Source organism: Ranitomeya variabilis, chromosome 4, assembly GCF_051348905.1.
Source record: "Ranitomeya variabilis isolate aRanVar5 chromosome 4, aRanVar5.hap1, whole genome shotgun sequence".
Lineage (NCBI taxonomy): Eukaryota > Metazoa > Chordata > Amphibia > Anura > Dendrobatidae > Ranitomeya > Ranitomeya variabilis.
The window spans coordinates 759,978,158-760,050,246 of record NC_135235.1 but is presented as its reverse complement, the minus strand read 5'-3'; the positions used below and the strand labels follow the sequence as shown (position 1 = coordinate 760,050,246).

Here is a 72,089-nt window from a genome sequence, read left to right as displayed (position 1 = left end):
GATTATCTTTATTCTCATTTACACAAGGAAAGACTAGAAGCAATGGGATGAAACTGAATGGGAGGAGACACAGATCAGATATTAGAAAAAACTAATCTTAGGGTGATCAATGAGGGGAACAGGCTGCACGAGAGTTCGTGAGTTCTCCTTCAATGGAAGTCTTTAAACAGAGGCTGGACAGACATCTGTCTGGGATGATTTAGTGGAGCCTGCTTTGAGCAGAAGGTTGGACCACATGACCCAAGAGGTCCTTTCCAACTCTAACATTCTATGATTCTAGTATCACATGATAATGATCAAACACATGCAGATGCCATATTTACCCTATGGTGTGTGGTAATGCCGGCAGCAGCCTCGTCAGGGGAAGTAGTCATGGTCAGGATCAGGTCAGTATTATGTATCACACAGAGATCGCCGTCACCTGTGCACGGCGTCAGCTGTGTGCCCCGGTCACAGAAAGTCAGGAAAGAATAAAGAGGGCAGGTTGTGTATGAGCAGAGCTATCTAATGCGCTCCATACCGCAGGAAGGACGCAGCTTGTGTTCCACAATGCGGAAGTCACAGCATGGATTCACCCCCACAGCCTAAAAAATGGCGTATAGATTCCTAAGGCCGGCCTCACACTAGCGTGTTTTACGGACGTAAGAGGTGCTGAAAATACGGACTGCACACGGTACAATGCTTCTCTATGCCCCAGCTCCTATCAGCCGTATTTTACTGATCCGTATTATACGGTGTTCTACGGCCGTAGAAAAACGCAGCATGCTGCGTTTGTCACTGTATTGCGCAAAAAATACGCCAATGAAAGTCTATGGGGACGAGAAAAATACGGATTACACACGGACCAACAGTGTGACTTGCGAGAAATACGCAGTGGTGTTCTATAGAAAAGCCGGCAATTCAGTGCGGTGTACAGTAAAATCACACTGACAGGTTATATATAGTATATATATATATATATATATATATATATATATATATATACACACACACATATATATATATATATATATATATATATATGTCAGTGAGACACATATGACATATGAACTCGAGCGTGGGAAAATATTCAGAAAAGTTCCCAGGCTCGAGTTCATATGAGGACATCCAGCAGAGGGCGCATCACCGCGACTGAAGGTAAATACAGGTCATTGACCTACATTCCATTCATTCCCCGGGGTTTTACAGGCAGGAGCACAGCTGCATTATAGCACAGCTCCTGGCTGTAAAATGATTTAACCCCTTCACATGGATTTACATCGTGGGACGTTACAGATCGACGGAAGGTATGGGATATTGCTTTTTTTATTTTACCTTTTTTACAGAACGAGGGTCTTCAGGTGGATTACCAGTAAAATAAAATATTACAACAACCTGTGTATTTATTTCATTAAAATACTTTGTAATAATGTGTGTGTGTATTTTTTAACCATTTCATACTATTGGATTAATAATGGATAGGTGTCATAATTGACGCCTCTCTATTATTAATCTGGCTTAATGTCACCTTACAATAGCAAGTTGACATTAACCCTTCATTACCCCATATCCCACCGCTACACGGGAGTGGGAAGAGAGTGGCCAAGTGCCACAATAGGCGCATCTTCCAGATGTGCCTTTTCTGGGGTGGCTGGGGGCAGATGTTTGTAGTCAGGGGGGGCCAATAACCATGGACCCTCTCCTGGCTATTAATATCTGCCCTCAGTCACTGGCTTTACCATTCTGGCAGAGAAAATTGCATGGGAGCCCACGCCAATTTTTTCCACGATTTACCCCTTAAGTTTAATAGCTAGAGCGCCCAAATTTTGCACATACACACTACTAACATTAGTAGTGTGGAATATCCCAAAAAAAAGGGGGATATGAGATGGTTTACAGTATGTAAACCATGTCTCATATCATGTCGGGTTTAGGAAGGAGATAGCAAAAGCCGGCAATTGAATTCCCGGCTTTTAAGCTATCTAGCGCTATATATATATATATAGATAGCTATGTGTGTCTCACTGACATTATATATATATATATATATATATATATATATATATATGACAGTACATATGTTTTTATGATTTTTTGAGCACATGGATCCATTGTATGTCCGTATGTCAGTTTTGCAAGCCTGCGAGAAAATAACGCAGTACGGATGCCATACGGTTAACATACGGAGGATGCCATGCGCAAAATACGTTGACACACCCTGCCTACGGAGTACTTACGGATCACCATTTTTTTACTTTTGTGGCGTATTACGGCTGTAAAATACGGACCGTTTTTTTATACGCTGAGTGTGACGCTGGCCTAATAGTGCAAAGATCAATGCAACAAGCGCCCTGAATAACTATTAGTCCCTATTGCAATATAAGAATACTATGGACCGGACATATATAAAGCACATTCATAAAATAATGTCGCAATAATTATATACATGATGCAGACAAATTTCATCTAGATCCTGATAAAGAGATAAATATCTATAAATATCTATCATGTCACAATAAGTAAATACTTTCATTGCCAAAATCATATGGCCCATCATTTCCACAGCACATAAAATTATGGGCAGAAAATCTGGGAATGCCAATAAAAATCAATAATCCGGATACTAAAAGGATCCAAACTAATATACAAATGTGCGAAAACCGTATGAAAGGGGTGTATCCCCTATCACGAACGTAATGAAAATGATAAACCACAAATCCTGCCTAATCTATGCAAATTCCCAAAGGGGATGATCCATGACACATCTAGAAGGACTAATGAAACACACAAAGAATCCCCCAAAAATGAAAAAGAACCAACACAGGCTGTGGGGGTGAATCCATGCTGTGACTTCCGCATTGTGGAACACAAGCTGCGTCCTTCCTGTGGTATGGAGCGCATTAGATAGATCTGCTCGTACACAACCTGCCCTCTTTATTCTTTCCTGACTTTCTGTGACCGGGGCACACAGCTGACGCTGCATAGGTGACGGAGATCTCTGTGTGATGCAGAATCCGGACCTGATCCTGACCATGACTACTTCCCCTGACGAGGCTGCTGCCGGCATTACCACACTCCATGGGGTAAATATGGCGTCTGCATGTGTTTGATCATTACCATGTGACACTGATGTGAATGGAGGGCTTTCCTATCCATGTGACACATCTCACTGCTGGGCAGGTTCCTGCCTTAGTACTTCTCATTCTTGCACATGATTACATAATTCGCCATTTTTCATTGTGATCCCTCTGATGGGGGTCTCTTTATTCAATATCATTATTACATTCTGTATTGTATTGTACATAGAGAATATTTTTTGCCTGATCACCATTTTTTGTATGTTTTCATATTGTTGTTTTTGTTTTTAGATGTCTATTCTCCTTTGGGCCCGCTGCACAGGATAGTGCATTGGTTTGACGCCTACACAGGTAAGCACCTTTCCCTGTTTTTCTGTGGTGTTTTTTTTCAGAATAGTGGAGGTTTTTTCCTCCTGTTATGGTTTTTGCTGTTAGTGTAGGACTGGCAAGCATGAGGACGGTGACGTGGGTTGCCAGCTTACGTATTGTGGCCATAATATTAACTAATACCTTACGTATTTTGATATGTTCTTGTGCACTTTTTTTACTTTTACTTTTTGAGGTGCAGTTCGGCCCTTATGGCTTTGTAAGTTGCGGCCTCTGTTCACATGAGACGCCTTTCAGCGTGTGTCCAAGGCAGCCTTGTGAAGAAGCCCATGAGAAACGCGCGTCGGGGCTGCCTTGGACACTCGCTGACAGTAGACATGGGTAAGCAGGACTTTGTTTGAGTGTCGCTTTTTTCCCTAGGGTAGTGATATTTGGCTAATGGGTTTATTTAGAGTGATGTATACTCTCCCACATTAAGCCATATTAAGCCCTCTACTTTTTCGGAAAATTGGTATAATGTTTGCACCTTATTTGCACTATGCACTTTTTTTGCTATTGGATTAAAGTTTATTGAGGTGGAGATTTATGACCTCTGTTTGCCCAGCCTGCTTTTTCTCAGTGCCACTGTTTTTGTGTCATTCACACAGAAGCTCTCTCTGTGCCTTGTCTGTTGTGAATTTGGATTCTGGGCTCCCCCGGTGGCCGCTTGTGGAATTGGACTTGTCATCCTCTTTCCTGTTTCACCTGGTTCCATCAGTAGTGGGTGTCGCTATTTAAGCTCATTTCTCTGGTGGTTTCTTGCCGGTCAACAATGTTATCTGATGCCTCTCAGTGCTTGTTCCTGCTTCTAGACAACTACTAGATAAGTTGGACTTTTGTCCATGTTTTGTTTTGCCTATTTGTTCCAGTTCACAGCTGAAGTTTTGTTACTGTGTCTGGATAGCTCTCGTTGATCAGGGATTGCTACTCTGGCGTTATGAGTTAATGCCAGAGTTTAAGGTAATCTCTGGATGGTGTTTTGTTAGTGTTTTTCTGCTGACCATGAAAGTATACTATCTGTCTTCTGCTATCTAGTAAGCGGACCTCAAATTTGCTAAGACTATTTTCCTGCTGCGTTTGTTGTTTCATCTGAACTCACCGTCATTATATGTGGGGGGCTACTGTCTTCTTTGGAATATTTCTCTAGAGGTGAGCCAGGTCTTATATTTCCCTCTGCTAGCTATTTAGGTCTTAGGCCAGAGCTGGGCATCTAGCGATAAATAGGAAATGCTACCTGGCTATTTCTAGTTGCGCGGCAGGCTTAGTTCATGGTCAGTATAGTTCCATCTTCCGAGAGCTTGTCCCTCTATAGGCTTGCTATGATCTCTGCCTGCAGAGATCATGACAGTTTGACCGGCCCAACTAAAGTGTTAAAGACCCAGGTTGAGAAAGGAGAGTTATAAGAAGTCTGCTGGAATTTTTTTTTTTTTTCCTCCAGTCTGCCTTGCTGCAGTCTTTTTTCTCTCTCTCCTCCTAATCTCTGTATGCTCTGTGTGCACCTGACAATAATGGATCTCCAGAGTGTAACTGCGGGTTTGAATAATCTCATCACGAAAGTACAAAATTTACAAGATTTTGTGGTACATGCTCCGGTATCTGAACCGAGAATTCCTTTGCCGGAGTTCTTCTCAGGGAATAGAGCTAGCTTCCAGAATTTCCGAAATAATTGTAAGCTTTATTTGTCCCTGAAGTCTCGTTCAGCTGGAGACCCTGCTCAGCAGGTTAGGATTGTGATTTCCTTGCTCAGGGGTGACCCTCAAGATTGGGCCTTCTCATTGCCAGCAGGGGATCCTGCGTTACGCGATGTGGATGCGTTTTTTCTGGCCTTGGGCTTGCTTTATGAGGAACCTCATTTGGAACTTCAGGCAGAAAAAACTTTGATGGCACTATCTCAGGGGCAAGACGAAGCTGAAGTTTTCTGCCAAAAGTTCCGTAAATGGTCTGTGCTTACTCAGTGGAATGAGTGCGCCTTGGCGGCGACTTTCAGAGAAGGTCTCTCTGATGCCGTTAAGGATGTTATGGTGGGGTTCCCTTTGCCTGCAGGTCTGAATGAGTCCATGACAATGGCTATTCAGATTGATAGGCGTCTGCGGGAGCGCAAACCGGTGCACCATCTGGCGGTGTCTATGGAAAAGACGCCAGAAAGTATGCAGTGTGATAGAATTCTGTCCAGGAGCGAGCGACAGAATTTTAGACGGAAGAATGGATTGTGTTTCTATTGTGGGGATTCTACTCATGTTATATCAGCATGCTCTAGGCGTACAAAGAAGCTTGATAAGTCTGTTTCCATTGGCACCATTCAGTCTAAGTTTATTTTGTCTGTAACCCTGATTTGCTCTTTGTCATCCATTGCCACGGACGCCTATGTTGACTCTGGCGCCGCTCTGAGTCTTATGGATTGGTCCTTTGCCAATCGTTGTGGTTTTGATTTAGAGCCTTTGGAGACTCTTATTCCTCTGAAGGGGATTGACTCCACCCCATTGGCTAATAATAAACCACAATACTGGACACAAGTAACCATGCGTATCAATCCGGATCACCAGGAGATTATTCGTTTCCTGGTGCTGTATAATTTACATGACGATTTGGTACTGGGATTGCCATGGTTGCAGTCTCACAACCCAGTCTTGGACTGGAGAGCAATGTCTGTGTTGAGCTGGGGATGTAAGGGTATTCATGGGGACGTACCTTTGGTTTCTATTTCGTCGTCCATTCCCTCTGAAGTCCCTGAGTTCCTCTCTGATTATCAAGACGTCTTTGACGAACCCAAGCTTGGGTCGTTACCTCCGCACCGTGAGTGCGATTGTGCCATAGATTTGATACCGGGTTGTAAATATCCAAAGGGTCGTTTGTTTAATTTGTCTGTGCCGGAACATGCTGCTATGCGGGAATATATAAAGGAGTCTTTGGAAAAGGGACATATTCGTCCATCTTCTTCTCCCTTGGGAGCTGGGTTTTTCTTTGTCTCAAAAAAAGACGGCTCTTTGAGACCATGTATTGATTATCGGCTTCTGAATAAGATCACTGTTAAGTATCAATACCCATTGCCATTGCTTACTGATTTGTTTGCTCGTATAGAGGGTGCTAAGTGGTTCTCTAAAATTGATCTTCGTGGGGCGTATAATTTGGTGCGGATCAGGCAGGGGGATGAGTGGAAGACTGCATTTAATACGCCCGAGGGCCACTTTGAGTATTTGGTCATGCCTTTTGGTCTTTCTAATGCCCCTTCAGTTTTCCAGTCTTTTATGCATGATATTTTCCGCGATTTTCTGGATAAATTTATGATAATATATCTGGATGATATTCTGATTTTTTCTGATGACTGGGACTCTCATGTCCAGCAGGTCAGGAGAGTTTTTCAGGTTCTGCGGTCTAATTCTTTATGTGTGAAAGGGTCTAAGTGCGTTTTTGGGGTCCAGAAAATTTCCTTTTTGGGGTATATTTTTTCTCCCTCTTCCATTGAGATGGATCCCGTCAAGGTGCAAGCTATTTGTGACTGGACTCAGCCCTCCTCTCTTAAGGGTCTTCAGAGATTTTTGGGCTTTGCCAACTTTTACCGCCGATTTATTGCTGGTTTTTCGGATGTCGTTAGACCACTGACTGATTTGACCAGACAAGGCGCTGATGTTGCTAATTGGTCCCCTCATGCTGTAGAGGCCTTTCAGGAGCTTAAGCGCCGTTTTGCCTCTGCCCCTGTGTTGCGTCAGCCTGATGTGAATCTGCCTTTTCAGGTTGAGGTTGACGCTTCGGAGATCGGAGCTGGGGCAGTGTTGTCGCAGAAAGGTTCCGACTGCTCCGTCATTAGGCCTTGTGCCTTCTTTTCTCGCAAATTTTCGCCCGCAGAGCGGAATTATGATGTTGGGAATCGGGAGCTTTTGGCCATGAAGTGGGCGTTTGAGGAGTGGCGCCATTGGCTCGAGGGGGCTAGGCATCAGGTGGTGGTATTGACTGACCACAAAAATTTGATTTATCTTGAGACTGCCAGACGCCTGAATCCTAGACAGGCGCGCTGGTCTTTATTTTTTTCTCGCTTTAATTTTGTGGTGTCATACCTACCGGGTTCTAAGAATGTTAAGGCAGATGCCCTTTCTAGGAGTTTTGACCCGGACTCTCCTGGTAATTCTGAACCCACAGGTATCCTTAGGGAGGGAGTAATTTTGTCGGCCGTTTCTCCTGATCTGCGGCGGTCCTTGCAAGAGTTTCAGGCGGATAGACCGGATCGTTGTCCGCCTGATAGACTGTTTGTTCCGGATGATTGGACCAGCAGAGTCATCTCTGAGGTACATTCTTCTGCATTGGCAGGTCATCCCGGAATTTTTGGTACCAGGGATTTGGTGGCAAGATCCTTCTGGTGGCCTTCCCTGTCACGAGATGTGCGAGTCTTTGTGCAGTCATGTGACGTTTGTGCTCGGGCCAAGTCTTGTAGTTCTCGGGCTAGCGGACTGCTGTTGCCCTTGCCTATTCCTAAGAGGCCTTGGACACACATCTCGATGGATTTTATTTCAGATCTGCCTGTTTCCCAGAAGATGTCTGTCATCTGGGTGGTCTGTGACCGTTTCTCTAAAATGGTCCATTTGGTTCCTCTGCCCAAGTTGCCTTCTTCTTCTGAGTTGGTTCCTCTGTTTTTTCAGAATGTTGTCCGATTGCACGGTATTCCTGAGAATATTGTTTCTGACAGAGGTACCCAATTTGTGTCTAGATTTTGGCGGGCATTCTGTGCTAGGATGGGCATAGATTTGTCTTTTTCATCTGCTTTTCACCCTCAGACTAATGGCCAGACCGAGCGGACTAATCAGACCCTTGAGACATATCTGAGGTGTTTTGTCTCTGCTGACCAGGATGATTGGGTTGCTTTTTTGCCATTGGCAGAGTTCGCCCTCAATAATCGGGCCAGTTCTTCCACCCTGGTGTCCCCGTTTTTCTGTAATTCGGGGTTTCACCCTCGATTTTCCTCCGGTCAGGTGGAGTCCTCGGATTGTCCTGGAGTGGATGCGGTGGTGGAGAGATTGCATCACATCTGGGGGCAGGTTATGGACAATTTGAAGTTGTCCCAGGAGAAGACTCAGCGTTTTGCCAACCGTCATCGTCGTGTTGGTTCTCGGCTTTGTGTTGGAGATTTAGTGTGGTTGTCTTCTCGTTTTGTCCCTATGAGGGTCTCTTCTCCTAAGTTTAAACCTCGGTTCATCGGCCCTTATAGAATATTGGAGATTCTTAATCCTGTTTCTTTCCGTTTGGACCTCCCTGCGTCCTTTTCCATTCATAACGTTTTTCATCGGTCGTTATTGCGCAGGTATGAGGTACCTGTTGTACCTTCAGTTGAGCCTCCTGCTCCGGTGTTGGTTGAGGGTGAGTTGGAGTACGTTGTGGAGAAAATTTTGGACTCTCGTGTTTCCAGACGGAAACTCCAGTATCTGGTCAACTGGAAGGGTTACGGCCAGGAGGATAATTCTTGGGTCAATGCATCTGATGTTCATGCTTCTGATCTTGTTCGTGCCTTCCATAGGGCTCATCCTGGTCGCCCTGGTGGATCTGGTGAGGGTTCGGTGCCCCCTCCTTGAGGGGGGGGTACTGTTGTGAATTTGGATTCTGGGCTCCCCCGGTGGCCGCTTGTGGAATTGGACTTGTCATCCTCTTTCCTGTTTCACCTGGTTCCATCAGTAGTGGGTGTCGCTATTTAAGCTCATTTCTCTGGTGGTTTCTTGCCGGTCAACAATGTTATCTGATGCCTCTCAGTGCTTGTTCCTGCTTCTAGACAACTACTAGATAAGTTGGACTTTTGTCCATGTTTTGTTTTGCCTATTTGTTCCAGTTCACAGCTGAAGTTTTGTTACTGTGTCTGGATAGCTCTCGTTGATCAGGGATTGCTACTCTGGCGTTATGAGTTAATGCCAGAGTTTAAGGTAATCTCTGGATGGTGTTTTGTTAGTGTTTTTCTGCTGACCATGAAAGTATACTATCTGTCTTCTGCTATCTAGTAAGCGGACCTCAAATTTGCTAAGACTATTTTCCTGCTGCGTTTGTTGTTTCATCTGAACTCACCGTCATTATATGTGGGGGGCTACTGTCTTCTTTGGAATATTTCTCTAGAGGTGAGCCAGGTCTTATATTTCCCTCTGCTAGCTATTTAGGTCTTAGGCCAGAGCTGGGCATCTAGCGATAAATAGGAAATGCTACCTGGCTATTTCTAGTTGCGCGGCAGGCTTAGTTCATGGTCAGTATAGTTCCATCTTCCGAGAGCTTGTCCCTCTATAGGCTTGCTATGATCTCTGCCTGCAGAGATCATGACACTTGTCATTGCTAAGCTGTTTTTATCATTTTTGGAGGGATTTTCGTGTAATATCATGTTTGCAATAAAAATTGTTATTTTTAAGAAATAACTCTTTTTGGACAGTGAGTATCTGTAGCCCTATATACAGGACACTCACTGAATCCAAGATTGTAGACCCCTGTGATGCTAGTTAGTGGTCACACCATGATTTAACATGTCCCTTTTGTCACATTATTTTCAGGGGTCCCATCATTTCTGTCCAGGCCTATTTCATGAGTTTGTTTGTTTTTTTAATTCTGTGGAAGCATGGCTGAAAAGCAATGTCTGACTTTCATTTGTTCATTTTCATAGATCTTTTATTTCTTATTACTTTTTTCAGATTCAAGTTATTTCTGTGACCATTGTGGGTTTTTCTGTCATTAAATGAGGGGCACCAACAATTTTGACCACATATGTATAGATTATAACCCTCAGTGAATTAATTTATAAAATGGAAACACTTTATGGGGATTTCGACTATTCTGGTTTTCTGTCACTTAGTCATATTAGGGCTTCTGCATATGGTGTGTCCAATCTCATCTGGGATCTGTTCCTGCTGTCCAGCTGGAGTAATCTGCTCCCTACTTCAGCCAATTGGAAAGTACCACACCCTACTAAAGCTCAAAGCACATGGCCGGGATCTGCCAGAAACAGCGTTGTTCTCCTCTGGTTCAGTCCTCTGTGCTCAGCTTGCAGCTTGTGTATTTGTTTCCTGTTGTGACCGTGGCCCGTTTACTGACGACTCTTGTGTCTTCTGATTCTGTATTCTGTCCTTCTGGTTTTGACCCAGCTACCTGACTATTCTTCTTGCCATCTAATACCACAGAATAGCAGGTAACACCATGGTCCAAGCCTAGGGATCCCAGTGTAAGTCCAGATCCATGTAATGGTGTTAAAGGGCAATGAGCAAGGCAATCCTTGGGATATGGAAAGCAGAGAAGATAGTGCCAAGCATGTTCATGGTGGAGATCTTTTGAGCTGCCGATTGACCATGAACAGTAGTGTTGAGCGATACATTCCGATATCAAGAAGTATCGGATTGGATCGGCAGATATCCAAAAAATATTGGATATCGCCGATACCAATGCAAGTCAATGAGACACAAATATCGGAATGTAAATAAGCCCTTTCTGTCCTTCTACATCCTGTTCCGGAGGGGGGAAGAGTGTGGGCGGTGCGTGGGCGGACACTGTGCATGTATGTGTGTGCGGGCGGGGTCTGTACGGGCCTGCCGGGGATCTGTTCGGGCGTCTCGGGGCTCTGTGCGGCCTGCCTGGGCTCTGTGTGGGTTTGCTGGGGCTCTGTGCGGGCTTGCCGGGGTTCTGTGCGGCTTGCGGGGGCTGTGTGTGTGGGCGGGGCCTGTGCAGGCCTGCCTGGGATCTGTTCGGGCGTCTCGGGGCTCTGTGCGGCCTGCCTGGGCTCTGTGCGGGCCTGCTGTGGATCTGTTTAGGTGTCTCGGGGCTCTGTGCGGCCTGGCGGGGCTCTGTGCGGGCTTGCCGGGGGCTCTGTGTGTGCATCAAAAACCTGCATCAAAAACCGCACAAAAAAACTGCATCAAAACTGCACCATTTTTTGATGCAGGTTTTGGTGCAGTTTTTGGTGCAGTTTTTTGGTGCGGTTTTTGATGCTGTTTTTGATGTAGTTTTTGATGCAGGTTTTGGTGCAGTTTTTATGCGGTTTTTGATGCAGGTTTTGGTGCGGTTTTTGATGCAGGTTTTGGTACAGTTTTGATGCGGATTTTGATGCAGTTTTTGGTGCAGTTTTGGGTGCAGTTTTTGATGCAGGTTTTTGATGCAGGTTTTGATTAAGTTTTTGGTGCGGTTTTTGATGCGGTTTTTGATGAAGTTTTTGATGCAGGTTTTGGTACAGTTTTGATGCGGTTTTTGATGCAGGTTTTGGTGCAGTTTTTGATACAGGTTTTTGGTGCGGTTTTTGATGCAGGTTTTGGTGCGGTTTTTGATGCAGTTTTTGGAAGTAAATAAATAAAATGGAAAATGTGCATGATTTGAATGGAAACGTATGAAAAAACGGATTCGGAGGCCGGATTCATCATTTCACATCTCAGTTTCATCCGTTTTTTTGCCGGATCTGTCGCTGTGCGTTTTTTCGCCGGACAGACAGACCGTTCCTCTGTATGTGTTTTCCGTCTGGCGGAAACAGCTTTTTTGATGGATCCGGCAAAAACAGATGAAACGTGTGGCCATCAGGCGCAATCCGGCACTAATACAACTCTATGACAAAAAAAAAACAGATCCAGCAGAAAAAAACGGATCCTGCAAATGTGCTCGCAGGATGCGTTTTTTACCCATAGACTTGTATTATCGTGCAACGGATCTGTCATGTTTTGGCGGACCGTCGTCACGAAAAAAACGTTCAAGTGAGCATTTTTTTTGTCCGTCATGTCCGCCATTTTCTACCGCGCATGCGCCGCCAAAACTCCACCCCCTCCTCCTCCGACTTCAGAATGGGCAGCGGATACATTGAAAAACTGCATCCGCTGCCCACGTCGTGCACAAATTTCACGTGCGTCGGTACGTCAGCCTGACGCATAGAGACGGACCCGTACCGATGCAGTTGTGAAAGAGGCCTTTATGAGTTTAACCCCTTCATGACCCAGCCTATTTTGGCCTTAATGACCTTGCCGTTTTTTGCAATTCTGACCAGTGTCCCTTTATGAGGTAATAACTCAGGAACGCTTCAACGGATCCTAGCGATTCTGAGATTGTTTTTTTGTGACATATTGGGCTTCATGTTAGTGGTAAATTTAGGTCGATAATTTCTGAGTTTATTTGGCAAAAATTTTGAAAATTTCGCAATTTTCACATTTTGAATTTTTATTCTGTTAAACCAGAGAGTTATGTGACACAATTTTTTTTTTTGCTAGGAAGTTATAAGGGTTAAAATTTGACCAGTGATTTCTCATTTTTACAACAAAATTTACAAAACCATTTTTTTAGGGACCACCTCACATTTGAAGTCAGTTTGAGGGTTCTATATGCTGAAAATACCCAAAAGTGACACCATTCTAAAAACTGCACCCCTCAAGGTGCTCAAAACCACATTCAAGAAGTTTATTAACCCTTCAGGTGTTTCACAGCAGCAGAAGCAACATGGAAGTAAAAAATGAACATTTAACTTTTTAGTCACAAAAATGATCTTTTAGCGAAGATTTTTTTATTTTCCCAAGGGTAAAAGGAGAAACTGGACCACGAACGTTGTTGTCCAATTTGTCCTGAGTACGCTGATACCTCATATGTGGGGGTAAACCACTGTTTGGGCGCACGGCAGGGCTCGGAAGGGAAGGAGCGCCATTTGACTTTTTCAATGAAAAATTGACTCCAATCTTTAGCGGACACCATGTCGCATTTGGAGAGCCCCCGTGTGCCTAAACATTGGAGCTCCACCACAAGTGACCCCATTTTGGAAACTAGACCCCCCAAGGAACTTATCTAGAAGCATAGTGAGCACTTTAAACCCCCAGGTGCTTCACAAATTGATCCGTAAAAATTAAACAGTACTTTTTTTTCACAAAAAAATTATTTTAGCCTCAGTTTTTTCATTTTCACATGGGCAACAGGATAAAATGGATCTTAAAATTTGTTGGACAATTTCTCCTGAGTACACCGATACCTCACATGTGGGGGTAAACCACTATTTGGGCACATGGTAAGGCTCGGAAGGGAAGGAGCGCCATTTGACTTTTTGAATGAAAAATTATCTCCATCGCTAGCAGACACCATGTCACGTTTGGAGAGCCCCTGTGTGCCTAAACATTGGAGCTCCCCCACAAGTGACCCCATTTTGGAAACTAGACCCCCCAAGGAACTTATCTAGAAGCATAGTGAGCACTTTAAACTCTCAGGTGCTTCACAAATTGATCCGAAAAATGAAAAAGTACTTTTTTTTCACACAAAATTTCTTTTAGCCTCAATTTTTTCATTTTCACATGGGCAACAGGATAAAATGGATCCTAAAATTTGTTGGGCAATTTCTCCTGAGTACGCCGATACCTCATATGTGGGGGTAAACCACTGTTTGGGTGCACGGCAAGGCTTGGAAGGGGAGGCGTGCCATTTGACTTTTTGAATGGAAAATTAGCTCCAATCGTTAGCGGACACCATGTCGCGTTTGGAGAGCCCCTGTGTGCCTAAACATTGGAGCTCCCCTACAAGTGACCCCATTTTGGAAACTAGACCCCCCAAGGAACTTATCTAGATGCATAGTGAGCACTTTGAAACCCCAGGTGCTTCACAGAAGTTTATAACGCAGAGCCGTGAAAATAATAAATGTGTTTTCTTTCCTCAAAAATATTTTTTTAGCCCAGAATTTTTTATTTTCCCAAGGGTAATAGGAGAAATTGGACCCCAAATGTTGTTGTCCAGTTTGTCCTCAGTACGATGATACCCCATATGTGGGGGTAAACCACTGTTTGGGCGCACCGCAGGGCTCGGAAGGGAAGGCACGCCATTTGGCTTTTTGAATGGAAAATTAGCTCCAATCATTAGCGGACACCATGTCGCGTTTGGAGAGCCCCTGTGTGCCTAAACATTGGAGCTCCCGCACAAGTGACCCCATTTTGGAAACTAGACCTCCCAAGGAACTAATCTAGATGTGTGTTGAGCACTTTGAACCCCCAAGTGCTTCACAGAAGTTTATAACGCAGAGCCATGAAAATAAAAAATAATTTTTCTTTTCTCAAAAATGATTTTTTAGCCCACAATTTTTTATTTTCCCAAGGGTAACAGGAGAAATTGGACCCCAAAAGTTGTTGTCCAGTTTCTCCTGAGTACGCTGATACCCCATATATGGGGGTAAACCACTGTTTTGGCACACGTCGGGGTTTGGAAGGGAAGTAGTGACGTTTTGAAATGCAGACTTTGATGGAATGCTCTGCGGGCGTCAGGTTGCGTTTGCAGAGCCCCTGATGTGCCTAAACAGTAGGAACTCCCCACAAATGACTCCATTTTGGAAACTAGACCCCCAAGGGAACTTATCTAGATGTGTGGTGAGCACTTTGAACCCCCAAGTGCTTCACAGAAGTTTATAACGCAGTGCCGTGAAAATAATAAATGTGTTTCCTTTCCTCAAAAATATTTTTTTAGCCCAGAATTTTTTATTTTTGCAAGGGTAACAGGAGAAATTTGACCCCAAAAAGTTGTTGTCCAGTTTCTCCTGAGTAAGCTGATACCCCATATGTGGGGGTAAACCACTGTTTGGGCACATGCCGGGGCTCGGAAGGGAAGTAGTGACGTTTTGGAATGCAGACTTTGATGGAATGGTCTGCGGGCATCATGTTACGTTTGCAGAGCCCCTGATATGCCTAAACAGTAGAAACCCCCCACAATTGACCCCAATTTGGAAACCAGACCCCCCAAGGAACTTATCTAGATGTGTGGTGAGCACGTTCAACCCCCAAGAGCTTCACAGAAGTTTACAACGCAGAGCCGTGAAAATAAAAAATCATTTTTCTTTCCTCAAAAAAGATGTTTTAGCAAGCAATTTTTTATTTTCACAAGGGTAACAGGAGAAATTGGGCCCCAATATTTGTTTCCCAGTTTGTTGTGAGTACGCTGATACCCCATATGTGGGGGTAAACCACTGTTTGGGTGCACGTCAGGGCTCGGAAGGGAAGTAGTGACATTTGAAATGCAGACTTTGATGGAATGGTCTGTGGGCATCACGTTGCATTTGCAGAGCCCCTGATGTGCCTAAATAGTAGAAACACCCCACAAGTGACCCCATTTTGGAAACTAGACCCCTGAAGGAACTTATCTAGATGTGTGGTGAGCACTTTCAACCCCCAAGTGCTTCACAGAAGTTAAAAATGCAGAGCCGTGAAAATAAAAAATAATTGTTTTTTCCTCAAAAATTATGTTTTAGCAAGTAATTTTTTATTTTTGCAAGGGTAACAGGAGAAATTGGACCCCAACAGTTGTTGCCCAGTTTGTCCTGAGTACGCTGGTACCCCAAATGTGGGGGTACACCACTGTTTGGGCGCACGTCGGGGCTTGGAAGGGAGGGAGCACCATTTGACTTTTTGAACGCAAGATTGGCTGGAATCAATGTTGCGTTTGGAGACCCCTGATGTGCCCAAACAGTGGAAACCCCTCAATTCTAACTTCAACACTAACCCCAACACACCCCTAATCCTAATCCCAACTGTAGCCATAACCCTAATCACAACCCTAACCCCAACACACCCCTAACCACAACCCTAACCCCAACACACCCGTAACCCTAATTCCAACCCTAACCCTAATCCTAACCCTAATCCCAACCCTAACCACAACTGTAACCCCAACACACCCCTAACCCTATCCGTAACCCTAACCACAAGCCTAATCTTAACCCTATTTCCAACCCTAGCCCTAATTCCAACCCTAACTCTAATTCCAACTCTAACCCTAAGGCTATGTGCCCACATTGCGGATTCGTGTGAGATTTTTCCGCACGATTTTTGAAAAATCTGCAGGTAAAAGGCACTGCGTTTTACCTGCAGATTTACAGCAGATTTCCAGTGTTTTTTTGTGCGGATTTCACCTGCGGATTCCTATTGAGGAACAGGTGTAAAACGCTGCGGAATCCTCACAAAGAATTGACATGCTGCGGAAAATACAACGCAGCGTTTCTGCACGGAATTTTCCGCACCATGGGCACAGCGGATTTGGTTTTCCATAGGTGTACATGGTACTGTAAACCTGATGGAAAACTGCTACGAATTCGCAGCGGCCAATCCGCTGCGGATCCGCGGCCAATCCGCTGCGGATCCGCGGCCAATCCGCTGCGGATCCGCGGCCAAATCCGCACTGTGTGCACATGCCATAACCCTAACCCTACCCCTAACCCTAACCCTACCTGTAACCATAACCCTACCCCTAGTTCTAACCCTAGTTCTAACCCTAACCCTAGTGGAAAAAGAAAAAAAAAATATTTTCTTTATTTTATTATTGTCCCTACCTATGGGGGTGATAAAGGGGGGGGTTTATTTATTATTTTTTTATTTTGATCGCTGTGATAGAACCTACCACAGCGATCAAAATGTACTTGTAACTCATCTGCCGGCCGGCAGATTCGGCGGGCGCACTGCGCATGCGCCCGCCATTTTGGAAGATGGCGGCGCCCAGGGAGAAGACGGACCGACTTCGGGAGGCTCGGTAAGTATGAGGGGGTGGTGGGGGGGTGGATCGGAGCACAGGGGGGGGGATCGGAGGACGGGGGGAGCGGACAGGAGCACGGGGGAGCGGACAGGAGGATGGAGGGGGGTACCGGACAGAACGGAGGACTGGGGAGGAGATCGGGGGCGGTGGGGGGGGGGGGGCAGAACATGATTTCCAGCCATGGCAGATGCTATTGCAGCATCGGCCATGGCTGGATTGCAATATTTCACCATTTTCATAGGTGAAATATTGCAAATTGCTCTGATTGGCTGTTGCACTTTCAACAGCCAATCAGAGCGATCGTAGCCACGTGGGGGCAAAGCCACCCCCCCTGGGCTGAAGTACAACTCCCCCTCTCCCTGCAGATCGGGTGAAATAGGGGTTAACCCTTTCACCCGATCTGCAGGGACGCGATCATTCCATGACGCCACATAGGCGTCATGGGTCGGATTGGCACCGACTTTCATGACGCCTACGTGGCATCAAAGGTCGGGAAGGGGTTAATAAAAAAAAATAAAGGAAAAAAACAGCGCGGACTCCCGCGTAATTTTCTGCGGCAGGAAAGCCGACGGCCAATATTTGTAGCCTGCTATGAATATCAGCCCGCAGCTGTCTGCGTAGCCTTTACTGGCTTTTAAAATAGGGGGACCCCCCAAAAAATGACGTGGGGTCCCCCTATATTTTATAGCCAGAAAGGCTACGCAGACAGCTGCATGCTGATATTCATAGCCTAGAGAGGGGGCCATGGTTATTTGCCCCCCCCCCAGCTACAAATACCTGTCCGCAGCCGCCCCAGAAATGGCGCATCTGTAAGATGCACCAATTCCGGCACTTAGCCCCTCTCTTCCAACTCCCGTGTAGCGGTGGGATATAGGGAAATAAGGGGTTAATGTCACCTTGCTATTGTAAGGTGACATTAAGCCGGGTTAATAACGGAAAGGCGTCAATAAGACGCCTATCCATTATTAATCCAATAGTAAGAAAGGGTTAATAAAACACGCACACATTAGGAAAAAAGTATTTTAATATTCTTCATTTCACCATACTTACCATACTTCAGCGCCTGCAAAAAACGTAAAATAATAAACCGTATACTATCTGTCTGCCATAGTCCAATTAATAACGAGTGTCCCACGACGATCTCCCCTATAGAACAGTGACATCGGGTGATGTCACTGCTCTATAGGACCCTCAGTGACACACTGACAGGAGACAATGGCTCCTGCAGTGTATCACTGAGGTTACCTGAGTTCAAAGTCTAACTTTATGGCAATTGCTGCCTGGGAAAATTTCTCATACAGCAATGCCAAAAGTGAGACTATGGACTATTTTTTTACAGCGGCGGAGGAATACAGTGCGGAAGGATACCTTCCTCCCGTCATTGTGTTCCTGGAGCCCCTAGAGAGCGGTCCCATCAGCTGATGCTGCCGTTCTCCATAGGAGATCGTCGTGGGACACTCGTGAATTTCTGCGGACAGAGAGTATATTGGTTGTTTGTTATTTTAATCTTTTTTACAGATGACTGGCTTCGGGGAACAAAGTGACAAGTGATGGTGAGTATGTTCTCTATGTTTAATGTACTGTATGTCGGTATGTATGTATTGTATGGAGCATGTATGGAGCATGTATTGTATTGTATTGTATGTATGTATGTATGTATGTATGTATGTATGTATGTATGTATGTATGTAGTATGTATGTAGTATGTATGTAGTATTTTTCTTTACATTCAACACATTAACCGGATGATGGGACTACTACTCTCCCATCATTGGCTAATGTGTCCATCACTGTCACTGTTGCAGGCATCGTCCGATGGGAGTTGTAGTCCCATTGGACGATGCCTGCACAGACCCCCGGCAGCCCGCACAGAGCCCCCGCAAGCCCGCACAGAGCCCCCGCAAGCCCGCACAGGGCCCCCGCAAGCCCGCACTGAGCCCCGGCAAGCCCGCACAGAGCCCTCGCAAGCCCGCACTGAGCCCCGGCAAGCCCGCACAGAGCCCCCGCAAGCCCGCACTGAGCCCCGGCAAGCCCGCACAGGGCCCCCGCAAGCCCGCACTGAGCCCCGGCAAGCCCGCACAGAGCCCTCGCAAGCCCGCACTGAGCCCCGGCAAGCCCGCACAGAGCCCTCGCAAGCCCACACTGAGCCCCGGCAAGCCCGCACAGAGCCCCCGCAAGCCGCACAGAGCCCCGGCAGGCACGCACAGACCCTGCCCGTACACACACACGCAGTCTCTGCCCACGCACCGCCCACACTCCATTATAGTGCATCATTGCACTATGGGAACTTCCGATTCTGGTATCCGTTATCGCAAAAATATCGGAACTCAGTATTGGAATTCCGATACAACGAATATCAGCCGATACCCGATATTTGCAGTATCGGAATGCTCAACACTAATGAACAGTGTTCCCAATACATTGTGTCTGCAAACTATTCCAGCTAGATCTTCATTCAAACAGCTAAATGGCGCTCCTTCCCTTCTGAACACTGCCGTGTGCCCAGAGTAGTGTACAATCGTATGTAGGGTATTGTGAGAAGCTGGAAAATAACTTGTAAGATCCATTTGTTTTCTATTATCCTTTGTAATTCCAAAGTTATCACCACATAAAGTGACACAAGTCAGATTGTAAAAACGAGGCCTGATTAAGAACACAACACTGGAAGAGGTTAAATGACCTGCCCCCCATTTTTACCTAATGCATTTAATAGTGCTGATATTATTGTTGATAATGCCTACAGTATTGTGGCTATTGGGAGGCTTAGAAAAAAAAATTACATCCAGCAAAATGACACCGACGATGGAGGCACCTGCGCAGTCTATAAGTAAGAGAACCACATAAAGCCCCGCCCACAGCCCCACCCCAGAGTATCACATAAAGCCCCGCCCACAGCCCTGCCCCAGAGCACAAGAATCTCATAAACTGAAAACTACAAATACAGATTAAACAACAGTAAACCAGAGTTGCATTCATTTATGGTGGACCATTGGAGCTACTATGAATCCTGACCAGAAGATTAGAGAAAATAATATTGCTCCCCATTTCAGGAGAGATTGAGCAGTAATCTGAATTTCTTAGGATCAAAAACAATGTAATTTATGAGGTGGAGTGAATCCATGAAACCAGGGCTGGAGCCAACACATCTCCTGCAGGCGGGAATAAATGTATATTACAGCCATCAGCCGCGCACAGCTCAGAGATATATCATGGCACCGGTGTGATGGGTTTATGTAGATTATCACAATCCTCCTGGAAGTTAGTCGGTTTTAATACAAATTGAAGTCAGGATAAAGGGAAACTCTGTTATTGAGCAGAAATTCACACTTGGCCTCACTGCACATTTAATGTTGTCGATCATAAAAGTGAAGTTTGGCCAGAAAGACTGGACCTGGTCTTGTAGGGACCATATGATCACATTCAGCAGCACAGAAGGGAGAGAAGGGAGATTCATCCGATAAGATCTCAGGGTTCTAGGAAGCCAACAGCATCATTACCCTCCGCTTTCTCTTACAGGCCCATCATAATATTATTCTTCAAGTGATTTTCTATCTTGTCAGCACATTCTACGTACGCTGTCATTTGGCTTTATAGTTTACAGATCTGGGCAGGTAACAGCGTCTCCTAAACCCAGGGGGTAGGTGGATCTACCAGGTTGTAGGTTCTATAGAAAAGGGCTTTTAATGTCCAAAGTCATTAGAACAGTTTTGGGTGGAGGAGAATGTTGTGGTCTAGAGGGAAAATGGTGATCATGGTAATACGGCCGGACTACACCACCGATAAAGAAGCCACAGCCGGTGACTGAGAAGAATCTGTGACCTCTGCATTTAGTGGCTACTACTCACCTGGGTCGTTATATGTAGGAATCTCCTCTTTACACCACTCATCCCCCCTCACATATGGCTCTGTAGTATTAATATGGGTCAGATCTTCACCCTGAAACAAATATTATAAAAGTCACCGACAGATGGAGAAGTCACATCCATGATCAGCTCTAATCCTGCCATCTCCACCGTTCTCATTACACAAGTATAAAGCATATAATACTGGTGGATAAAACAAGACTGAGCACAAGACCTTCACCGGCGTCTACACATCATAGGGGAGATCTCCTGACACCTTCTCTCCATCTACCTGATGATCCTGAGGAGCATTGGGATCTTCTTGCTTGCAGTCTCGTGGAAGAAGAGGACGGGGACATCTCTCTGGTGTTGTCCTCTTACTGGATAGATCTGGAGGAAACACATACAGGGAGTGAATTCATTCTTTACATACAGATAATTATAGGCCGTGTGTATTTAGTCCTGTCTATTACCTGGAGATGTGAGGGGCTGGGGAACCTCCATTATGTCGTCCTTGTACAGATCTCTGTGTCCTTCTAAATACTCCCACTCCTCCATGGAGAAATAGACAGCGACATCCTGACACCTTACAGGAACCTGACACATACAATGATACCGTCATCCCCCGATCCCTTCATAGTGTTACTGTATAATGTCCCAGCATTCCCAGCAGTGTCACCTCTCCAGTCAGCAGCTCAATCATCTTGTAGATGAGTTCTAGGATCTTCTGGTCATTGATGTCCTCATGGATCAGGGGGTGAGGTGGAGGCCTCGTGATTGGGATTGGGTGATTTGGTCAGGATTTTATGCAGGTAAAATCCTGACCAAATCTGCACCTGAGGTCACTGGCAGGTCACCTGCGGTGTCCTTGAGTTTTTTCTGCAATGTAAGGACATGCTGCGATCTTAAAAGACGCGCCGCATGTGAGTTTTCTCGGGTGTGCCGCATGCGTCTTTTGCTGCATAGTGGAGACAGGATTTCATGAAATCCCCTCCACTATGCTGTAACATCTGGACGCTGCGTTTTTTATGCATGCTGCTCAATGCTGCGTCAAAAACGCAGCGTTTCCTGAACATGGACACATACCCTTATACAGGGGTATAATGAGGCCTCACTGTACAAGGAAACTCCGGAAACCAGGACTGAGGAAAACGTATTACTATATAAGGCTACGTTCACATTTGCGGTGTGCGCCACAGCATCGTCGCCGCAACAAAACGCATGCGTTGTGCGGCCCTATCTTTAACATTGGCGCCGCATGGGGCCGCATGTACATGCGTTGTGTTGCGTTGTACGCCGCATGCGGCGTTAGGGCGCACCTGTCAGGGCGCGGCAAACGCAACATGTTGCATTTTTCGGGCGGCGCCGACGTTTTAAAAAATGCATGCGTCGTGTTTGCGTCGTCGATGCGCCTTATTCCCCATTGACTTGTATTGACAACGCAGACGACGCAAGTACTTGTGTCGTGGTGCGTTGTACGACGCATGCGTTGTCCAATAAAAAATGCAAAACATTGTCTAGACTTTGTCTAGACACTAAAAAACCACTATATATATTAAAAAAAAGGGGGGTTGCCATTGTCTTTCACAAGGCTATCAGACAAGACAGAGAGAGGAGAATCTGCTTTCCAAACCTGTAAGTATATATTTCTCTTTGCATATTTTTTATTCTGTGTTTTATTTCTTGATTTTGATTTAATTTGTGCAATGTTTGGTGTGTGCTATTGTACGGTTATGGCACTGCGGGTTATTGAAATTTTGTGTTTTTTAATCTGGTTCTGATGTACTTCTGGCGTTATATGATGGCGTTTCTTGTCTTCGGCCTTGCTTGGTTTTGGATTGGTTTTAATGGATTTTGGGTTGTTCTGGTGTCATGCGGTTGTTCAATGTCTTTTTTTTGGCTGATTTTTTATTGTTAAATTTCTGGTGCATGTCTTTTTCTGGTTTCTATTGTTGGGGGTAACCGTATGGCGTTTTATTGGCTCATGTCTTGCTGTGTTTTATTATGCTGTTGGCATTTTTTTTTCTTTCCTTGAGTGTCTTTTCTTGCTGGTGGGGGGGCTGCATTTATGATGTTTCATTTGTATTGTATTGTTCTGTGCTGCTATGCCATTCTATTTTCAATTGTATTTTCCCTTTTTTTTTTTTGTTTAATCTATGATGGTTACATCGTTTTCCGTATGGCTTCCGTATGTATCTCCTTTCTTGAATGTTTGCATTGCCAAGTGTGTAGTATAATGGATTTTGTTTTTTTTTGGTGGGGCCCTTTTTTTAAAATTTCATGTGTTTTCTTTTCTATTTGACTATGGTTTATCTTTTGGGTTGCTGTATATTGTAACAGCGGTTGTCCCGTAATGTTTATTGCTTATTATCTAGAATGGTATTTATCGCCTTTTTCTGATGTATTTCTGTGGTTAGATGTCACCAGATGGTGTTGTTTTGGATCATGTCTTGTTGTAATTGTAAAGTATGGCGTTCATTAGTTTGCTATTTCATTGTGCCTTTTTTTTTCCTCTAAGGTTTTTTTTGGAAGTTTTTATATTTAAAAATGTTGACATAGGTGTCTATTTTTGCTTAATTTTGTTTGGGTCTATTCTTGTATTGTTTCTTCTATTGTCTTCTCTTGCAATGTATGGCGTTGTGGTGTCGCTTTTTGAGTTTGCATTGTCCTATCAGTCAACAGTCAATTGTGGTTGTTTTAATGTTTTGGGCCTATTTTATTGTATGTGTTATTGGATGTGATTTTTTGCTCATTTTTTCTTTGCAGAACAATTTTTCAAGAATGCCAAGTTCTTCTGAGCATAGCCAATCGGCGCGGGGGAGTGCGGTGAGTAATTATGTCCAGTTGCTTACTATTCGCTGCCATTTGTAGCATTGACAATAATTTTTGTATACAATTTTTACAGGCTTCTTCAAGTGAGGGGGAAGGCAGTCAGCGGGAGCAGAGAGCTCGGGGCCAAGATGTGGCGTCAGGCCGGCGAGTGAGTATATAATTTTTTTTTTTGAGTAGCATCCTGCTGTGAGGAACATTACATTTGAGTAGCATCCTGCTTTCACTAGGGATGTTTACTAAGCTTAATTACATTATAGCTTTTCAGGGCAGCAAGTATTGGGGGAAGGTAACATAAAGTTGAACTCCCTGCACAAAAAAATTCCAAAATACAGGTGTAGAAAACATCAATATACATACATCAAATGGCAAAGGATAGGGCAAAGGTACATATCATGACAGGTGCTGGTGGTTGTTAATATTTTCATATTTGTAACCTTAATGTTTTCTAATTTTTCTAGGTTTCACAACGGGACCAAGGAGATAGTGGTATTGATGTGGACCTCCTGATCTCCAGCATCCAGGAGCGTGGCCCGTTGTGGGACAGCCGTGTCCCCCGGCACATGGACCAGGTGGTGTTGAGACGTTTGTGGGTTGAGGTGGCAAAGTCGCTGTGGGATGGCTTTGACAGCGCTTCAGGCACAGACAGAAGCAACTTTGGTGAGTATTGCTAATACGCCGCTATGACCCATCTTGCCAGGATAAACACAACCGTGTGTGATGCGATCAACGCCTAAACTTTGCATCGCACACGGTTGTTTTATCCTTTTAAAATGCTAAATATGTAACCTTTTTTTTTCTTTGCATTCACAGTTAAAAAGTTGAGGACCAGATGGCGATCCATGAAGGACCGTTTCAATAAGGGGCTCCGTACTGAGGAGGAGCAATCTCGGAGTGGTGCTGCTGCGGCCAAGTCTGTGCCCTACAAATACAACAGGGCATTACAGTTCCTAAGACCGATCCTTGGCCGCCGACAGTAAGTATTTTGTCCACATACCATATTGCACAGCCACATTACATTGCCCAGCCACATAGCATATTGCACAGCCACATAGTATATTGCCAGGCCACTATATCGCAGCCACATAGTACACGTTCTAGCCACGTATCCACATAGTATATTTCCCAGGCACATAGTGTATTGGCCATCCATGTAGTCAGCGTAGCATATTGTCCATCCACGTAACTTTTTCCCTAGTGGAATGGTATATAGGCCATTAGTCATTTTTATGGTTAAGCGTGAGTCCTTGTAGTCCATGACAGGTTACGTTCTGAGTCAGGGTAGTTCTGATCGCAGGAATAATGATGACGTCTCGATCACATGATCCTAACGTCATGGCCGTTCCTGCGATCAGATCAGCAAAGTCACTGTGTATTTTTTTTTTTTTTTACATTTTTATCTTGACTTTACATTTTATACTATTTTTGCGGCATAGGCAGCGTCAAGAAAGATTTTTAGACAAAAATTTTTTTTTAACGATGACAGAGGTATGCGGTAAGGATTTGGCAGCGGGAATGAACAGTCATTTTCTGCCGTTGGTATGTCCATGATTGTTATCGTCAGCCATAATGGTCAGCTGGCGATAACAATCAGCAATTTATTATAGGCCACACAGACTGAGAGACAGAGGATTGTAATGTATTGTTGTGTCATGTAATGTTATTTTTATTACAGGAGTTGGCGTATGTGATGTGTTATTAATTGAAGACTAATTTTTCCCTTATCTTTTCACAGGACACACAGCAGCACCCTCGAGAGAGCTCGCCCCGCAGGAGCGGACCTTCATGAATCGCCATCTGACCCGTCACAGCCCTCCCACAGCGACAGCAGGCTTGCACCACCATCTGGAGAACCGGCAGCCGGACCATCAGGTGTTCCCCTGCCCGAGGCCTCTGGCGCACCTTCGTTCGGGAATTCCCGACAGCGCCAGCGGGCCTCGGACAGGCCAGCCATGCCCGAATTTTTGCATTTGAGCACGGTTTTCCAGAACTGTTTCAAGGCGTTGAGCGATAAAATGGACACTCGTCTGTCGAATATCGACCGGCGCCTTGAAACTATGGAATCCGAGCTCTCGAGTCCGGCCAAACATTTTTTTAGTACCATTGCTAAGGGCATGGTGGAACACCTTACGCCGGAACTCCAGATTTCGGTGATGCAGGCCTGCAACACTGCCTACGTGAGGGCTCTGCAGCAGGCTCGGGTCATGCAGTCAGCGACACTGCCCGTAGTGCCGTCGCTGGCTAGCATGACTCTGACTCCTGCTGCAGAGCCACTCCAGCCACCCCACCAAGGTCCATGTGCCGAGCGACGCCACCACAGGCACCATAGCATTGTGCCGCCGACTCCTGCTCCTGCCAGGCCCTCATCCTCCCGTAGCCGTCATTCTGGGGGAGCTGCCGTGGGAGAAAAGAAGGAAACGAAGGAAGAGGACACATACTGCGGCTCTGACTGCTCCAATACCGACAACAAGTACGCGTCGGGGCTCTAGCCGCAGCAGGAGCAGCCAGAGCCAACCAAGAAGCTGGCAAAGGCCTGTGTTGCCTCCTCCCTCCCCTACAGATGTGGCGGTTTCCACAGAATACCCTGCGGAGGGTTTGGACCTCCCATCTAGTCTGCTGGACTCTGGTTCAGCATCCTCTTCCTCTCCCCGTTCCCAATCACCAGAGACATACCGTTCACCGCTGGTAGCGGAGGTTGATACCCCCTAAGTTTCTTTCCCCTTTTTTTTCTGTTTCCCCCCAATAAAAATTTTTCGTTTGAAAAAAAACATTTGGTCTTATTTTCCAGTATACTTCTCGGCAATTCACGCCGTGCGCAGTCTACACATTTGTTGCTTCAAACACCTCATATATGCAATGTCAGACAGTATTTTTGGAATTTTTATTTTACCTTTTTTTGGGTGTCTCTCATTGCTGTATATGAGGTGTTTTCAAACACTAAGGGTATGTTTCCACTGTCAGGATGGCCGGCGGTATCGCCGCAGCGGCAAAGCCGCTCGGCGATAAGCCCCGCCCCCTTTCTGGGACGCGATCATACCGGCTGTGTTAACTCTTCACATCCGGGATGATCGCTCTCTCCCATAGCGCCCTGTGATATGCCTTGCGGGGACGCTGCGTCCCCGCAAGGTGTACGGACATGCTGCGATCTGAAAAGACGCGCAGCATGTCCGTAGTCGCAGGGCCGCCGCGTGCGGGTTTCCACGCATAGTGGAGACGGGATTTCATAAAATCCCCTCCACTATGCTGGAACATCTGGACGCTGCTTGTTTGACGCTGCAGCTCTGCGCAGCGTCAAACAAGCAGCGTTTCCTGAACGTGGAAACATACCCTAAGGGTATGTGTCCACGCTCAGTATTGCATCAGGATTTGGTCAGGATTTTACATCGGTATTTGTAAGCCAAAACCAGGAGTGGGTGATAAATACAGAAGTGGAGCATATGTTTCTATTCTACTTTTCCTCTAATTGTTCCACTCCTGGTTTTGGCTTACAAATACTGTTGAAAAATCGTGACAAAATCAGGATGCAATCCTGAACGTGGACACATACCCTAAAGGTACCTTCACACTTAACAATGCTGCAGCGAAACAGACAATGATGCAGATCACTGCAGCATCGCTATTTGGTCGCTGGAGAGCTGTCTGTGTGACAGCTCTCCAGCGACCAACGATGCCGAGGTCCCCGGTTAACCAGGGTAAACATCGGGTTGCTAAGCGCAGGGCCGCGCTTCCGATGTTTACCCTGGTTACCAGTGTTAAATGTAAAAAAAAAAAACAGTACATATACTCACAATCGCGTCCCCCGGCGTCAGCTTCCCTGCACTGACTGAGTGAGGGACCTAAAAGCAGAGCGGTCACATCACTGCTGTGCTGTGCATTCACTATTCACTTTACGGCCGGCGCTCAGTCAGTGCAGGAAGCGGACGCCGGGGGATGCGAAGATGAGTATATGTACTGTTTTGTTTTTTTTTACATTTAACACTGGTAACCAGGGTAAATATCAGGTTACTAAGCGCCACCCTACGCTTAGTAACCCGATATTTACCCAGGTTACCATTGTAAAACATCGCTGGTATCGTTGCTTTTGCTGTCATGGTATGGTATAAATTTGTTCTTTGAAGCAGGGTAGAAAAATTAGAAAAAATTTTTATTAAACAACATTTTAAAAACAAAGGGTTCCAAGTTTTTAGATAAGGCACATTACATTTGTGAAGTATAGGTAGATGCCAAATTTGACATAACCAAACCAACCTAAACGGATAACATTTATTGCACATTTACTTTAGTTTATTATTATATTACATTTTTAGCACAGTCACAGTAGAGGTATTTATTGGTGTAGTTAAAACCAGAATACAGTCCAACAGTAACATTATTACTACACCAATTTGATCTTGCCATGACACACGGCCAACATCTGACACAAAATAGGCCGCAAAACGATCCCTCATCTGCGCAATTTCCACACGTGTCCTCAGAGGATGATCATGGTAATCGGGCAATGGGTTGGCTATGGGTTCATCGAGTTCCACATTCAGTCTCTCTTTGGCCATAATGTAATTGTGGAGAACCACACAAGCCTTCACCACCTCATCCACTGTCTCAGTTTTCAGATTAATGGCGGATCCTAATATCCGCCATTTGGAGACAAGGATGCCAAAGGCGCACTCCACAGTCCTTCTGGCCCTGGACAGTCTGTAATTGAAAACCCTTTTTGTATGGTCCAAGCCCCGACTGGAGTAGGGTTTCAATAGGTTGGCAGACATTTGGAATGCCTCATCCCCAACCACAACAAATGGCATCGCCGGGCCTTTGGTGTGGGGAAGAGGTCGTGGCTGTGGGAAATTAAAATTGTTGCCATATAATTTTTGGCCCATATCCGACTCTTTAAATGTGCGTGAGTCATTTGCACGGCCAAACGCACCAATGTCCACTGCGAGAAAACGGCAGTCCGCACCGGCAATTGCCATGAGCACAGTTGAAAAGTATTTTTTGTAATTGTAGAAAAGGCATCCACTTTTCGCAGGCTTGGTAATACGAATGTGCTTTCCATCCACTGCGCCAATACAGTTCGGAAAAGAACACACTTGCTCAAATTTCTGTGCGTTGGCCTCCCAGATTTCTCTTGTAGGGACGGGTAAAAATTCCTCCCGGAGGTTATCCCACAAAGCGCGGCATGTGTCAGCAATAATTCCGGAGAGAGTGGAGACTCCAATCCGGAATTGAAAATTAAGTGATCTCAAGGTCTCTCCGGTAGCCAGGAAACTGCCAAGAAGATAAAGAAATTATTACATTAAAGTACATAATTTATAAAAGTACATTGTAATTTATAAAAGTACATTGACCATACCAAACCCAAAAAAAAAAAAAAAAAAAAAAACACAAAGGGAAGAACATATCACAGTCATTCAAACAGCTACGTACCGTAGAGTCACCAGCAGCCGTTCCTCTGCGGAAATAGCTCTCCGGAGCTGCGTGTCCTGCCTGCTAGTGGCTCCTTCCACCCGACGCAGAAGATAGCGGAAGCTGTCCTGAGACATCCTGGTATATTCATAATATTTCTCCAGGTTCTCATTCAGTTCGCCAAACAAGCAATGGTAGGCTCCACGGCTCTCCCGGACTTCCACGATAGGGTGTATCCAAAAGCGGCGACGACTCCATCTCCGTTTTTCCCTTTGATGAAAACAGGCGACAGCATAGGCATGAGCCAAGGCAAATTCCATCTCCATATCCATGTAGATGCTGTCCATGGGACGCTCCATCATGAATACCAGCAAAATGGGAGGAATTCATCTCTGCCAGGTATATATACACAATTACATTACACCAACCCTCTTCTAGCCATTGGTGGTCCTTATCTATTGTGTAGACACTTTTTTTTTTTTTTGGGTGATGAAGAATGACTCACTGTAAGAAAACGCATGCGTCGAAAAACCATGCGTTTGTACTGTGTTTTTGTTGCGTTGTGCGTTGCGGCGACGACGCTGCGGCGCACATCGCAAATGTGAACGTAGACTAAGCCCCGCCCCCTTTCTGGGACGCGATGGTGCAGGATGTGTACAGTACACATCCGGGATCATCGCCCCCCTCCCATAGGGCCCTGTGATATGCCTTGTGGGGACGCTGCGTCCCCAGAAGGTGTACGGACATGCTGCGATCTGAAAAGACGCGCAGCATGTCCGGAGTCGCAGGGCCGCCGCGTGCGGGTTTCCACGCATAGTGGAGACGGGATTTCATAAAATCCCCTCCACTATGCTGGAACATCTGGACGCTGCGTGTTTGACGCTGCAGCTCTGCGCAGCGTCAAACACGCAGCGTTTACTGACTGTGGACACTCACCCTTACTATATAAGAAAAGAGCCGGACCGCCCATCACTAGGACTCTGGAGACAAAGAGGAAAACGCCCTCACTGCACAGACACTGCCAGGACTGCCAGGTGTGAATAAGCGCTATAGTGAGGGGGCGGAGTATGGAGGCGGTATAGGAGGGGGAATCCCCCACATGGAGGAGGACGAGGACTGCGCAGACTCCACCTGCAGAGCCGGACACCGGGAATAATCCGCGGGGAGGAAGAAGCTTCTGGCGTGGAGGATCCTGGGAGGAGATGACGTCACGTGAATGGGCGGTGCCTCGCTCACTGCTTGCTACACAACTGCAGCATTGATCTCATTCCCTGAGGCCCCTGATCACGTGACCCCGGACTCCTCCCCCTGTGACCTCATCACAGGTCCTGTGCGCACAGAGCAGCCATATGTGTGGAGTGCGGCTCTGCAGGTGGAGGTATGTGGAGATTCCCCAGTACTGAGCGCAGCCGGGGACATTAACCCCTTCTGCACGGAGGAGACTCTTTATAAGAACCATAACGTTGTTGTTCTGTTTCCTGTAATAGATACATACGAGCCAACTATGGAGGACAGGAAGTGAGGAGCGGAGTGTTCTCCTAGTACAGGGCCCCTTTCTTGGCCCCACACAGTGTAATGCCCCCATTATGCCCTGTAAGCAGGTTCTGCCCCACACCCAGCTGCCTCGGGCACTTTACCAGGAGCTGGTACCTCAGATTCTTCCCCGCACCCCTTTCCTTTGTTGGCGCCAAATCTGTTCTGCCTTTGGGGCTCCGGCCTTTATAATATCAGTAACTGCGCCATCAAGGTCTCCTGACCAGGTGCACCCTCTAGACTCTTCCCTCCGGAAACCCTCCCTCTTCCCATTGGTGTCACATGGTCCTGTCTGGGCGGCAGATAGCAGTCTGTACAAATGCAGCACAGCCCTGAGAAGGCTTTTTTATGACTCTCCTTATTACACCCCTTATGTAATATATATGATGGCGCTCACACAGTATAATGTTCTCATAGTACTGGCATACCCCCACACACAGTATAATGTTCTCATAGTACCGCCATACCCCCACACACAGTATAAAGTTCTCATAGTACCGCCATACCCCCACACACAGTATAAAGTTCTCATAGTACCGCCATACCCCCACACAGTATAATGTTCTCATAGTACTGCCATACCCCCACACACAGTATAAAGTTCTCATAGTACCGCCATACCCCCACACACAGTATAAAGTTCTCATAGTACCGCCATACCCCCACACACAGTATAATGTTCTCATAGTACCGCCATACCCCCACACACAGTATAAAGTTCTCATAGTACCGCCATACCCCCACACACAGTATAAAGTTCTCATAGTACCGCCATACCCCCCACACAGTATAATGTTCTCATAGTACCGCCATACCCCCACACACAGTATAATGTTCTCATAGTACCGCCATACCCCCCACACAGTATAATGTTCTCATAGTACCGCCATACCCCCCCACACAGTATAAAGTTCTCATAGTACCGCCATACCCCCACACACAGTATAAAGTTCTCATAGTACCGCCATACCCCCCACACAGTATAATGTTCTCATAGTACCGCCATACCCCCACACACAGTATAATGTTCTCATAGTACCGCCATACCCCCCCACACAGTATAAAGTTCTCATAGTACCGCCATACCCCCACACACAGTATAATGTTCTCATAGTACCGCCATACCCCCACACACAGTATAAAGTTCTCATAGTACCGCCATACCCCCACACACAGTATAAAGTTCTCATAGTACCGCCATACCCCCACACACAGTATAATGTTCTCATAGTACCGCCATACCCCCACACACAGTATAAAGTTCTCATAGTACCGCCATACCCCCACACACACAGTATAATGTTCTCATAGTACCGCCATACCCCCACACACAGTATAATGTTCTCATAGTACCGCCATACCCCCACACACAGTATAATGTTCTCATAGTACCGCCATACCCCCACACACAGTATAAAGTTCTCATAGTACCGCCATACCCCCACACACACAGTATAATGTTCTCATAGTACCGCCATACCCCCACACACAGTATAATGTTCTCATAGTACCGCCATACCCCCACACACAGTATAATGTTCTCATAGTACCGCCATACCCCCACACACAGTATAATGTTCTCATAGTACCGCCATACCCCCACACACAGTATGCTCTCATAGTACCGCCATACCCCCACACACAGTATAATGTTCTCATAGTACTGCCATACCTCCACACACAGTATAATGTTCTCATAGTACCGCCATACCCCCACACACAGTATAATGTTCTCATAGTACCTCCATACCCCCACAGAGAAGCCAGCAATACATGTGCCGCGTTTAGTAAAATCACAGCACCATAAAGCAGACACTGGCGCACTACTATTGCACAGATCCAAAATGAAGGGGTGCAGAAGAGTGGTAATGTAACATGACAAAGCAAAAAGAGAAAAAGACCACTCCAAAATACCGCACACCACTGCTGAATATAAATATAAAAGGGCAAACTTTTATTGATGAAACAATTAAAAACATCTAAAAATTCCCACAATCCCCAAGATGATCCCGCCAAACATGACAGAGGTCAAGAAAATGCATATCTGTTATAGGCTTTTTATAATATGACAACATATGATATAAAATACAATAACCATATACCACGTGTCCTCTTATGACATAAATAGCTGATAAGCCCCCGGGGTTGAAGAAATACAGCCATATGTATGCACCAGAGGTAAACAGAAGACCCCTCTGGGTAACTGAGTACACAGTACAATGTTATATGTAATCTGGACCTGTGCCAGAGAAATTCTGATGTGCATAAGAATCAAAAACAATGGCGCAAAACAACGTTATGCCACAAATTGACAATAGACGCAGCAATGTCAGCCAAGACCATATGCCCAATCATGTGCAAAACAACGTTGCACCATGGTCTGTAAGCGTAAAGATGACTTCAATACGGTACCGATAAAGACCTAGGTGCAGCCATGTGTCAAAACCCAGATAGACGGAGGGCTACCACCGGGAGAAGAAAAAACAGGCAGGGATCAGCGTGGGGACGAACCCTACGCGTGTCGCCGTTACATGGACGGCTTAGTCAGGGGAAGGTGCAGAGAAAGCAATCAATGTCAGTTTAAATACCTTTTAGCATGGTCAGATACGCGCGCGAGGTATGCAGAGGGCCGGAACCGGAAGTGACTCGTGAAGAGCAGAGAGATTGCAGGCAGACGTCTCTGCCAATAGTACACAATGCACAATAGTAAACTCACAGCCACCAATGTGGGAGACTGGGGTTCAAATCCTGGCTTGGCTCTGCCCTGTTGGACATAATATACCAGTAGTGGTCCATAACACTATGGTGCCTACCTCAATAAACATGAGTGTCACAAGCAAAGAGAGTCATGCCGGCTCGGACATCACCTGGATTAACAAGGTCCGCGTCAGATGTCGAGGAACCAGGACAATCTGATGATAAATGGGCTACTGGACCAAACCACACATGGACAAGGCAAGAGGGAATGGGACCAGTGAAGAGATTTGCAGAGGGGAGAAGCGGAGGAGTAGCGAGAAGAGAGATGAATTAGTCTGACAGCAGAGCTAATAATGGACTGGAGAGGAGCAAGGATTTTAGCAGGGAGGCCACAGAAAAGGATGTTGAATTAGTTGAAGCGTGAGATCATCACACATCCTGCATCCCATAGCCCAGTGCCCATATACCCATCATACATATCCTCCATCCCATAGTCCAGTGCCCATATACCCATCACACATCCTCCATCCCATAGTCCAGTGCCCATATACCCATCACACATCCTGCATCCCATAGTCCAGTGCCCATATACCCATCATACATCCTCCATCCCATAGTCCAGTGCCCATATACCCATCACACATCCTCCATCCCATAGTCCAGGGCCCATATACCCATCACACATCCTCCATCCGGTAACAATAGAGCGCGGCAGTAATAGAGGAGGGGGATTCATTTCTGTCATGTGCTCTCTGCTCCTTTCTGAGGGGCAGACAATGGCTGGAGCTTATGTTCCCAGGGATGATAGATTTCTCCCACCCGGTCAGTGTCTGCTGAGGTGTTGTGGAGCGGGAAAACTGCTGCTCACAGCAACCAATCACAGCTCAGCTTCTTATAAACAGCTCTGGTGAAATGAAAGATGCTTAGTGATTGGTTGCTATGTGGAATGGGCGTGGCTTGACACACACACACACACACACACACACACACACACACACACACACACACACACACACACACACACACACACACACATACATACATACATACATACATACACTCAGCTTTATATAGATAGATTTTTTTTCTTTCCGTTGGAGGGCCCAATTCCAGCTGTTACTCTCGGACCTGTGATTTCTGTCTCCTCCACTGTGTACAGGATAATAGAGTATAATAAAGTAGTTATGGACGAGACGTAACTAACATTGTGCAGTGACTCTGCTTTCCATATAGTGATGGATATTTCTTGTTACTGAAACTATGATGTTTTTCACTTTAACCCTTTGTTAAACCCCTCTGATCAGTGCGATCATACAACATACAAGCCTCTGATGGCTCCGGTGATGCCCTGTACTACTGTAGTGCCGTGTATCATCACTGCTGTCAGTGTAATACTAACGGCCCCATACACATGAGATAAGAGTTGGCTGAACGGTCATTTGGCAGACGGCCATCTCTCCCGACTCCCCCATACACACAAATATTCCAGCTTTCCTGGGGTCTGTATGAGAGAGTCGCCTCCAGACTCCTCTAGCGGAGGATTATCTACAGGAAGAACAAACGGATTATCCTCTGAAATTCAGGATGTCAGATCCTTCTCTGCCCTGACATCATCTGTCGGGAGGCCCCAAATACATTATATAGTCGCCCAAACCCCCGAAATCAGTGATTTCATGGAACTTTAGTCTAATGTGTATGGGGGCGGTAAAAGGTAACTTATTGGACGCTGCCTCTGGCCTAATAGACCTTCATACATTGCAGCCCAGTCACCATTATTAGGCATGTAAGTATCGTAATAACTAGGCCGCCCCATACTATCCAGTACTTGGGGGCGGGGGGCATTCAGCCAAACTCTGTCACACCTTATTAGATGCCATGTTTGCTTTTCACAACAGCAAGTGGATAAACGCCAGGGTTTTTGTTGAAGCCTCATCTGTGCCGTCCCTGCGGTGCACATCTATGTTCTGGGGCACAAAAAGATTAATTTCTTTTTAATAAATGTTTAACATGTTAAAAATGATAAAATGTGTCTTCTGCTTTTTCTGTGTTTTTTTTCTTTTTACAAGAATTGTTGGAGCCAATTTTCTTTAGAAATATTTCAATATCTGTTTTTTTTTTTCTGGTATTTTTCCTGTAATATCGGAAAGTCTAAGGCCAGAAATAAACCCCATAAATCACTGTACATGGAGACTTTGGGATCGGATCATTTCTGTCCGCATTGATTGTGGAAACAAAAAAGCTTTTCTAAAAGCCTCAAACTTCTGTGTGTGAATCAGAGCTGAGATCTAACGTGATAGAAGATTACAGTGCGGGGAAGACGGGAAACCTTCATATACATAGTTACATAGTTATTAAGGTTGAAGGAAGACTTTAAGTCCATCTAGTTCAGCCCATAGCCTAACCTAACTTGCCCTAACATGTTGATCCAGAGGAAGGCAAAAATACCCCATGTGGCAAAGAGTAAGCTCCACATTGGGGGAAAAAAATTCCTTCTCGACCCCACATACGGCAATCAGACTAGTTCCCTGGATCAACGCCCTATCAAGGAATCTAGTGTATATACCCTGTAACATTATACTTTTCCAGAAAGGTATCCAGTCCCCTCTTAAATTTAGATAATGAATCACTCATTACAACATCATACGGCAGAGAGTTCCATAGTCTCACTGCTCTTACAGTAAAGAATCCGCGTCTGTTATTATGCTTAAACCTTCTTTCCTCCAGACGTAGAGGATGCCCCCTTGTCCCTGTCTCAGGTCTATGATTAAAAAGATCATCAGAAAGGTCTTTGTACTGTCCCCTCGTATATTTATACATTAACATAAGATCACCCCTTAGTCTTCATTTTTCCAAACTAAATAGCCCCAAGTGTAATAACCTATCTTGGTATTGCAGACCCCCCAGTCCTCTAATAACCTTGGTCGCTCTTCTCTGCACCCGCTCTAGTTCAGCTATGTCTTTCTTATACACCGGAGACCAGAACTGTGCGCAGTATTCTAAGTGTGGTCGAACTAGTGACTTGTATAGAGGTAAAATTATGTTCTCCTCATGAGCATCTATGCCTCTTTTAATACATCCCATTATTTTATTTGCCTTTGCAGCAGCTGCCTGACACTGGCCACTGAATATGAGTTTGTCATCCACCCATACACCCAGGTCTTTTTCATTGACGGTTTTGCCCAGAGTTTTAGAATTAAGCACATAGTTATACATCTTATTACTTCTACCCAAGTGCATGACCTTACATTTATCCCCATTAAAGCTCATTTGCCATTTATCAGCCCAAGCTTCTAGTTTACATAAATCATCCTGTAATATAAAATTGTCCTCCCCTGTATTGATTACCCTGCAGAGTTTAGTGTCATCTGCAAATATTGAAATTTTACAAGGTCATTAATAAATATGTTAAGAAGACGGTCCAATACTGACCCCTGTGGTACCCCACTACTAACCGCGACCCAGTCCGAGTGTGCTCCATTAATAACCACCCTTTGTTTCCTATCCCTGAGCCAGCTCTCAACCCACTTACACATATTTTCCCCTATCCCCATTACTCTCATTTTATGTAACAACCTTTTGTGTGGCACCGTATCAAAAGCTTTGGAAAAGTCCATATATACTACGTCCACTGGGTTCCCTTGGTCCAGTCCGGAACTTACCTCTTCATAGAAGCTGATCAGATTAGTCTGACATGAGCGGTCCCTAGTAAACCCGTGCTGATACTGGGTCATGAGGTTATTCCTCTTCAGATACTCCAGTATAGCATCTCTTAGAATGCCCTCCAGGATTTTACCCACAGTAGAGGTTAAGCTTACTGGCCTATAATTACCGAGTTCAGTTTTTGCCCCTTTTTTGAATATTGGCACCACATTTGCTATACGCCAGTCCTGTGGTACAGACCCTGTTATTATGGAGTCTTTAAAGATTAAAAATAATGGTCTATCAATGACTGTACTTAGTTCCTGCAGTACTCGGGGGTGTATCCCATCCGGGCCCGGAGATTTGTCCATTTTAGTTATTTTTAGACGCCGCTGTACTTCCTGCTGGGTTAAGCAGGTGACATTTAATTGGGAATTTTTATCACTAGTCATATTGGCTGCCATGGGATTTTCTTGTGTAAATACTGATGAAAAAAAGTCATTTAGCATATTGGCTTTTTCCTCATCCTCATCCACCATTTTACCCAGACTATTTTTAAGGGGGCCAACACTGTCATTTTTTAGTTTCTTACTATTTATGTAGTTAAAGAATATTTTGGGATTATTTTTACTCTCTCTGGCAATGAGTCTCTCTGTCTCAATCTTTGCTGCCTTGATTTGCTTTTTACAGAATGTATTTAATTTTCTGTATTTATTTAATGCCTCCTCACTACCTACTTCCTTTAATTCTCTAAATGCTTTCTTTTTGTCCCTTATTGCGCCCCTTACAGCTCTATTTAGCCACATTGGTTTCCTCCTATTTCTAGTATGTTTATTCCCATACGGTATATACTGTGCACAGGTCCTATCCAGGATGCTAATAAACGTCTCCCATTTTCTTTGTGTATTTTTGTGTCTCAGGATATCGTCCCAGTTAATTGTACCAAGATCCTCTCTCATCCGTTGGAAATTTGCCCTCCTGAAGTTTAGTGTCCTTGTCACCCCCCTACTACCCATCTTATTAAAGGTTACATGAAAACTTATTATTTTGTGATCACTATTCCCCAAGTGACCCCCAACCCTAATATTTGATATGCGGTCTGGCCTGTTGGTTAATATTAGATCTAGCAGTGCCCCCCTCCTTGTTGGGTCCTGAACCAGTTGTGTAAATACTGATGATATAGATGGCTAGTGGTGATGGAGTCAGTGACCGACTCTGGCCACATATGTCTCTAGAGCCGTAGTAGAAGATGAAGATGTCGTCCTCATCATGAAGTAGTTATTTCTCATGTCGCGTGTAATGAATATCTCCTGCAGTATTGCTAATGCCGATTCCAGGGTCGGTAAATGAGACGAGAATTAGCGTTATGGAAGATGAGTCTATGAGGAACGTATTCAGCTGCCGACTCCGAGGAGGAAACTGCTTGTTGTCTGTGGCCTAAATATATAGGTTTTATTAGTAGATGTAAAGAAGGAAACTAAATACCGTAAAATAATAAATCTCCTCCTATGTTTCCCTTATTATCTCCAGTAATTGTATTATTATACAGGATTCTTATGGTGTTACATCGGCTCATCTTCTCATTCAGGTCTCTACAATATCGGATCCTCTCAGTGAAGATCTTCTACAAAAGAGAATTTTCCTGATTTACCCATCAAAGATGGATATGGACAGAGACAAGATGGCGGAGAGGATATTACACCTCACCCTAGAGATCCTCTTCCGGCTTACTGGAGAGGTGAGAGATTCTGATGACGTCACATTACATCATTCTTATCTATGGGAATAACAGATGGACAGAACTGGAGAGGTGAGGACTCTGGAAATGTCTGTAGTGAGATTTATTAATGTGTCTCTCCATTACCAGGATTACACAGTGGTGAAGAAGACCTCTAGTGATCGCTGTCAGGACCCTGTGTCTGAGGGATGGGGAAGACCCCTGAGCCCCATCACGGGGCCTCCACCTCACCCCCTGATCCATGAGGACATCAATGACCAGAAGATCCTAGAACTCATCTACAAGATGATTGAGCTGCTGACTGGAGAGGTGACACTGCTGGGAATGCTGGGACATTATACAGTAACACTATGAAGAGATCGGGGGATGACGGTATCATTGTATGTGTCAGGTTCCTATAAGGTGTCAGGATGTCGCTGTCTATTTCTCCATGGAGGAGTGGGAGTATTTAGAAGAACACAGAGATCTGTACAAGAACGCCATAATGGAGGTTCCCCAGCCCCTCACATCTCCAGGTAATAGACAGGACTAAATACACACGGCCTATAATTATCTGTATGTAAAGAATGAATTCAGTCCCTGTATGTTTTTCCTCCAGATCTATCCAGTAAGAGGACAACACCAGAGAGATGTCCCCGTCCTCTTCTTCCACAGGACTGTAACCAAGAAGATCCCAGTGCTCCTCAGGACCATCAGGTAGATGGAGAGAAGGTGTCAGGAGATCTCCCTATGATGTGTAGACGCCGGTGAAGGTCTTGTGCTCAGTCTTGTTTTATCCACCAGTATTATATGTTTTATACTTGTGTAATGAGAACGGTGGAGATGGCAGGATTAGAGCTGATCATAGATGGGACTTCTCCATCTGTCGGTGACTTTTACAATATTTGTTTCAGGGTGAAGATCTGACCCATATTAATACTACAGAGACATATGTGAGGGGGGATGAGTGGTGTAAAGAGGAGATTCCTATATATGACTACCCAGGTGAGTATTAACCACTAAATGCAGAGAAGTCACAGATTCTTCTCATCACCGGCTGTGGCTGCTTTATCGGTGGTGTAGTCCGGCCGTATTACCATGATCACCATTTTGCCTCTAGACCACAACATTCTCCTCCACCCAAAACTGATCTAATGACTTTGGGCAGTGAAATCCTTTTTCTATAGAACTTACAACCTGGAGGATCCACCTACCCTCTGGGTTTAGGAGACGCTGTTACCTGCCCAGATCTGTAAACTATAAAGCCAAATGGCAGCGTACGTAGAATGTGCTGACAAGATAGAAAATCACTTGAAGAAAAATATTATGATGGGCCTGTAAGAGAAAGCGGAGGGTAATGATGCTGTTGGCTTCCTAGAACCCATTTTTTTTCTTTTCTAAGCACGAGCATCTCATTAACTGAAAACTACAAATACAGATTAAACAACAACCACAAGACGGATTTCATCACCAGGTATCAGTGTAATCAGTATAACGGCACCGACCTGACAGTGTCTGTAGTCACTGAGCACAATCCTGCTGACAGTTCCCTATAAGACATCTCCGCTCTGCACTATTATACACAGTTCTCTATAAATGTGTAATATTTCTTCTTGAAACTCATCTGACAGAAAATCTTGGAGCTTCCGATAGTTTAGATTGTGAAGTCCCCGAGCCCCGTGCTCTAATTCCCCCAGAGAGGTTTCACCACTAGCTCCTCATTTATTACTGATGGAGACTGTTCAGTTTGAGCATTTCAGTAGATGTTATTGTCTATAGTCAGTTTCTGATTACAGTAGTGTCCAGAATACTCTGATTTATCCTCTCCCCGCAGCCAGTTTTGTGTTCTTAATCAGGCCCCATTTTTACAATCTGACGTGTGTCACTTTATGTGGGGATAACTTTGGAATTATTCACAAAGGATAATAGAAAACAAATGGATCTTACAAATTATTTTCCAGCTTCTCACAATACCCTACATACGATTGTACACTACTCTCTGGGCACATGGCAGTGTTCAGAAGGGAAGGAGCGCCATTTAGCTGTTTGAATGCAGATCTAGCTGGAATAGTTTGCAGACACAATGTATTGGGAGCACTGTTCGTGGTCAACTGGCAGCTCAAAAGATCTCCACCATGAACATGCTTGGCACTGTCTTCTCTGCTTTCCATATCCCAAGGATCGCCTTGCTCATCGCCCTTTAACCCCATTACATGGATCTGGACTTACACTGGGACCCTAGGCTTGGACCATGGTGTTACCTGCTATTCTGTGGTATTAGATGGCAAGAATAATAGTCAGGTAGCTGAGTCAGAACCAGAAGGACAGAATACAGGATCAGAAGACACAAGAGTAGTCAGTAATCGAGCCACGGTCACAGCAGGAAACAAATACACAAGCCGCAAGCTGAGCACAGAGGACTGAACCAGAGGAGAACTACGCTGTTTCTGGCAGATTCCGGCCATGTGCTTTGAGCTTTAGTAGGGTGTGGTACTTTCCAGTTGGCTGAAGTAGGGAGCAGATTACTCCAGCTGGACAGCAGGAACAGATCCCAGATGAGATTGGACACACCATATGCAGAAGCCCTAATATGATTAAATGACAGAAAACCAGAATAGTCAAAATCCCCATAAAGTGTTTCCATTTTATATATTCACTAATGGTTATAATCTTTACATATGTGGTCAAAATTGTTGGTACCCCACATTTAATGACAGAAAAACCCACAATGGTCACAGAAATAACTTGAATCTGACAAAAGTATTAAGAAATAAAAGATCTATGAAAATGAACAAATGAAAGTCAGACATTGCTTTTCAACCATGCTTCCACGGAATTAAAAAATAAATAAAACTCATGAAATAGGCCTGGACAGAAATCATGATACCCCTGAAAATAATGTGACAAAAGGGACATATTAAATCGCGGTGTGTCCACTAACTAGCATCACAGGTGTCTACAGTCTTAGAATCAGTGAGTGGCCTGTATATAGGGCTACAGATACTCACTGTGCTGTTTGGTGACATGATGTGTATCACACTCAACATGGACCAGAGGAAGGAAGAAAAGAGTTGTCTCAGGAGATTAGTAAGAAAATTATAGACAAACATGTTAAAGGTAAAAGCTATAAGACCAGGGCCGTATTTAGAGTTTCTGCTGCCCTAGGCACTTTTAGTTCTGCTTCTCCCATTGGTCAGTATGACACTATCGGCAGCGACTTTGGCAAAAATCGCTGATGTGAAAGAAGCCTTTAACAGCAGATCCAGCAGTTTTGCTGCGTAACAGATCACTTACGGCAACACTGCGCTCGGCCTCATTCATTCCCTATGGGACTTGTGGATTTGTACGGCACTTGTGATTTTGCAGCTATCCGGTAAATGCGGTACTTGCAGCAATGGAAAGAAAAACGCTAAAAGCAGTGTGTTTTTTTGTTTTTTGTTTTTTTGTTTGTATTTTTTGTGTCTCACTGCAAGAGCCACACGTGCGCAAGTAGCCATTACTTCCTGTCCCTGCACCTTGCTAGCTCATCCCATCCATCCCTCTCTGACCTAAAACTACACTATAAAGCTTTAGAAGAACAATTTATTAACTGACATATTCCTATGATGATGAGGGCTCCAGGCTATGGCGTAGACTGGGACGGGCTGTCTCCGGGTCTCCATTCTCTCTCTGTGAACACCCTCAGTCCCTGCCTCACTGCCTGTGCTGCACTGTGCACAGACATCCGTCCACCGGACCCGGTAATCGCCGCTCGCATTAGCATACCGGCAGAGGTGTATCTAGGGTTTCTGGCACCCGGGGCAAGAATTCATTTTGGTGCCCCCCCCAGGACATATGAGATTTGCACACTTAGTCATGTACCCACAAGCTCCTCTCCCTAATGCTCTCAATGTTCAGTGAAAAACTGAGAGAAGCAGAAGAGAAGCTCGATGTCACTCGACCACAAGTATGAAAGTCGCATATGAGTGAAGTGTCCATATGACGACTACTGGAACCTGCAGAGCTGAATCCTGACATCGCAGCTTCTGAATTCTCACAGCTAATGCACTGCACACTTTTAGGATTCTCCCTTGCCAGTGGACAGTCATGTCAGCGCAAGTATGTGATTTGTATACTTCTGGCCACATTCCGACTAGACGTGCCCGTCCTCGCTCTGTTCATTTTCATTGACGGAGGCCACATACCGTATATACTCGAGTATAAGCCGAGATTTTCAGCCCAAATTTTTGGGCTGAAAGTGCCCCTCTCGGCTTATACTCGAGTCACGGTCGACGGCAGGGTCAGCGGGTGAGGGGCAGAGAGGATTGTCGCATACTCACCTAGTCCCGGCGCTCCCCCTGCCTGTCACACTGTCTTCGGGTGCCGCAGCTCTTCCCCTGTTCAGCGGTCACGTGGGACCTCTCATTAAAGTTATGAATATGGACTCCACTCCCATAGGGGTGGAGCCGCATATTCATTTCTCTAATCAGCGGTGCCAGTGACCGCTGACAGAGGAAGAGGCTGCGGCACCCAAAGACAGTGTGACAGGCAGGGGGAGCGCCGGGACTGGGTGAGTATTTTATATTCACTTGTCCACGTTCCAACCGCCGGGCGCCGCTCTGTCTTCCCGTCCTCTGGCTCTGACTGTTCAGGTCAGAGGGCGCGATGACGCATATAGTGTGCGCGCCGCCCTCTGCCTGAACAGTCAGTGCGGAGAGACGCCGAGACGGGACGCTGAGGAGCTGCGGGCAGCAAGAGAGGTGAGTATGTGTTTGTTTTTTTATTGCAGCAGCAGCGTTATATATGGCACAGATTTATATGGCACATCTATGGGGCAACAATGAACAGTGCAGAGCATATATGGCACAGCTTTATAAGGAGCATCTATGGGGCCATAATGAACAGTGCAGAGCATATATGGCACAGCTTTATAAGGAGCATCTATGGGGCCATAATGAACAGTGCAGAGCATTGTATATGGCACAGCTTTATATGGAGCATCTATGGGGCCATAATGAACGGTGCAGAGCATTATATATGGCACAGCTTTATATGGAGCATCTATGGGGCCATAATGAACGGTGCAGAGCATTATATATGGCACAGCTTTATATGGAGCATCTATGGGGCCATAATGAACAGTGCAGAGCATTGTATATGGCACAGCTTTATATGGAGCATCTATGGGGCCAAGACCAAGTCGAGGGAGTTTCCATCTTCATGCGTTGGAGAGTTAGTATGCTGCGAGAGGCGGAAAGAGGAGATTAGAGATATAAGGTGAGAAGCAGATGGGGAGAGGGGAGAAGCAATGGGGATGTTGAAATCACCCACGATGAGGGTGGGGGTGTCCCAGGAGAGAAAGTGTGGAAGCCAGGTGGCAAAGTAATCCAGGAACAGATGAGAGGGGCCGGGAGGACTATACACCACCGCCACTCGCATGGAGAAAGGAATGTAGAGTCTGACAGCATGGACCTCAAAGGAAGGGAAGACAAGTGAGGGTACTTGGGGGATAACTTGGAAGGTACATTTGGGTGAAAGGAGCAGACCAACGCCTCCACCTGCTCTGTTGTCCGATCTTGGGGTATGAGAAAAGTGTAGTCCACCATATGAAAGAGCAGCAGCAGCGGTGGTGTCTGACTGCTGGATCCAGGTTTCAGTAAGAGACAGGAGATTAAGAGCCTTAGAAAGGAAGAAGTCATGGATGAAGGAGAGTTTATTACACACAGAGCGAGAATTCCAAAGGGCACAATTGAAAGAGACAGAAGGCATGCATGGAATATTAATAAGGTTAGAGGGGTTTCTGGGGGTAGCAATTGGGAGGTTTGACTGGCTATAACATGGGGGCTGGGGTTGGGAGAGATGTCTCCAGCAACTAGGAGAAGGAGGATAGAAAGAGTGAGCAGATGATTAAGTGATTTGTGAGAGCGTCTCTTGTGTTGGATGGTGGGACTGAATGGATCTGCGCTGTTAAGCAATGTGAACAGAGCATGAGTGCTATACATAGGAGAGGCAAGGACAGAGGGGCCGATATGGATGGAGGTTAAAGAGTTAATGTAAGGGCGGTGAGTGAATGCAGCAGCCAGGATATAGATTATACAGATACATATGGTGAGTATTTGTTCTGTTTCAAATGAATAGGGATTAGATTTAGATTGTCTTACCTGTCTCCTGCCCTGTCTAACTGCCATGTTATAACTGCCGAGTACTTAGAAAAAAGTATTTTGAATAAATGTACACGAATATTAGTGCACGATTGCTTCCCCAAGCTATGTCTACATTTAGAGAAGGCTAGCTCTTAGATCTCACTTTTTTTTTTTTTGTTTTTGTTTTCCCTCTCGTTAGCAATTAATCTAACTCAGTTGAGACAGCAAGACACAATAAATGTACTGAACAGATAAACAAATGTCCAGGTCTACATGGATCATAAACCGCTTTGAAACAGTTATGTGATCTCTCTGCATAAGGACAAGCAGAAGTGAGTTAAATATCTATAAACACAAACAATTGCGTAAGAAGGTGGCTAACAAATACAGATATAAGCAGGATTCAATGCCGAAGATAGAATGACTCAGATACCATTCAGGCTGCTTGCTGTCAGGGACTGGAGCAATAGACATGCAGGATATTTCAGTTCAGAGAATGAATGATATGTACAGTCATATGAAAAAGTTTGGGCACCCCTATTAATCTTAAGCTTAATGTTTTATAAAAATTGTTTTTTTTGCAACAGCTATTTCAGTTTCATATATCTAATAACTGTTGGACACAGTAATGTTTCTGCCTTGAAATGAGGTTTATTGTACTAACAGAAAATGTGCAATCTGCATTCAAACAAAATTTGACAGGTGCATAAGTATGGGCACCCTTATCATTTTCTTGTTTTAAATACTCCTACCTACTTTTTACTGACTTACTAAAGCACTTTTTTTGGTTTTGTAACCTCATTGAGCTTTGAACTTCATAGCTAGGTGTATGCAATCATGAGAAAAGCTACTTAAAGTGGCCACTTGCAAGTTGTCCTCCTGTTTGAATCTCCTCCGAAGAGTGGCATCATGGGCTCCTCAAAACAACTGTCAAATGATCTGAAAACAAAGATTATTTAACATAGCTGTTCAGGGGAAGGATACAAAAAGCTGTCTCAGAGGTTTAACCTGTCAATTTCCACTGTGAGGAACATAGTAAGGAAATGGAAGAACACAGGTACAGTTCTTGTTAAGGCCAGAAGTGGCAGGCCAAGAAAAACATCAGAAGGGCAGAGAAGAAGAATGGTGAGATCAGTCAAGATCAATCCTCAGGCCACCTCCAGAGATCTGCAGCATCAACTTTCTGCAGATGGTGTCACTGTGCATCGGTCAACTATACAATGCACTTTGTACAAGGAGAAGCTGTATGGGAGAGTGATGCGAAAGAAGCAGTTTCTGCAAGCACGCCACAAACCGAGTCGGCTGAGGTATGCAAAAGCACATTTGGAGAAGCCAATTTCTTTTTGGAAGAAGGTCCTGTGGACTCATGAAACCAAGATTGAGTTGTTTGGTAATACAAAAAGGTGTTATGCATGGTGGCAAAAAAACACAGTGCGTTGTATAGTTGACCGATGCACAGTGACACCATCTGCAGCAAGTTGATGCTGCAGCTCTCTGGAGATGGTCTGATGATTGTCCTTGACTGATCTCACCATTCTTCTTCTCTGCCTTTCTGATGTTTTTCTTGGCCTGCCACTTCTGGCCTTAACAAGAACTGTACCTGTGTTCTTCCATTTCCTTACTATGTTCCTCACAGTGGAAATTGATAGGTTAAATCTCTGAGACAGCTTTTTGTATCCTTTCCCTGAACAGCTATGTTGAATAATCTTTGTTTTCAGATCATTTGACAGTTGTTTTGAGGAGTCCATGATGCCACTCTTCAGAGGAGATTCAAACAGGAGAACAACTTGCAAGTGGCCACTTTAAGTAGCTTTTCTCGTGATTGCATACACCTGGCTATGAAGTTCAAAGCTCAATGAGGTTACTAAACCAAAAAAAGTGCTTTAGTAAGTCAGTAAAAAGTAGGTAGCAGTATTTAAAACAAGAAAATGATAAGGGTGCCCATACTTATGCACCTGTCAAATTTTGTTTGAATGCAGATTGCACATTTTCTGTTAGTACAATAAACCTCATTTCAAGGCAGAAACATTACTGTTTCCAACAGTTATTAGATATATGAAACTGAAATAGCTGTTGCAAAAAAAAAACTATTTTTATAAAAGATTAAGCTTAAGATTAATAGGGGTGCCCAAACTTTTTCATATGACTGTAAATTGCCAGCACGAGAGAATCCTGACAGCATGCAGTGCGCACTGTGAGAATTCAGGAGTCTGCTGTCACAAAGAATGACTGCAGACTCATTACAAACCTGGACATCCCCTTTAATCCCTTAAGCCCCACGGGTGGTTTGCACGTTAATGACCGGGCCAATTTTTACAATTCTGACCACTGTCTCTTTATGAGGTTATAACTCTAAAACTCTTAAACAGATCTTGGCGATTCTGACATTTTCTCGTGACATATTGTACTTCATGGTAGTGGTAAAATTTATTTGATATAACTTGCGTTTATTTGTGAAAAAAATGGAAATTTGGTGAAAATTTTGAAATTTCGCAATTTTCCAACGTTGAATTTTTATGCCCTTAAATTACAGACATTTGTCACGCAAAATACTTAATAAGTAACATTTCCCACATGTCTACTTTACATCAGCACAATTTTGGAACCAACATTTTTTTTTTGTTAGGGAGTTATAAGGGTTAAAAGTTGACCAGAAATTTCTCATTTTTACAACACCATTTTTTTTAGGGACCTCATTTGAAGTTATTTTGAGGAGTCTATATGATAGAAAATAAACAAGTGTGACACCATTCTAAAAACTGCACCCTTCAAGGTGCTCAAAACCACATTCAAGAAGTTTATTAACCCTTCAGGTGTTTCACAGGAATTTTTAAATAAAAATGAACATTTAACTTTTTTTCACACAAAATTTATTTCAGCTCCAATTTGTTTTATTTTACCAAGGGTAACAGGAGAAAATAGACCCCAAAAGTTGTTGTACAATTTGTCCTGAGTACGCTGATACCCCATATGTGAGTGTAAACCATTGTTTGGGCGCATGGCAGAGCTCGGAAGGGAAGGAGCGCCATTTGACTTTTTAATGCAAAATTGAGTGGAATTGAGATGGGACGCCATGTTGCGTTTGGAGAGCCCCTGATGTGCCTAAACATTAAAACCCCCACAAGTGACACCATTTTGGAAAGTAGACCCCCTAAGGAACTTATCTAGATGTGTTGTGAGAGCTTTGAATCCCCAAGTGTTTCACTACAGTTTATAACCCGTGAAAATAAAAATTATTATTTTTTTTTCAGAAAAATTATTTGTTAGCCACCAGTTTTGTATTTTCCCAAGGGTAACAGGAGAAATTGGACCCCAAAAGTTGTTGTCCAATTTGTCCTGAGTACGCTGATACCCAATATGTGGGGGGAACCACCGTTTGGGCGCATGACAGAGCTCGGAAGGGAAGGAGCGCCATTTGGAATGCAGACTTAGATGGATTGGTGTTGTGAATTCTGCTCTTGGGCTCCCTCTGGTGGTTGTAAGTGGTACTGCTGCTGATCTCAGCAGTCATCAGGTGCTTTCACTTGCTACCAATTCTGACTGGGCTACTTATTCTGGCTAGATCCTTTAGTCAGTGCCAGTTGTCCATTGTTTTCTGGAGGATTCACATCTCTGCTTGGTTTCTCCTGCTGGATTGTCCAAATCATCAAAGATAAGTCCTGGCTTTGTTTTTGCAGTCCACAAGCGGTGGACTTTATAGCTCAGTGAATTGCTATGTTTCTTGTCCAGCTTTGTCTGTGTAAGGATTTATTCAGCCAAGCTGGAAGCTCTGGAGTTGCAGAGTTACCCTCCATGCCTTTAGTTAGGTGTGGAGATTTTTGTATTCTCTGTGGTGGATTTTTGTAGTATTTTAATACTGCCCGCACAGTACTCAGTCCTGTCTTTTCTTTCTAGCTAGCGTGGCCTCCTTTGCTAAATTCTGTTTTCAGTCTGCGTATGTAATTTCCCTCTCCTCTCACAGTCAATATTTGTGGGGGGCTGTCTTTCCTTTGGGGACTTTCTCTGAGGCAAGATAGTTTTCCTGTTTCTTTAGGGGTAATTAGCCCTCCGGCTGTGACGAGGTGTCTAGGGAGTGACAGGAACATCCCACGGCTACTTCTAGTTGCGTGTTAAGTTCAGGGTCTGCGGTCACTATAGAGGCTACCTACTCCAGAGCTCGTCCATGCTGCTCCTAGGCCACCAGATCATAACAGATTGGTCTGCAGGCGTCACGTTGCATTTGCAGAGCCCCTGATGTACTCAAACAGTAGACACCCCCACAAGTGACTCCATATTGGAAACTAGACCTCCCAAGGAACTTATCTAGGTGTGTTGTGAGAACCTTGACCCCCAAGTGTTTCACTACAGTTTACAACGCAGAGCTGTGAAAATAAAAAATCTTTTTTTCCCACAAAAATGATTTTTAGCCCCCCAAATTTTTATTTTCTCAAGGATAACAAAAGAACTTCGACTGCAAAAGTTGTTGTCCAATTTGTCCCGAGTACTCGTGATACCCCATATGTTGGGGTAAACCCCTGTTTGGGTGCACGGGAGAGCGCGGAAGGGAAGGAGCACTGTTTTACTTTTTCAACGCAGAATTGGCTGGAATTGAGATTGGACGCCATGTCGCGTTTGGAGAGCCCCTGATGTGCCTAAACAGTGGAAACCCCCCAATTATAACTGAAACCCTAATCCAAACACAACCCTAACCCTAATCCCAACAGTAACCCTAACCACACCTCTAACCCAGACACACCCCTAACTCTAATCCCAACCGTAAATGTAATCCAAACCCTAACTTTAGCCCCCAACCCTAACTTTAGCCCCAACCCCAACCCTAGCCCCCAACCCTAGCCCCAACCCTAGCCCTAATGGGAAAATGGAAATAAATACATTTTTTAATTTTTCGCTAACTAAGCGGGTGATGAAGGGGGGTTTAATTTACTTTTATAGCGGGTTTTTCAGCGGGTTTTTATGATTGGCAGCCGTCACACACTGAAAGACGCTTTTTATTGCAAAAAATATTTTTTTTGCGTTACCACATTTTGAGAGCTATAATTTTTCTATATTTTGGTCCACAGAGTCATGTGAGGTCTTGTTTTTTGCGGGACGAGTTGACGTTTTTATTGGTAACATTTTCGGACACATGACAGTTTTTGATCACTTTTTATTCCGATTTTTGTGAGGCGGAATGACCAAAAACCAGCTATTCATGAATTTCTTTTGGGGGAGGCGTTTATACCGTTCCGCGTTTGGTAAAATTGATTAAAGCAGTTTTATTCTTCGGGTCAGTACGATTACAGCGATTCCTCATTTATATCTTTTTTTATGTTTTGGCGCTTTTATACGATAAAAACTATTTTATGGAAAAAATAATTATTTTGGCATCGCTTAATTCTGAGGACTATAACTTTTTTTTATTTTTTTGCTTATGATGCTGTATGGCAGCTCGTTTTTTGCAGGACAAGATGACGTTTTCAGCGGTACCATGGTTATTTATATCCGTCTTTTTGATCGCGTGTTATTCCACTTTTTTGTTTGGCGGTATGATAATAAAGCGTTGTTTTTTGGCTCGTTTTTTTTTTTTTCTTACGGTGTTCACTGAAGGGGTTAACTAGTGGGCCAGTTTTATAGGTTGGGTCATTACGGACGCGGCGATACTAAATATGTGTACTTTTGTTTTTTTGGGGTTTTTTTAGATAAAAAAATGTATTTATGGGAATAATATATATTTTTTTTCTTTATTTAGGAATTTATTTTTTTTTACTTTGGGGGGGACATCACAGATCGCCGATCTGACAGTTTGCACAGCACTCTGTCAGATCGGTGATCTTACTTTCATTGGAGCAGGCTGATCTGGAGCCTGCTCCGGACCCGGAAGTACTCCCTGCAGGACCCGGATGCAGCCCCGCGGCAATTTTGGATCCGGGGACTGCAGGGAGGAGACGCTTGTTACAAGGTGAGTAAATCCCCCGTGAGCGCGGCCGATCGGCTATGACGTACTATCCCGTCACTGGGAATTAAGTCCCAGGTCACCTTGACGGGATAGTACGTCATATGGGATTAAGGGGTTAATGCTCCTAACATAAATGAAAACATGAGTCAGTATCACAAATAACATTTACATCCAGGTACCTTATAGGTGACATCGTCTCTGGAGTCGTTCTTCTTTTTTTCATCTTGTCCAGACCCCATGATGAGCTTTCTCATCCACAACGGTCTCTGCAGACTTCCATCTTCGCTCTTTTGCAGAAAATCTCCACATGATGCCATTAACCCCTTCACCCCCGGAGCTTTTTCCGTTTTCGTTTTTCGCTCCCCTCCTTCCCAGAGCCATAACTTTTTTATTTTTCCGTCAATTTGGCCATGTGAGGGCTTATTTTTTGCGGGACGAGTTGTACTTTTGAACGAAATCATTGGTTTTAGCATGTCATGTACTAGAAAACGGGAAAAAAATTCCAAGTGCAGTGAAATTGCAAAAAAAGTGCAATCCCACACTTGTTTTTTGCTTGCCTATTTTGCTAGGTTCACTAAATGCTAAAACTGACCTGCCATTATGATTCTCCAGGTCACTACGAGTTCATAGACACCTAACATGACTAGGTTATTTTTCACCTAAGTGGTGAAAAAAAATTCCAAAGTTTGCAAAAAACAAAACAAAACAAAATTGCGCCATTTTCCGATACTCGTAGCGTCTCCATTTTTCGTGATCTGGGGTCAGGTGAGGGCTTATTTTTTGCGTGCCGAGCTGGCGTTTTTAATGATAGCATTTTGGTGTAGATACGTTCTTTTGATCGCCCGTTATTGCATTTTAATTCAATGTCGTGGCAACCAAAAAAACGTAAATCTGGCGTTTCGAATTTTTTTCTCATTACGCCATTTAGCGATCAGGTTAATGCTTTTTTTTATTGATAGATCGGGCGATTCTGAACGCGGCGATACCAAATATGTGTAGGTTGGGTTTTTTTTTTATTGATTTATTTTGATTGGGGCGAAAGGGGGGTGATTTAAACTTTTATATTTTTTTTACTTTTTTCACATTTTTAAAAACTTTTTTTTTTTTACTTTTGCCATGCTTCAATAGCCTCCATGGGAGGCTAGAAGCAGGCACAGCCCGATTGGCTCTGCTACATAACAGCGATCATCAGATCGCTGTTATGTAGCTGAAATGCAGGTGTGCTGTGAGCGCCGACCACAGGGGGGCGCTCACAGCCACCGGCAATCAGTAACCATAGAGGTCTCAAGGACCTCTATGGTTACAATGGAGGAGCATCGCCGACCCCCGATCATGTGACGGGGGTCGGCGATGCGCTCATATCCGGCCGCACGGCCAGATGCGGTAGTTAAATGCCGCTGTCTGCGTTTGACAGCGGCATTTAACTAGTTAATAGCGGCGGGTGATCGCGATTTCACCCGCCGCTATTGCGCGCACATGTCAGCTGTAAAAAACAGCTGACATGTCGCGACTTTGATGTGCGCTCACCGCCGGAGCGCACATCAAAGCGGGGGTCCCGACATGTGACGTACTATTCCGTCACATGTCGGGAAGGGGTTAAAGGGAACCTGTCACCCCCCCCCCCAGGCGCTTGTAACTAAAAGAGCCACCTTGTGCAGCACTAACCCTGAAATAAACACTTATAAAATGTGCCCCCACATACCCTGAAATCGTCCCGGGGGCGGGACTTTACTTCCTAATTAGGCCGGAGTCACACATGCGTGTTTTACGTACGTAAGAGCGCAAAAACTACGTCCGTAAAACTCGCATTACATACGGCACAATTATTCTCAATGGGGCTGCTCCTATTAGCCGTATATTACGGTTCAGTATTATACGGCTTTCTACGGCCGTACAAAATCGCAGCATGCTGCGTTTGTCAGCGTATTGCGCAAATAATACGCCAATGAAAGTCGACCCTTAACCCTTTCCTACAATTGGATTAATAATGGATAGGTGTCATAATTGACGCCTCTCCATTATTAATCTGGCTTAATGTCACCTTACAATAGCAAGGTGACATTAACCCTTCATTACCCCATATCTCACAGCTACAGGGAGTGGGAAGAGAGTGGCCAAGTGCCAGAATAGGCGCATCTTCCAGATGTGCCTTTTCTGGGGTGGCTGGGGGCAGATGTTTTTAGGCACGGGGGGGCCAATAACCATGGACCCTCTCTAGGCTATTAATATCTGCCCTCAGTCACTGGCTTTACCATTCTGGCGGAGAAAATTGCACGGGAGCCCACGCCAATTTTTTCCGCCATTTAACCCTTTAGTTTAGCAGCTACAGTGCACAAATTTTGCACATACACACTACTAACATTAGAAGTGTGGAATATGCAAAAAAAAAGGGGGATATGAGATGGTTTACTGTATGTAATCATGTCTCATATCCTGTCGGGTTTAGGCAGGAGAAATGAAAAGCCGGCAATTGAATTACCGGCTGTTCAGATATCGCGCTGAATGAAATCTAAATACAGAATATATATATATGTGTCTCAATGACATATATATATATATATATATATATATATATATATATATATATATATATATATATATATATATATATATATATATATATATATATATATATATATATATATATTATATACACTGTATATATGTTTTACCGAACATTTGAGCACATAAATCCATTGGATGTCGGTTTTGCAAGCCTGCGCGGAAATCTCGCAGTACGGATGCCATACGGATTACATACGGAGGATGCCATGCGCAAAATACGCTGACACACCCTGACTACGGATCAATATTTTGGGAACATTTCTCCGTATTACGGCCGTAGTACGGACGTATAATACGTGGCGTATTGTCTTACGCCATGTGTGACTCCAGCCTTAGACGCAGCACAGCCGTCACTCCGGAGCTGTGGGCGCCGCCTCCTCTTGCTGCATTATCATCCTCGGCGCCTGTGCTGTAACTTTTTATTTCCGGGCATGCGCATTTGCGCTGCTCTTTGTACTTACAGCGCAGGCGCCAGGACGATAATGCAGCAAGAGGAGGCGGCGCCCGGCACGCACTGCTCCGGAGTGACGGCTGTGCTGCGTCTAATTAGGAAGGAAAGTCCCGCCCCCGGGACGGTATCAGGATATGTGGAGGCACATTTTATAAGTGTTTATTTCAGCGTGTGCAGGTGTTTGTAACTAAAATGCCACCTTGTCAGAATGCAGCATTAGTGCTGCACAAGCTGGCTCTTTTAGTTACAAACGCCCGAGGGGGGTGACAGGTTACCTTTAACCCCTTAAGCCCCAAGGGTGGTTTGCACGTTAATGACCGGGCCAATTTTTACATTTCTGACCACTGTCCCTTTATGAGGTTATAACTCTGGAACGCTTCAACGGATCCCGGTGATTCTGACACTGTTTTCTCGTGACATATTGTACTTCATGATAGTGGTAAAAATGTTTTCATATTACCTGCGTTTATTTGTGAAAAAAAACTGAAATTTGGTGAAAATTTTGAACATTTCGCAATTTTCCAACTTTGAATTTTTATGCCCTTAAATCACAGAGATATGTCACACAAAATACTTAATAAGTAATATTTCCCTCAGGTCTACTTTACATCAGCACAATTTTGGAACCAAAATTTTTTTTTTGTTAGGGAGTTATAAGGGTTAAAAGTTGACCAGCAATTTCTCATTTTTACAACACCATTTTTTTTAGGGACCACTTCACATTTGAAGTCACTTTGAGGGGTCTATATGATAGAAAATACCCAAGTGTGACACCATTCTAAATCCTCCACCCCTCAAGGTGCACAAAACCACATTCAAGAAGTTTATTAACCCTTCAGGTGTTTCACAGGGATTTTTGGAATATTTAAAAAAAAAAAAATGAACATTTAATTTTTTTTCACAAAAAATTTACTTCCGCTCCAATTGGTTTTATTTTACCAAGGGTAACAGGAGAAATGGACCCCAAAATTTGTTGTGCAATTTGTCCTGAGTACACAGATACCCCATATGTGGGGGTAAACCACTGTTTGGGCGCATGGCAGAGCTCGGAAGGGAAGGAGCGCCATTTGACTTTTCAATGCAAAATTGACTAGAATTAAGATGGGACGCCATGTTGCGTTTGGAGAGCCCCTGATGTGTGTAAACATTGAAACCCCCCACAAGTGACACCATTTTGGAAAGTAGACCCCCTAAGGATCTCATCTAGATGTGTTGTGAGAGCTTTGAACCCCCAAGTGTTTCACTACAGTTTATGACGCAGAGCCGTGAAAATAAATATTTTTTTTTTTTCCACAAAAATTATTTTTTAACCCCAGTTTTGTATTTTCCCAAGGGTAACAGGAGAAATTGGATGCCAAAAGTTGTTGTCCAATTTGTCCTGAGTACGCTGATACCCCATATCTGGGGGGGAACCACCGTTTGGGCACACGGCAGAGCTCGGAAAGGAAGGAGCGTCATTTGGAATGCAGACTTAGATGGATTGGTCTGCAGGCGTCACATGGCATTTGCAGAGCCCCTGATGTACCTAAACAGTAGAAACCCCCCACAAGTGACCCCATTTTGGAACCTAGACCCCCAAGGAATTTATCTAGATGTGTTGTGAGAACTTTGAACCCCCAAATATTTCACTACACTTTATAACGCAGAGCTGTGAAAATAAAAAATAATTTTTTTCCTACAAAAATGGTGTTTTAGCCCCCCAAATTTTTATTTTACCAAGGTGAACACGAGAAATTGGACCTCAAAAGTTGTTGTCCAATGTGTCCTGAGTACGCTGATACCCTAAATGTTGGAGTAAACCTCAGGGCGCACAGGAGAACTCGGAAGGGAAGGAGCACTGTTTTACTTTTTCAACGCAGAATTGGCTGGAATTGAGATCGGACGCCGCGCGCGTTTGGAGAGCCTCTGATGTGCCTAAACAGTTGAAACCCCCAATTCTACCTGAAACCCTAATCCAAACACACCCCTAATCCCAACGGTAACCCTAACCACACCCCTAACCCTAATCCCAACCGTAAATGTAATCCAAACCCTAGCCCTAACCCTAATGGGAAAATGGAAATAAATACTTTTTTTTTTTTTTTAATTTTCCCTAACTAAGGGGCTGATGAAGGGGGTTTGGTTTACTTTTATAGCGGATTTTTATGATTGGCAGCCGTCACACACTATAAGACGCTTTTTATTGCAAAAAATATTTTTTGGCGTTACCACATTTTGAGACCTATAATTTTTCCATATTTTGGACCACAGAGTCATGTGAGGTCTTGTTTTTTGCGGGACGAGTTGCCGTTTTTATTGGTAACATTTTCGGGCACGTTACATTTTTTGTTCGCTTTTTATTCCGATTTTTGTGAGGCAGAATGACCAAAAACCAGCTATTCATTAATTTCTTTTGGGGGGGGTTATACCGTTCCACGTTTGATAAAATGTATAAAGCAGTTTTATTCTTCGGGTCAGTACGATTACAGTGATACCTCATTTATATCATTTTTTTATGTTTTGGCGCTTTTATACGATAAAAACTTTTATAGAAAAAATAATAATTTTTGCATCGCTTTATTCTGAGGACTATAATTTTTTTATTTTTTCGCTGATGAGGCTATATGGCAGCTCGTTTTTTGCGGGACAAGATGACGTTTTCAGCGGTACCATTGTTATTTATATCAGTCTTTTTGATCGCGTGCTATTCCACTTTTTGTTCGGCGCTGTGATAATAAAGTGTTGTTATAGGCAGAATGAACAAACAGTTGAACACCACGCACTACTAGCTCATCTAACAAGGTTTTCTATTAGACTGAACTGTCATTGTCTTGGTAAATAATTAGATTTTTACATAGCTTGCCATTTTTATGGATAGTTTAAGTAGAAATGTTCAAAAATATAAAACTCGAGGATATTTTATTTAAAAAAAAAATGTTTTTTATCTTAGCAGATGACTGTACCAGGAGATCAGAGGGACAGCTGACATCTTCAATTTTTAAATCTGATGATCTTGAGATCCCACAAGATACAAATGAAGTGATTGCTTTTACTCCAGATATACCATCATCCATTCACAGCAAAGATCTGTCATCTGATCTTATGAAACAGGTCCCATCTTCTAATTCATTACTGACTTCTAAGGAAAATCAAAGTCTCAAAAGAGGCATTAAAAAACAAAGCGCTCCTAAAGCAAAGAAGTCATTTTCATGTTCAGAATGTGGGAAATGTTTTAACGAAAAATCACGTTTTGTTACACACCAAAGAACTCACACAGGGGAGAAACCTTTTTCATGTTCAGAATGTGGGAAATGTTTTAACCTGAAATCAGATTTGGTTACTCACCATAGAACTCACACAGGGGAGAAGCCTTTTTCATGTTTAGAATGTGGGAAATGTTTTGCACATAAATCAGTGCTTGGTACTCACCAGAGAATTCACACAGGGGAGAAGCCTTTTTCCTGTTCAGAATGTGGGAAATGTTTTAACCAGAAATCAGATTTGGTTACTCACCATAGAACTCACACAGGGGAGAAGCCTTTTTCATGTTTAGAATGTGGGAAATGTTTTGCACAAAAATCACTGCTTGTTACTCACCAGAGAATTCACACAGGGGAGAAGCCTTTTTCATGTTTAGAATGTGGGAAATGTTTTGCACAAAAATCACTGCTTGTTACTCACCAGAGAATTCACACAGGGGAGAAAGCTTTTCCCTGTTCAGAATGTGGGAAATATTTTAACCAGAAATCACATTTGGTTAGTCACCATAGAACTCACACAAAGGAGAAGCCTTTTTCCTGTTCAGAATGTGGAAACATTTTTAAGTGTAAAGAGACTCTTGTTGTACATCAGAGAACTCACACAGGGGAGAAGCCTTTTTCCTGTTCAGAATGTGGGAAATGTTTTAACCAGAAATCAAATCTTGTTTCACATGAGAGAACTCACACAGCAGAGAAGCCATATTCATGTTCAGAATGTGGGAAATGTTTTAAATGGAAAATAAATCTTGATAGCCATCAAAGAACCCACAAAGGGGAGAAGCCTTTTTCCTGTTCAGAGTGCGGGAAATGTTTTAACAAGAAATGGCATCTTGATACTCACCAGAGAACTCACACAGGGGAGAAGCCTTTTTCATGTTCAGTATGTGGAAAATGTTTTACTATCAAAGGGAATCTTGTTACACATGAGAGAACTCACACAGCAGAGAAGCCATATGCATGTTCAGAATGTGGGAAATGCTTTATCCAGAAATCAGCTCTTCTTAGTCACCAGAGAATTCACACAGGGGAGAATCCTTTTTCCTGTTCAGAATGTGGGAAATGTTTTAAACAGAAAGGGAATCTTGTTAGTCACCAGAGAACTCACTCAGGGAAGAAGCCTTTTTCCTGTTCAGAATGTGGGAAATGTTTTAACCATATAGCACTTCTTGGTAGACATCAGAGCAGTCACACAGGGGAGAAGCCTTTTTCATTTTCTTAATGTAGGAAATATTTTACTTGGAAATATACTGTTAATAAACATCAGAGACGTCACATAGGGGAGAAGCCTTGTTTATGTTCATAATGTTGGAATAGTTTTAACCAAAATTGAATCTTCTGAAATGGGTTGTCTCTTGTCAGTGACAAAAGGATAAAACTAAACTTTATTAATTCCAAATGTACAACTATACCCACAAGTCACCCCCTGAAGGTTAGTCAGTAGGTGACTAATAGAAAAAAACATGTACCCCACAGTTCAGTATATAAGGTGAGGTGACGTATATACACTCACTCTCCAAGCCTCTCATTTCTACGGGTTTCATCATCCTCACCAAAGGCGACTCATCAGGAGACTATTTAATATTGACCTATATTCAAGCGAGACTAGGCAAAAAAAAACTAAAATCATGTTATCCGAAACAGTCAGAAAACCAGCCACATATTGGCAGATCCCAGACCTCAAACTATATACTTCGTAAGTTTATACGCCACTCCAGTGTCAGGAATAGATAGTATGTGACAATACAGTATAATTCTTGTGTTTTCCTCCTATAGGGACTGCCCTAGTTTGGTATTGTAACAGCTGGTAATTAGTAGTGCAAGTAATATCAAGTACAAAGGATCAGAGTTATCTTTTCCGATAAATACGTGACCAATCAGGCAACACTATAATTTACAGCATGGCCAAGAACAAAAAATACTAAAACTTAACATTTACTCAATACTTTAAAATAGGCCAATGTATACTTCGGACAAACATACAACCAGCAATTAAAATATGAGTGCTCATGATTAGCAGTGCTCAAGTAAAAAATGGTTCAATCTCACAGGTATAGGTTCTTATTCATGTCCTCCACAGCCTATTTATTGCAATGGGGGAACAGGATCCGGGGGGAGAAAGAGAGGGGGATTTAAAGAGTAAAGACAGGGTAGTTTTTCTATTTCTCCCTGTCGGGCCCCTGTCCTGTTATACTCCTGCCCTGACAAGGGCAGTACCCAAGTGTGGACCTGCTTGTAAATTGCCCAGGAAAGATGTAACCTCCCTGAAAAATGTAGTCTCCCTAATGTAGCCTCCTAACGCGTTTTCTCAGGGGAAAAGGACAAAAAAAAAAGCCAAAAAGTTGCTTGCAGTAGAAAGTCAAAATCGGCTGCACTAACTGGTGGTGTGAGTGCCTCTATACGGTGATGAATGAGACCACAAACTACTGATGAACTTACAAAGTATATATTTTGAGGTCTGGGATCTGCCAATATGTGGCTGGTTTTGACTGTTTCGGTTAACATGATACGTGATTTTAGGGTTTTCTTCCTCTAGTCCCACTTGAATATAGTTCAATATTAAATAGTCTCCTGATGAATGAATCCAATGAATATTAATTTCTCGTAAGTAGCGGCACACGTGACCGCCGGCAGCAGCAGGAAGCTGGTGACTGACACTGTGCATTACTGAAGAGCAATGAATACTCACCGCTCTCTGTGCGCACAATCCGGGCGAGTACTCCGGCAGCTGTGCTCTGCTTGTAACGTCCCTGCCATGTGCTGCTTACAAGCATAAAGCAGCTGCTTGCATCGGAGCAGGACGCTGTGAGGGAGCACGGGGTAGGTTGTTGTTTTTTTTTTCTGATGGGGCCATGCATACTAGGATGGGGGTCAATTATAAGGATTAGGCCATTCATACCAGGACCGGGATGGGGGCCAATCATACCAGAATAGGGATGGGGTCCATGCATACTAGTATAGGGATGAGGGCAATCATTTCTGCCAGTGTAGGGATGAGGGATCCATGCATACCAGGGAAGGGATGAGGGGGTCATGTGTATCAGGATTGGGTGAGGGGACCATATATACCAGGATATGGGATATTAAGTACAAAATTGACCACATTTTTTGCTTCAATTTCTTCTAATTTCCTACTCTAAAACCTAGGTGCTTCTTAGAATCCAAAAAATACGGTAAATATACAGTATATCTTTTTTTTTTTTCTTAGTGAACTCAATCCTCGTGTTTGGCCTGATTAAAATAAAAACACTCATACTCCGCTGGCGCGCCAGCACCACTTCAGCGGTGTCGAGACTCACTGTCTCGGGGCTTATGTGAGGTTGTTACATCACACAAGCCCTGCACCTGATCAGCGGCAGCTTCACTGTTTGGGGCAAAAAGGGGTGATTTGAACGTTTATTTTTAACATTAAAAACTTTTTTTTTTCACTTTTGGCATTGTATCTTAATTAACCAGATGACTATTTTTAGCAAACGAAGAATAATAGAATGTTATCTGTATGTTGGCTCTCAAATTTAAGTGTTGATTTCTGGTTGGTCAAGAAAACAGACTTTTGTTTGTGTAAGCCTGGAATATTGACTTTTATTGTGCTCTTATCCTTGATCACTAGTGATGTTTGCTGATATGCTAATTATGCATTGTGTTAAGGTACCGTCTCACAGTGGCACTTTTGTCGCTACGACGGCACGATCCGTGACGTTCCAGTGATATCCATACGATATCGCTGTGTCTGACACGCAGCAGCGATCAGGGACCCCGCTGAGAATCGTACGTCATGGCAGATCATTTGGAACTTTATTTTGTTGCTGGATCTCCCACTGTCATCGCTGGATCAGTGTGTGTGACACCGATCCAGCGATGCGTTCGCTTGTAACCAGGGTAAACATCGGGTTACTAAGCGCAGGGCCGCTGTGCTCTGCTTTTACTTTACGGCCGGCAGTCAGTCAGTGCGGGAAGAGGACGGCGAGGGACCTGACGGACACCAGAATGTGAGTATGTACTGTTTTTTTTTTTTTTTTTACATTTACGATAGTAACCAGGGTAAACATCGGGTTATTAAGCGCGGCCCTGCGCTTAGTAACCCGATGTTTACCCTGGTTACAAGCGAACGCATCGCTGGATCGGTGTCACACACACCGATCCAGCGATGACAGCGGGAGATCCAGCAACAAAATAAAGTTCCAAATGATCTGCTACGACGTACGATTCTCAGCGGGGTCCCTGATCGCTGCTGCGTGTCAGACACAGCGATATCGTATGGATATCGCTGGAACGTCACGGATCGTGCCGTCGTAGCGACAAAAGTGCCACTGTGAGACGGTACCTTAACACAATGCATAATTAGCATATCAGCAAACATCACTAGTGATCAAGGATAAGAGCACAATAAAAGTCAATATTCCAGGCTTACACAAACAAAAGTCTGTTTTCTTGACCAACCAGAAATCAACACTTAAATTTGAGAGCCAACATACAGATAACATTCTATTATTCTTCGTTTGCTAAAAATAGTGCGGCCCTGCGCTTAGTAACCCGATGTTTACCCTGGTTACCCGGGGACTTCAGCATCGTTGGTCGCTGGAGAGCTGTCTGTGTGACAACTCTCCAGCGACCACACGACTTACCAACGATCACGGCCAGGTCGTATCGCTGGTCGTGATCGTTGGTAAATCGTTTTGTGTAACGGTACCCTTATGGAGCCAGTTTGTTGACTTGTAAAGCAGAGGTTAAAACTATGCAAATAGTTTAAATAATCAAGTACTACTTGATCTCTTCTCCATTCTTACCCTTTATGTAAATAACGAATGAGGGACACTTGTTAGGTCTGATAATAGGTTACATGCCTCTGTATAAAGAGACTGAGAAACAGTCAGATTCTGCGAAGACATCCATACATCTCAAAAGGACGAGAGACAGGACAGCAGCCATTTTACATCATGGCTCCATTACGAGGGACATGGATCTATCTTTCTATAGGAAACAACCTAGGGATTGTCAGCCTCGGTTGGAAGAATACATATCTGCTCCATTGGATACGTTTGGAGAAGCCAGGTTGTGATCCTCAGATCAACTGGCCTTGTACCTTGTATGGACTCCATGGACTGGCATCTTCCTACGCTTGTCGTTACCTCCTCTGTGTGTGTGCCACAGGTGAGGTAGCGACAGTGGAAGATCTGTAGTCACAGCTGCTATTATCCCAGCGAGTCAGCGGAAGGGCGAGACTCTGTAATGTGCACCATCTTGGGAATTTTGCTGGGACTGTTCTATGTGTTATCTGCCTGTTTTGTGGCTCAATAAAGCATTGCTGCACTGTTTTACCCTCACCCTGTGTTGCCTGAGTAGCATTTTGCCCATATTAAAAGAAGAGTGGGAGTTCGGCGGGACAATTCCTGATCCATGCGTTTTCAGCTAGCAGGTGGCACTCATAGCAATTCGGCAGTGACAACCATAGACTTCTGCTGGAGAACTCTGGTTGTCATGTCAACCCATCAGTGACCCACAATCATGTGACAGGGTCACTGGGTGGGATTTCTGGTGCGCTTGCTGACATGTGCCAGGAAAGATGTGGGCTCAGTGCTGGAGCTCACATCAAAGGGCGGGAGTCCGACATCGGCATACATTTACACCTGATGTCGGAAAGGGGTTAAATGGGATTGTTTTTAGAGACAGAAGATGTAATCAATCATTTATACATACAAATAATTACAAAAATACACAGCTTCTAATGTTAAATAGTATATAGTTAACACAAGAAAATATCATTTGTCTAGATATAAAAATTCAGGCAAATGCAGCTCCATCTAGTAGCTATGTGTAAAAGTGTCATCATACAGTAAAATGTATCCTAAGAGATTGTCACTGTCAAGGTTGAAATTGGATAAAAGGGAAGGTGACGTGATTTTTGATTTATTGTAAAAATGAAAATTATCCAAAAAGATGTTTTCACCTAAGCTTGACTCTGTTATGTTTTTTTTTACTGTTTTAATGCAGCCACTGGGGGCTGCCATTTTACCTTACAAGTGTGTAATGGCTGCTGAACGACACTTTCAATCTTCAAATACGGCAGTCCCTGGGCATAGGAGACAGCGGTCAGATGCTGACTCTATCTCTAACATTACAGCCGCATCAGCTGTGAACTGGGCACGCCTCTGTGGGCTGCTCAATTTACAGCTGTAGGTGCGGCCAGGCTCCATTTTATTAGAGGCCAGCGCTATCTGCTGAGCTCCATTTACACTCTATCGCAAACCCTGTTATGCCAGATGCTGTACTGTTCACTTCCGGCATAATGGGTCTTGGATGGTCACAGTGTGCATAGCGGACGAGCTGCAGGAGATCAGGACAGGATATCAGACGAGCTGCTGCCTGCTGTAGACCCGTGAGCTGCTGTCTGCTGTAGACCCGATGAGCAGCTGGAGAACAAAGGTACTGCTGGAGACAAGATGACCTGCTGTATACCAGGGGTGCTTCAGCGACGGCAGGAGTGGGGTGGTGACATCATCCATTAGTAACTATCGGCTGCAGATGTGAAGAGCCAGGAATACTGCTTTTTGTACAGAGGCAAAAATATGAGACATGGTGGTATGTGTCGGGGGATGTAGCATATAGAGGTTGTGCATGGCATATACAGGGGAAACTGGCATATGGAGGTTGTGCATGACCTATACAGGGGTGAGCTGGCATATGGAGGTTGTGCGTGGCATATACAGGGGTGAGCTGGCATATGGAGGCTGTGTGTGGCATATGGAGGTTGTGCGTGGCATATACAGGGGTGAGCTGGCATATGGAGGTTGTGTGTGGCATATACAGGAGTAGTAGAGAAGAGGTACCATTCGTCAAACTCAATCTGACAGGTGCCCCGCCCCTATCAAAGTGTGTAACCCCTCCCCTCTGCAGTGTGTAGCCATTCCCTGTAATACTTTGTTGTGTTATAAGAGTATCAATTAAAATTGCTAGATGTATTTTCAAACCATTTAATTTTCATTTTGATAATGTTGCTATCAATTAAATTACAATTTTGTGGCTGTACAGCCCAATGATTTTGATTGTCAGGCTATTATTATCATGTTGTTGTGTAGCACAATGTATTTTATCCTGGTAAATTATGTATGTCTCTATCAAAATTGTGAAATGTCAATGTTTTATAACACACCAGGCTCAGTGTATGGGCATATTATGTATATGGCCATGTTACAACACCATCAAGTATAAAGCGCTTGATTTATACATTTGTAAAAAAGCAAAGACACGGAATTGTAAAAGTTTTTAAAGATTTTATTGTAATAAACTAAATACATCTCAAATACATTTCAATAATATAAAGTTCGCACAGAATAATATAAAAAGTATCATTAACCCCTTAAGCCCTGAGGGTGGTTTGCACGTTAATGACCGGGCCAATTTTTACAATTCTGACCACTGTCCCTTTATGAGGTTATAACTCTGGAACGCTTTAACGGATCTTGGCGATTCTGACATTGTTGTCTCGTGACATATTCTACTTCATGTTAGTGGTAAAATTTATTCGATATAACTTGCGTTTATTTGTAAAAAAAAAATGGAAATTCGGCGAAAATTTTGAAAATTTTGCAATTTTCCAACTTTGAATTTTTATGCATTTAAATCACAGAGATATGTCACGCAAAATACTTAATAAGTAACATTTCCCACATGTCTACTTTACATCAGCACAATTTTGGAACCAAAATTATTTTTTGTTAGGGAGTTATAAGGGTTAAAAGTTGACCAGAAATTTCTCATTTTTACACCACCATTTTTTTTTTAGGGACCACATCTCATTTGAAGTCATTTTGAGGGTTCTATATGATAGAAAATACCCAAGTGTGACACCATTCTAAAAAAATGCACCCCTCAAGGTGCTCAAAACCACATTCAAGAAGTTTATTAACCCTTCAGGTGTTTCACAGGAATTTTTGGAATGTTTAAATAATAATGAACATTTAACTTTTTTTCACACAAAATTTATTTCAGCTCCAATTTGTTTTATTTTACCAAGGGTAACAGGAGAAAATGGACCCCTAAAGTTGTTGTACAATTTGTCCTGAGTATGCTGATACCCCATATGTGGGGGTAAACCACTGTTTGGGCGCATGGCAGAGCTCGGAAGGAAAGGAACGCCATTTGACTTTTCAATGCAAAATTGACTGGAATTGAGATGGGACGCCATGTTGCGTTTGGAGAGCCCCTGATCTGCCTAAACATTGAAACCACCCACAAGTGACACCATTTTAGAAAGTACACCCCCTAAGGAACTTATCTAGATGTGTGGTGAGCACTTTGACCCACCAAGTGCTTCACAGAAGTTTATAATGCAGAGCCGTAAAAATAAAAAATCATATTTTTTCACAAAAATGATCTTTTCGCCCCCAATTTTTTATTTTCCCAAGGGTAAGAGAAGAAATTGGACCCCAAAAAATGTTGTGCAATTTGTCCTGAGTACGCTGATACCCCATATGTGGGTGTAAACCATTGTTTGGGCGCATGGCAGAGCTTGGAAGGGAAGGAGCGCCATTTGACTTTTCAATGCAAAATTGACTGGAATTGAGATGGGACGCCATGTTGCGTTTGGAGAGCTCCTGATGTGCCTAAACATTGAAACCCCCCACAAGTTACACCATTTTGGAAAGTAGACCCCCTAAGGAACTTATCTAGATGTGTTGTGAGAACTTTGAACCCCCAAGTGTTTCACTACAGTTTATAACGCAAAGCCGTGAAAATAAAAATTCTTTTTTTTTTTCTCAAAAATGATTTTTTAGCCCCCAGTTTTGTATTTTCACAAGGGTAACAGGATAAATTAGACCACAAAAGTTGTTGTCCAATTTGTCCTGAGTACGCTGATACCCATATCTGGGGGGGGGAACCACTGTTTGGGCGCATGACAGAGCTCGGAAGGGAAGGAGCGCCATTTGGAATGCAGACTTAAATGGATTGGTCTGCAGGCGTCACGTTGCATTTGCAGAGCCCCTGATGTACCCAAACAGTACAAACCCCCCACAATTGCCCCCATATTGGGAACTAGACCTCCAAAGGAACTTATCTAGATGTGTTGTGAGAACTTTGAACCCCCAAGTGCTTCACAGAAGTTTACAACGCAGAGCCGTGAAAATAAAACATCTTTTTTTTCCCACAAAAATGATTTTTAGCCCCCCAAATTTTTATTTTCCCAAGGATAACAAGAGAACTTGGACCCCAGAAGTTGTTGTTCAATTTGTCCTGAGTACGCTGATAACCCATATGTTGGGGTAAACCCCTTTTTGGGCGCACGGGAGAGCTCGGAAGGGAAGGAGCACTGTTTTACTTTTTCAACGCAGAATTGGCTGGAATTGAGATCGGACGCCATGTCGCGTTTGGAGAGCCCCTGATGTGCCTGAACAGTGGAAACTCCCCAATTCTACCTGAAACCCTAACCCAAACACCCCTAACCCTAATCCCAACGGTAACCCTAACCACACCCCTAGCCCTGACACACCCATAATTCTAATGGCAACCCTAATCCCAACCGTAAATGTAATCCTAACCCTAACTTTAGCCCCAACCCTAACCCTAACTTTAGCCCAAACCCTAACCCTAGCCCTAATGGGAAAATGGAAATAAATAAATTTTTTTAATTTTATTATTTTTCCCTAACTAAGGGAGTGATGAAGGGGGGGTTTGATTTACTTTTATAGTGTTTTTTATATCGGATTTTTATGATTGGCAGCTGTCACACACTAAAAGACGCTTTTTATAGCAAAAAAGTTTTTGCGTCTCCACATTTTGAGACCTATAATTTTTCCACATTTTGGTCCACAGAGTCATGTGAGGTCTTGTTTTTTGCGGGACGAGTTGACGTTTCTATTGGTAACATTTTTGGACACGTGACCCTTTTTGATCACTTTTTATTCCGATTTTTGTGAGGCAGAATGACTAAAAACCTGCTATTCATGAATTTCTTTTGGGGGAGGCGTTTATACCGTTCCGCATTTGGTAAAATTGATAAAGCAGTTTTATTCGTCGGGTCAGTACGATTACAGTGATACCTCATTTATATCATTTTTTTATGTTTTGGCGCTTTTATACGATAAAAACTATTTTATAGAAAAAATAATTATTTTGGTATCGCTTTATTCTCAGGACTATAACTTTTTTATTTTTTTGCTGATGATTCTGTATGGCGGCTCATTTTTTGCGGTACAAGATGACGTTTTCAGCGGTACCATGGTTATTTATATCCGTCTTTTTGATCGCGTGTTATTCCACTTTTTGTTCGGCGGTATGGTAATAAAGCCTTGTTTTTTGCCTCGTTTTTTTTTTTTTTTTCTTACGGTGTTTACTGAAGGGGTTAACTAGTGGGGCAGTTTTATAGGTTGGGTCGTTACGGACGCGGCGATACTAAATATGTGTACTTTTATTGTTTTGTTTTTTTTTATTTAGATAAAGAAATGTATTTATGGGAATAATATTTTTTTTGATTATTATTTATTTAGGAATTTTTTTTTTTTTTTTTTACACATGTGGAAAAATTTTTTTTTTACTTTGTCCCAGGGGGGGACATCACAGATCGATGATCTGATAGTGTGCACACCACTCTGTCAGATCACCGATCTCACTGACAGGGCTGCAGGCTTACCAGCGTCTGCAGTGAGCAGACACTCGGTAAGCCACCTCCTTCCCTGCAGGACCCGGATGCCGCGGCCATCTTGGATCCGCGACCTGCAGCCAGGAAGAAGGTAGGAGACCCTCGCAGCAACGCGATCACATCGCGTTGCTCCGGGGGTCTCAGGGAAGCACGCAGGGAGCCCCCTCCCTGCGCGATGCTTCCCTATACCGCCGGCACACCGCGATCATGTTTGATCACGGTGTGTTGGGGGTTAATGTGCCGGGGGCGGTCCGTGACCGCTCCTGGCACATAGTGCCGGATGTCAGCTGCGATAGGCAGCTGACACCCGGCCGCAATCGGCCGCGCTCCCCCCGGGAGCGCGGCCGATCGCATATGACGTACTATCCCATCACTGGGAATTAAGTCCCAGGTCACCTTGACGGGATAGTACGTCAGATGGGATTAAGGGGTTAAATACAGCTCAAACATTTCAATACTATAAAATTCTTTCAGAATGATACAAAAAGCATCACAAGTACAATCAACATACATCATTACACTTCTTGCAAAATAAATAATCTAGAGTGTTACAACTCAACTACAACATTTATCCAGTACATAATTTACAAAGTGAGCCACGTGGATTGTAGTATTGGTAGAGACCATTTTTTAGGTAGTAGAGTTCCGCGTGTGGTGCCTAATGATGGGGAATGCAAAGATTGAATTGTATGGGTCGACGGGGATGGCTTCTGGGGTGTAGATACAGAGCGCCCCTCACTGATGGATATTTTTAATCCATCTAAAAGCTGCCTAGTAGTGGAATTACCCACAACTGTAGATGGGATATTTAGCTCAGCCATAGCCTGCATGAAAGAATCCCAACCCCAGGGTAAATTCCTGCTGGTCAAGGCATGGCTCTGTGTTGTACTACGTACCAAATCCAGTAAGTTAGACCCGGGTATTACAACACCTTTGAAAGTAAATTCGGCTTTACCATTCCAGTCTGTAACATTTTTATTCTGTAGTAGCTTGTTTAGTAAAAATTCAGCATTCTTTTTATCTTTGGTTTATATGACTTACAATTTCAGACACCTCTTGATGGGGCGGTATTTGGCAATTGTTGGTGATCAGGAGTGCTAACGAGATTTAATGTTGTTACTTCTTTCGAATGCTGCCTCGTATGTACCAAGTAGCGCTGTAGCACATCACTATATTTTTTTAATTTTTACATTGTCTTATACATCACGACGTTGTAAAATCTCAGCAATTTCATCATCAAGGCGGCGAATAGCGCTCTGGCGTATGTTATCAGTAGTTGGGGGTCTTAGTTTGACCAGCTCCTGTTTGGGTACTAGATACATTTTCTCGGCGTGCTCCATTAATTACCGCTGAGAAGGCTTGTTATTATAGGTATTGCAAAACCTAAAAGGACCGATAAACCCTCCGGCCTGCTTTAGTAGCCGCTTCTTTTTCTTTATGGGCTGTGATCTGTCACTCAGGGTTCTTATAGCTTTTCACCACTTCTTTAGTATCCCTTTTTGGCGCTCTTTCAGAGGAATTCGTCCTTTTAAGATATTTAAAGCGATTTCCCCTATCGCTGTAATTAAATTGTTGCTGGCTTTGTGCAAAATAGACTTTCTGACAGCGGGGGTTGCCTTCACCAGTGTTTTTTAGAGAGCCCAGTTACGCCGGAGTCTCTCAGACATCTTTACAGCACAACGCACACAGCGTGGAATGCATGATTACACGTAAAATTCACTTTTTAGAAGTGTTTTTCTTTTGAACATAGACAGCAGGCAATGCTGGTGGAAACAATCCAGTCCTTAAGCGAAGATCTTCAGGGGTATTAGCTCTCAAATCTACCAGCAATTACCCATAAGGCTCCCGCGTGGCATCCTCAAAAGCTTCTAGGAAAAAACATGTTTTTCTGGGATACATCTGACGAGCTAGAGTTAAAATTTGTAATTTATCTCGGGGATTATTAAAAAGGACCATGTACTTTGTGTTAAAATTTATTGTGTGGCTTTTCTTACCGTCGCAAAATATGTTTTGTACCAGGTAGAAAATGCTGAGATTTCTGTGGAGCACATACTTGGTAAAGGCTTTTTCTATCTCGCAATTTTCACTAGCACTCTCCATGAGATGAGGGAACTAGTCTGATTGCCGTATGTGGAGTCGGGAAGGAATTTTTTTCCCCAAAGTGGAGCTTACTATTTGCCACATAGGTTTTTTTTGCCTTCCTCTGGATCAACATGTTAGGGCATGTTAGGTTAGGCTATGGGTTGAACTAGATGGACTTAAATTCTTCCTTCAACCTTAATAACTATGTTACTATCAACAATAGCCAAATTCACCTTCTCCAGAGGGAAAAATTCGTCATCTACGAATGTATTCTGCAGACCCTCCACAAATCTGGTGTTGGCAAAAGAGAGATTTCATCATATAGTTTTTGCCAACAGGAATAAAACCAAACAATATTATCAGGTTTCTGAGAAAAATTAGTTTCAATATTATATAGCAGTTGTTTTACAAAATAGCTCTTTCCAGAATTAGACAGGCCTGCTAGAATGCATGAGAATGGGTGTTGCAGTCACGGATCCATCAAAATACTCGGCTAATAGCCAAATGGCATGGTAGTGAAATCGTCTAATAGTCGACGCTTTGTGTAAACACACTTTTGGGTTTTGCGTAAAAGTCTTGTTTCAATGTCCCAGTACTTCTTATCTCTCGCAATGGACTGCTGTTGTACAGCAATACGCTGCTGAGTTTCTATGTCAGAATTATGTGGATAGTCCAGAACTAGATCTTTTAGACTGCTGAAATTAATAGATTGAGCGTTAACGACATTTAGTGTTATCCCCTTAACTTTTAAGACAGTTTCACCAGTGTTGAGTTTGTATCCGTAAGTTTACCATCGGGTATTTCACTGGTCAACTCCCCCAGGTAATCGCCTAAAGGCGGCTGCCACTCACCTTCTCTCTGTACAAAAATAACAGAATCTGTGTCGTGATAAAGACACCTTTCCTGCAGTTTGTCCAACAGCGAATAGAGCTCTAGCCGAGCATACGCGGTTGTAAAACACGCTATAAAAATGTTTAAGGTTTTTGTTGACTGTGTGGTGACCTTTTGCATATTTCCGGTTAATGGTTGCGGTGTCATCATCAAGGAAATGTGACATCGAAATGTCATAGTAAGGTAGGAACAAACACTTAAAAAGCTCATCTGGGTCCCTAACAATGCTGGTACATGATAGATTAGGTCTCTGTGCAAACTTTCTCCACAAAGAATTTAAGAAAAGCTTGGAGATCTGTCTCTTAGCAGGATTGACAGCTATATTTTCAGGCCGTAATTGTACACCTTCTTTTTCAAGAAAGGAGTCAATGTACTGCCTTTTCTTGGTTTCATCAGTGCACCAGCTAGGATAACCAGAGGCTTCTTGCTTATCCCTAAGATGTAATTTAATGTACGGTGCAAACAGATCATCAGTGGTGTTAGGAAAATGCCATATTTCATAGATGTGTGCGATCCAATACCCTTTTTCTACCGCCATCTCGAGCTCTATAGTGCACCAGGTGCCTGTCAGGGCACGTTCATCACTATGGGCACAAATATCTGCCTGGGAATTTACAGCGCATGTGTAGCAAAGGGGAAACATTAATTTATTCAGTCACCATGACAGCACCACGAGAGAGGGGATCCGCCCTTCAGGGACAGGAAACCTACAGACATAAAAGGGGGCATCTCTCTCCCCCGTCAGTTGGTTTCCTGTCCATGACAGGTGAACCTCTTCAGACAGACCTTATGAAGAAGGTTGAAGAATAGAAGACTACCCAGTCCTGGCGGTCCGAAGCAGGTAGCGGGAGGGCCCCTACCTTGGACTAGCCAGGACGTCTGAAGCACCACACAGCAGGGGGACTGCCTTGTGTTAGGTGGCAGCAGAGAGAAGCAGCCTTCAGAATGGCTTGCTTCTGAGTGACCCTTCGCCGCAGGTACTGAGTAAGTATATGGTACCTGCTCCGGGGGCTGTGTCCGGCGGGGGCTGTGTCCGGCGGGGCCTCCGGCATGCCCGGTTGTGCGTGGACTCGCCGCGCTTGTGAGCGGAATAGGCGTTCCCTGGTAAGGTGTCCAGCGGCGCTCCTGGATGACGCTGCCGACGGCGCAGTCTGACAACTCGGATGGGCATGCGCGGTGGAGCTGCGCCGGCTGGGAGCACTTCCCCTAGGATTTGCGGTGAAGGCGGCGGGGCCTGGGGGGGTGGGTCCATATTGTCAGCCGGGGGCGCGGCCTTGGGAGTAGGTGGCCAATCCTCAGGATAGTGTCGGGCAGGTCATGCGGAGATCCTGCTGACCCCCATCCAGGGGTGGTACCATTGGGGGCAGATTTAAGAGCGATATGGCGGCTGCTGGATGTCTCTGATCCATTTCTTTTTCAATGGAGTCACCGGAGCAGGAATCACCGCAGCCTGAGAAGCGGCAGCAGCCTCAGCCTGTTGAAGAGACCCATGCCATCTCCCAGCGCCGATCTAGTGGCAGTAGTCGCGCTGGTGGAGACAAAAGTACTCAAAAGTCAAGCAAGTCCTCAGGCCGTAAAACTTCACTGGTCAGGAAGGACCCCCCACTACCTATGGTACCATTCACTAC

General features: G+C 44.1%; 2 protein-coding genes across 2 annotated transcripts; both read left to right on the top strand.

Annotated features, from left to right (window-relative positions):
* Positions 1-23,924: 23,924 nt before the first annotated feature.
* Positions 23,925-26,266, top strand: LOC143768277 (uncharacterized). The gene is made up of 4 exons (XM_077256971.1): positions 23,925-24,217; positions 24,371-24,533; positions 25,293-25,849; positions 26,118-26,266. The coding sequence occupies exons 1-4, from the start codon at positions 24,121-24,123 to the stop codon at positions 26,264-26,266; spliced, it is 966 nt and encodes a 321-aa protein (XP_077113086.1). The 5' UTR covers positions 23,925-24,120.
* A 3,907-nt stretch (positions 26,267-30,173) lies between these two features.
* On the top strand, positions 30,174-58,466 carry LOC143768276 (uncharacterized). Its single transcript, XM_077256970.1, has 7 exons — positions 30,174-30,335; positions 38,415-38,564; positions 38,694-38,873; positions 38,956-39,079; positions 39,163-39,260; positions 39,458-39,548; positions 56,546-58,466. Exons 1-7 carry the CDS (start codon positions 30,174-30,176, stop codon positions 58,072-58,074), a joined length of 2,334 nt encoding a protein of 777 aa, XP_077113085.1. The 3' UTR covers positions 58,075-58,466.
* Positions 58,467-72,089: the final 13,623 nt, after the last annotated feature.

Coding starts and splice junctions, on each gene's coding strand:
- LOC143768276 (XM_077256970.1), top strand. CDS start 30,174: ATGGGCGGTGCCTCGCTCACTGCTTGCTACACAACTGCAGCATTGATC. Junction 38,565..38,693: donor TCTTCCGGCTTACTGGAGAG/GTGAGAGATTCT, acceptor CTCCATTACCAG/GATTACACAGTGGTGAAGAA. Junction 39,261..39,457: donor GTGCTCCTCAGGACCATCAG/GTAGATGGAGAG, acceptor TATTTGTTTCAG/GGTGAAGATCTGACCCATAT.
- LOC143768277 (XM_077256971.1), top strand. CDS start 24,121: ATGGACCAGGTGGTGTTGAGACGTTTGTGGGTTGAGGTGGCAAAGTCG. Junction 24,218..24,370: donor CACAGACAGAAGCAACTTTG/GTGAGTATTGCT, acceptor TTGCATTCACAG/TTAAAAAGTTGAGGACCAGA. Junction 24,534..25,292: donor CCGATCCTTGGCCGCCGACA/GTAAGTATTTTG, acceptor ATCTTTTCACAG/GACACACAGCAGCACCCTCG.